Here is a 69,061-nt window from a genome sequence, read left to right as displayed (position 1 = left end):
GTAAATTCCAGGGTAGAGAAAGAAGGGAACATTCCAGGGACGAGAAAGAAGAGTAAATTCCAGGGTAGAGAAAGGAGAGAAAATTCCAGGGAAGAGAAAGAAGGGAACATTCCAATGTTGAGAAAGAAGAGAACATTCCAGGGTAGAGAAAGAAGAGAAAATTCCAGGGTAGAGAAAGAAGGGAACATTCCAGGGTAAAGAAAGAAAAGTAAATTCCCGGCTAGAGAAAGAAGGTAACATTCCATTGTAGAGAAAGAAGAGAACATTCCAGGGTCGAGAAAGAAGAGAAGATTCCAGGAAAGAGAAATAAGAGAACATTCCAGGGTAGAGAAGGAATTGAAAATTCCAGGGTAGAGAAAGAAGAGAAAATTCCAGGATAGAGAAAAAAGAGAAAGTTCCAGGGTAGAGAAAGAAGGGAACATTGCAGGGTAGAGAAAGAAGAGAAAATTCCAGGGTAGAGAAAGGAGAGAAAATTCCAGGGTAGAGAAAGAAAGGAACATTCCAGGGTAGAGAAAGAAGAGAACATTCCAGGGTAGAGAAAGAAGAGAATATTCCAGGGTAGAGAAAGAAGAGAACATACCAGGGTAGAGAAAGAAGAGAACATTCCAGGGTAGAGAAAGAAGAGAACATTCCAGGGTCGAGAAGGAAAAAAAAATTCCAGGGTAGAGAAAGAAGAGAACATTCCAGGATAGAGAAAGAAGAGAACATTCCAGGGTAGAGAAAGAAGAGAAAGTTCCAGGGTAGAGAAAGAAGAGAACATTCCAGCGTAGAGAAAGAAGAGTAAATTCCAGGGTAGAGAAGGAAGAGAAAATTCCAGGGTAGAGAAAGAAGAGAACATTCCAGGGTAGAGAAAGAAGAGAAAATTCCAGGATAGAGAAAGAAGAGAAAATTCCAGGTTAGAGAAAGAAGAGAAAATTCCAGGGTAGAGAAAGAAGAGAAAGTTCCAGGGTAGAGAAAGAAGGGAACATTACAGGGTAGAGAAAGAAGAGAAAATTCCAGGGTCGAGAAAGGAGAGAAAATTCCAGGGTAGAAAAAGAAGGGAACATTCCAGGGTAGAGAAAGAAGAGAACATTCCAGGGTAGAGAAAGAAGGGAACATTCCAGTGTAGAGAAAGAAGAGAAAGTTCCAGGGTAGAGAAAGAAGGGAACATTACAGGGTAGAGAAAGAAGAGAACATTTCAGGGTAGAGAAAGAAGAGAACATTCCAGGGAAGAGAAAGAAGAGAACATACCAGGGTAGAGAAAGAAGAGAACATTCCAGGATAGAGAAAGAAGAGAACATTCCAGGGTCGAGAAGGAAGAGAAAATTCCAGGGTAGAGAAAGAAGAGAACATTCCAGGATAGAGAAAGAAGAGAACATTCCAGGGTAGAGAAAGAAGAGAAAGTTCCAGGGTAGAGAAAGAAGAGAACATTCCAGCGTAGAGGAAGAAGAGTAAATTCCAGGGTAGAGAAGGAAGAGAACATTCCAGGGTAGAGAACGAAGAGAACATTCCAGGGTAGAGAAAGAAGAGAAAATTCCAGGATAGAGAAAGAAGAGAAAATTCCAGGTTAGAGAAAGAAGAGAAAATTCCAGGGTAGAGAAAGAAGGGAACATTCCAAGTTAAAGAAAGAAGAGAAAATTCTAGGGTAGAGAAAGAAGGGAACATTCCAGGGTCGAGAAAGAAGACTAAATTCCAGGGTACAGAAAGAAGAGAACTTTCCATGGTAGTGAAAGAAGAGAAAATTCCGGATAGAGAAAGAATAGAAAGTTCCAGGGTAGAGAAAGAAGAGAAAGTTCCAGGGTAGAGAAAGAAGGGAACATTACAGGGTAGAGAAATAAGAGAACATTCCAGGGAAGAGAAAGAAGAGAACATTCCAGGGTAGAGAAAGAAGAGAACATTCCAGCGTAGAGAAAGCAGAGAAAATTCCAGTATAGATAATTAAGAGAACATTCCAGGGTAGAGAAAGAAGAGAACATTCGAGGGTACAGAAAGAAGAGAAAATTCCAGGATAGAGAAAGGAGAGAAAATTCCTGGGTAGAGAAAGAAGGGAACTTTCCAGGGTAGAGAAAGAAGAGAACATTCCACGGTAGAGAAAGAAGAGAACATTCCAGGGTAGAGAAAGAAGAGAACATTCCAGCATAGAGAAAGAAGAGTAAATTCCAGGGTAGAGAAGGAAGAGAACATTCCAGGGTTGAGAAAGAAGAGAACATTCCAGCGCAGAGAAAGAAGAGTAAATTCCAGGGTAGAGAAGGAAGAGAACATTCCAGGGTAGAGAAAGAAGAGAACATTCCAGGATAGATAAAGAAGAGAAAATTCCAGGATAGAGAAAGAAGAGAAAATTCCAGGGTAGAGAAAGAAGAGAAAATTCCAGGGTAGAGAAAGAAGGGAACATTCCAGGGTAGAGAAAGAAGGGAACATTCCAGGGTCGAGAGAGAAGAGTAAATTCCAGGGTAGAGAAAGAAGAGAAAGTTCCAGGGTAGAGAAAGAAGAGAACATTCCAGCGTAGTGAAAGAAGAGAAAATTCCAGGGTAGAGAAAGGAGAGACAGTTCCAGGGTAGAGAAAGAAGAGAAAATTCAAGGTTAGAGAAAGTAGGGAATATTCCAGGGAAGAGAAAGAAGAGAAAATTCCAGGATAGAGCAAGAAGGGAATATTCTAGGGTAGAGAAAGAAGAGAAAATTCCAGGGTAGAGATAGAAGGGAACATTCCAGGGTAGAGAAAGAAGAGTAAATTCCCGGGTAGAGAAAGAAGGGAACATTCCAGGATAGAGAAAGAAGAGAAAATTCCAGGGTAGAGAAAGAAGGGAACATTCCAGGGTAGAGAAAGAAAAGTAAATTCCCGGGTAGAGAAAGAAGGGAACATTCCAGGGTAGAGAAAGAAGAGAACATTCCAGGGTAGAGAAAGAAGAGAACATTCCAGGGAAGAGAAAGAAGAGAAGATTCCAGGAAAGAGAAATAAGAGAACATTCCAGGGTAGAGAAAGAAGAGAACATTCCAGGGTAGAGAAGGAAGAGAACATTCCAGGGTAGAGAAGGAAGAGAACATTCCAGGGTAGAGAAAGAAGACAATTTGCAGGGTAGAGAAAGAAGGGAACATTCCAGGGTCGAGAAAGAAGAGTAAATTCCAGGGTAGAGAAAGAAGGGAACATTCCAGGGTCGAGAAAGAAGAGTAAATTCCAGGGTAGAGAAAGGAGAGAAAATTCCAGGGAAGAGAAAGAAGGGAACATTCCAATGTTGAGAAAGAAGAGAACATTCCAGGGTAGAGAAAGAAGAGAAAATTCCAGGGTAGAGAAAGAAGGGAACATTCCAGGGTAGAGAAAGAAAAGTAAATTCCCGGGTAGAGAAAGAAGGTAACATTCCATTGTAGAGAAAGAAGAGAACATTCCAGGGTCGAGAAAGAAGAGAAGATTCCAGGAAAGAGAAATAAGAGAACATTCCAGGGTAGAGAAGGAATTGAAAATTCCAGGGTAGAGAAAGAAGAGAAAATTCCAGGATAGAGAAAAAAGAGAAAGTTCCAGGGTAGAGAAAGAAGGGAACATTGCAGGGTAGAGAAAGAAGAGAAAATTCCAGGGTAGAGAAAGGAGAGAAAATTCCAGGGTAGAGAAAGAAAGGAACATTCCAGGGTAGAGAAAGAAGAGAACATTCCAGGGTAGAGAAAGAAGAGAACATTCCAGGGTAGAGAAAGAAGAGAACATACCAGGGTAGAGAAAGAAGAGAACATTCCAGGGTAGAGAAAGAAGAGAACATTCCAGGGTCGAGAAGGAAAAAAATATTCCAGGGTAGAGAAAGAAGAGAACATTCCAGGATAGAGAAAGAAGAGAACATTCCAGGGTAGAGAAAGAAGAGAAAGTTCCAGGGTAGAGAAAGAAGAGAACATTCCAGCGTAGAGAAAGAAGAGTAAATTCCAGGGTAGAGAAGGAAGAGAAAATTCCAGGGTAGAGAAAGAAGAGAACATTCCAGGGTAGAGAAAGAAGAGAAAATTCCAGGATAGAGAAAGAAGAGAAAATTCCAGGTTAGAGAAAGAAGAGAAAATTCCAGGGTAGAGAAAGAAGAGAAAGTTCCAGGGTAGAGAAAGAAGGGAACATTACAGGGTAGAGAAAGAAGAGAAAATTCCAGGTTCGAGAAAGGAGAGAAAATTCCAGGGTAGAAAAAGAAGGGAACATTCCAGGGTAGAGAAAGAAGAGAACATTCCAGGATAGAGAAAGAAGAGAACATTCCAGGGTAGAGAAAGAAGAGAAAGTTCCAGGGTAGAGAAAGAAGAGAACATTCCAGCGTAGAGGAAGAAGAGTAAATTCCAGGGTAGAGAAGGAAGAGAACATTCCAGGGTAGAGAACGAAGAGAACATTCCAGGGTAGAGAAAGAAGAGAAAATTCCAGGATAGAGAAAGAAGAGAAAATTCCAGGTTAGAGAAAGAAGAGAAAATTCCAGGGTAGAGAAAGAAGGGAACATTCCAAGTTAAAGAAAGAAGAGAAAATTCTAGGGTAGAGAAAGAAGGAAACATTCCAGGGTCGAGAAAGAAGACTAAATTCCAGGGTAGAGAAAGAAGAGAACTTTCCATGGTAGTGAAAGAAGAGAAAATTCCGGATAGAGAAAGAAGAGAAAGTTCCAGGGTAGAGAAAGAAGAGAAAGTTCCAGGGTAGAGAAAGAAGGGAACATTACAGGGTAGAGAAATAAGAGAACATTCCAGGGTTGAGAAAGAAGAGAACATTCCAGCGCAGAGAAAGAAGAGTAAATTCCAGGGTAGAGAAGGAAGAGAACATTCCAGGGTAGAGAAAGAAGAGAACATTCCAGGATAGAGAAAGAAGAGAAAATTCCAGGATAGAGAAAGAAGAGAAAATTCCAGGGTAGAGAAAGAAGAGAAAATTCCAGGGTAGAGAAAGAAGGGAACATTCCAGGGTAGAGAAAGAAGGGAACATTCCAGGGTCGAGAGAGAAGAGTAAATTCCAGGGTAGAGAAAGTGGAGAAAGTTCCAGGGTAGAGAAAGAAGAGAACATTCCAGCGTAGTGAAAGAAGAGAAAATTCCAGGGTAGAGAAAGGAGAGACAGTTCCAGGGTAGAGAAAGAAGAGAAAATTCAAGGTTAGAGAAAGTAGGGAATATTCCAGGGAAGAGAAAGAAGAGAAAATTCCAGGATAGAGCAAGAAGGGAATATTCTAGGGTAGAGAAAGAAGAGAAAACTCCAGGGTAGAGATAGAAGGGAACATTCCAGGGTAGAGAAAGAAGAGTAAATTCCCGGGTAGAGAAAGAAGGGAACATTCCAGGATAGAGAAAGAAGAGAAAATTCCAGGGTAGAGAAAGAAGGGAACATTCCAGGGTAGAGAAAGAAAAGTAAATTCCCGGGTAGAGAAAGAAGGGAACATTCCAGGGTAGAGAAAGAAGAGAACATTCCAGGGTAGAGAAAGAAGAGAACATTCCAGGGAAGAGAAAGAAGAGAAGATTCCAGGAAAGAGAAATAAGAGAAGATTCCAGGGTAGAGAAAGAAGAGAACATTCCAGGGTAGAGAAGGAAGAGAACATTCCAGGGTGAAGAAAGAAGACAATTTGCAGGGTAGAGAAAGAAGGGAACATTCCAGGGTCGAGAAAGAAGAGTAAATTCCAGGGTAGAGAAAGAAGGGAACATTCCAGGGTCGAGAAAGAAGAGTAAATTCCAGGGTAGAGAAAGGAGAGAAAATTCCAGGGAAGAGAAAGAAGGGAACATTCCAGGGTAGAGAAAGAAAAGTAAATTCCCGGGTAGAGAAAGAAGGTAACATTCCATTGTAGAGAAAGAAGAGAACATTCCAGGTTCGAGAAAGAAGAGAAGATTCCAGGAAAGAGAAATAAGAGAACATTCCAGGGTAGAGAAGGAATTGAAAATTCCAGGGTAGAGAAAGAAGAGAAAATTCCAGGATAGAGAAAAAAGAGAAAGTTCCAGGGTAGAGAAAGAAGGGAACATTGCAGGGTAGAGAAAGAAGAGAAAGTTCCAGGGTAGAGAAAGAAGGGAACATTACAGGTTAGAGAAAGAAGAGAAAATTCCAGGGTCGAGAAAGGAGAGAAAATCCCAGGGTAGAGAAAGAAGGGAACATTCCAGGGTAGAGAAAGAAGAGAACATTCCAGGGTAGAGAAAGAAGGGAACTTTCCAGGGTCGAGAAAGAAGAGTAAATTCCACGGTCGAGAAAGAAGAGACATTCCAGTGTAGAGAAAGAAGAGAACATTCCAGGGTAGAGAAAGAAGAGTAAATTCCAGGGTAGAGAAAGAAGAGAACATTCCCGGGTAGAGAAAGAAGAGAAAATTCCAGGGTAGAGAAAGAAGAGAAAATTCCAGGGTAGAGAAAGAAGGGAACATTCCAAGTTAAAGAAATAAGAGAAAATTCCAGGGTAGAGAAAGAAGAGAAAATTCCAGTATAGAGAATTAAGAGAACATTCCAGGGTAGAGAAAGAAGAGAACATTCGAGGGCACAGAAAGAAGAGAAAATTCCAGGATAGAGAAAGGAGAGAAAATTCCTGGGTAGAGAAAGAAGGGAACATTCCAGGGTATAGAAAGAAGAGAACATTCCACGGTAGAGAAAGAAGAGAACATTCCAGGGTAGAGAAAGAAGAGAACATTCCAGCGTAGAGAAAGAAGAGTAAATTCCAGGGTAGAGAAGGAAGAGAACATTCCAGGGTTGAGAAAGAAGAGAACATTCCAGCGTAGAGAAAGAAGAGTAAATTCCAGGGTAGAGAAGGAAGAGAACATTCCAGGGTAGAGAAAGAAGAGAACATTCCAGGATAGAGAAAGAAGAGAAAATTCCAGGATAGAGAAAGAAGAGAAAATTGCAGGGTAGAGAAAGAAGAGAAAATTCCAGGGTAGAGAAAGAAGGGAACATTCCAGGGTAGAGAAAGAAGAGAACATTCCAGGGTAGAGAAAGAAGAGAAAATTCCAGGGTAGAGAAAGAAGAGAAAATTCCAGTATAGAGAATTAAGAGAACATTCCAGGGTAGAGAAAGAAGGGAACATTCCAGGGTCGAGAGAGAAGAGTAAATTCCAGGGTAGAGAAAGAAGAGAACATTCCAGGGTAGAGAAAGAAGAGAATATTCCAGGGTAGAGAAAGAAGAGAAAATTCCAGGGTAGAGAATGAAGTGAATATTCCAGGGTCGAGAAAGAAGTGTAAATTTCAGGGTAGAGAAAGAAGAGAACATTCCAGGGTAGAGAAAGTAGAGAACATTCCAGGGTAGAGAAGGAAGAGAACATTCCAGGGTAGAGAAAGAAGAGAACATTCCAGGGTAGAGAAAGAAGGGAATATTCCAGGGTCGAGAAAGAAGTGTAAATTCCAGGGTAGAGAAAGAAGAGAACATTCCAGGGTAGAGAAAGAAGAGAAAATTCCAGGGTAGAGAAAGAAGAGAACATTCCAGTATAGAGAATTAAGAGAACATTCCAGGGTAGAGAAAGAAGGGAACATTCCAGGGTCGAGAGAGAAGAGTAAATTTCAGGGTAGAGAAAGAAGAGAACATTCCAGGGTAGAGAAAGAAGAGAACATTCCAGGGTAGAGAAAGAAGAGAACATTCCAGGGTAGAGAAAGAAGAGAACATTCCAGGGTAGAGAAAGAAGAGAAAATTCCAGGGTAGAGAAAGAAGCGAAGCTTCCAGGAAAGAGAAAGAAGAGAAAATTCCAGGGTAGAGAAAGAAGAGAAAATTCCAGCTTAGAGAAAGAAGGGAACATTCCAGTGTAGAGAAAGAAGAGAAAATTCCAGTATACAGAATTAAGAGATCATTCCAGGGTAGAGAAAGAAGAGAAAATTCAAGTATAGAGAATTAAGAGAACATTCCAGGGTAGAGAAAGAAGGGAACATTCCAGGGTAGAGAAAGAAGAGAAAATTCCAGTATACAGAATTAAGAGATCATTCCAGGGTAGAGAAAGAAGGGAACATTCCAGGGTCGAGAGAGAAGAGTAAATTCCAGGGTAGAGAAAGAAGAGAACATTCCAGGGTAGAGAAAGAAGAGAACATTCCAGGGTAGAGAAAGAAGGGAATATTCCAGGGTCGAGAAAGAAGAGTAAATTCCAGGGTAGTGAAAGAAGAGAACATTCCAGGGTAGAGAAAGAAGAGAACATTCCAGGGTAGAGAAAGAAGAGAACATTCCAGGGTAGAGAAAGAAGCGAAGATTCCAGGAAAGAGAAAGAAGAGAAGATTTCAGGAAAGAGAAAGAAGAGAACATTCCAGGATAGAGAAAGAAGAGAAAGTTCCAGGGTAGAGAAAGAAGAGAAAGTTCCAGGGTAGAGAAAGAAGGGAACATTCCAGGGTAGAGAAAGAAGAGAACATTCCAGGGTAGAGAAAGAAGAGAAAATTCCAGGGTAGAGAAAGAAGAGAAAATTCCAGTATAGAGAATTAAGAGAACATTCCAGGATAGAGAAAGAAGGGAACATTCCAGGGTCGAGAGAGAAGAGTAAATTCCAGGGTAGAGAAAGAAGAGAACATTCCAGGGTAGAGAAAGAAGAGAATATTCCAGGGTAGAGAAAGAAGAGAAAATTCCAGGGTAGAGAATGAAGTGAATATTCCAGGGTCGAGAAAGAAGTGTAAATTCCAGGGTAGAGAAAGAAGAGAACATTCCAGGGTAGAGAAAGTAGAGAACATTCCAGGGTAGAGAAGGAAGAGAACATTCCAGGGTAGAGAAAGAAGAGAACATTCCAGGGTAGAGAAAGAAGGGAATATTCCAGGGTCGAGAAAGAAGTGTAAATTCCAGGGTAGAGAAAGAAGAGAACATTCCAGGGTAGAGAAAGAAGAGAAAATTCCAGGGTAGAGAAAGAAGAGAAAATTCCAGTATAGAGAATTAAGAGAACATTCCAGGGTAGAGAAAGAAGGGAACATTCCAGGGTCGAGAGAGAAGAGTAAATTTCAGGGTAGAGAAAGAAGAGAACATTCCAGGGTAGAGAAAGAAGAGAACATTCCAGGGTAGAGAAAGAAGAGAACATTGCAGGGTAGAGAAAGAAGAGAACATTCCAGGGTAGAGAAAGAAGAGAAAATTCCAGGGTAGAGAAAGAAGCGAAGATTCCAGGAAAGAGAAAGAAGAGAAAATTCCAGGGTAGAGAAAGAATAGAAAATTCCAGGGTAGAGAAAGAAGGGAACATTCCAGTGTAGAGAAAGAAGAGAAAATTCCAGTATACAGAATTAAGAGATCATTCCAGGGTAGAGAAAGAAGAGAAAATTCAAGTATAGAGAATTAAGAGAACATTCCAGGGTAGAGAAAGAAGGGAACATTCCAGGGTAGAGAAAGAAGAGAAAATTCCAGTATACAGAATTAAGAGATCATTCCAGGGTAGAGAAAGAAGGGAACATTCCAGGGTCGAGAGAGAAGTGTAAATTCCAGGGTAGAGAAAGAAGAGAACATTCCAGGGTAGAGAAAGAAGATAACATTCCAGGGTAGAGAAAGAAGAGAACATTCCAGGGTAGAGAAAGAAGCGAAGATTCCAGGAAAGAGAAAGAAGAGAAGATTTCAGGAAAGAGAAAGAAGAGAACATTCCAGGATAGAGAAAGAAGAGAAAGTTCCAGGCTAGAGAAAGAAGAGAAAGTTCCAGGGTAGAAAAAGAAGGGAACATTACAGGTTAGAGAAAGAAGAGAAAATTCCAGGGTCGAGAAAGGAGAGAAAATCCCAGGGTAGAGAAAGAAGGGAACATTCCAGGGTAGAGAAAGAAGAGAACATTCCAGGGTAGAGAAAGAAGGGAACATTCCAGGGTCGAGAAAGAAGAGTAAATTCCACGGTCGAGAAAGAAGAGAACATTCCAGTGTAGAGAAAGAAGAGAACATTCCAGGGTAGAGAAAGAAGAGTAAATTCCAGGGTAGAGAAGGAAGAGAACATTCCCGGGTAGAGAAAGAAGAGAAAATTCCAGGGTAGAGAAAGAAGAGAAAATTCCAGGGTAGAGAAAGAAGGGAACATTCCAAGTTAAAGAAATAAGAGAAAATTCCAGGGTAGAGAAAGAAGAGAAAATTCCAGTATAGAGAATTAAGAGAACATTCCAGGGTAGAGAAAGAAGAGAACATTCGAGGGTACAGAAAGAAGAGAAAATTCCAGGATAGAGAAAGGAGAGAAAATTCCTGGGTAGAGAAAGAAGGGAACATTCCAGGGTATAGAAAGAAGAGAACATTCCACGGTAGAGAAAGAAGAGAACATTCCAGGGTAGAGAAAGAAGAGAACATTCCAGCGTAGAGAAAGAAGAGTAAATTCCAGGGTAGAGAAGGAAGAGAACATTCCAGGGTTGAGAAAGAAGAGAACATTCCAGTGTAGAGAAAGAAGAGTAAATTCCAGGGTAGAGAAGGAAGAGAACATTCCAGGGTAGAGAAAGAAGAGAACATTCCAGGATAGAGAAAGAAGAGAAAATTCCAGGATAGAGAAAGAAGAGAAAATTGCAGGGTAGAGAAAGAAGAGAAAATTCCAGGGTAGAGAAAGAAGGGAACATTCCAGGGTAGAGAAAGAAGAGAACATTCCAGGGTAGAGAAAGAAGACAAAATTCCAGGGTAGAGAAAGAAGAGAAAATTCCAGTATAGAGAATTAAGAGAACATTCCAGGGTAGAGAAAGAAGGGAACATTCCAGGGTCGAGAGAGAAGAGTAAATTCCAGGGTAGAGAAAGAAGAGAACATTCCAGGGTAGAGAAAGAAGAGAATATTCCAGGGTAGAGAAAGAAGAGAAAATTCCAGGGTAGAGAATGAAGTGAATATTCCAGGGTCGAGAAAGAAGTGTAAATTCCAGGGTAGAGAAAGAAGAGAACATTCCAGGGTAGAGAAAGAAGAGAACATTCCAGGGTAGAGAAGGAAGAGAACATTCCAGGGTAGAGAAAGAAGAGAACATTCCAGGGTAGAGAAAGAAGGGAATATTCCAGGGTCGAGAAAGAAGTGTAAATTCCAGGGTAGAGAAAGAAGAGAACATTCCAGGGTAGAGAAAGAAGAGAAAATTCCAGAGTAGAGAAAGAAGAGAAAATTCCAGTATAGAGAATTAAGAGAACATTCCAGGGTAGAGAAAGAAGGGAACATTCCAGGGTCGAGAGAGAAGAGTAAATTTCAGGGTAGAGAAAGAAGAGAACATTCCAGGGTAGAGAAAGAAGAGAACATTCCAGGGTAGAGAAAGAAGAGAACATTCCAGGGTAGAGAAAGAAGAGAACATTCCAGGGTAGAGAAAGAAGAGAAAATTCCAGGGTAGAGAAAGAAGCGAAGATTCCAGGAAAGAGAAAGAAGAGAAAATTCCAGGGTAGAGAAAGAAGAGAAAATTCCAGGGTAGAGAAAGAAGGGAACATTCCAGTGTAGAGAAAGAAGAGAAAATTCCAGTATACAGAATTAAGAGATCATTCCAGGGTACAGAAAGAAGAGAAAATTCAAGTATAGAGAATTAAGAGAACATTCCAGGGTAGAGAAAGAAGGGAACATTCCAGAGTAGAGAAAGAAGAGAAAATTCCAGTATACAGAATTAAGAGATCATTCCAGGGTAGAGAAAGAAGGGAACATTCCAGGGTCGAGAGAGAAGTGTAAATTCCAGGGTAGAGAAAGAAGAGAACATTCCAGGGTAGAGAAAGAAGAGAACATTCCAGGGTAGAGAAAGAAGGGAATATTCCAGGGTCGAGAAAGAAGAGTAAATTCCAGGGTAGAGAAAGAAGAGAACATTCCAGGGTAGAGAAAGAAGAGAACATTCCAGGGTAGAGAAAGTAGAGAACATTCCAGGGTAGAGAAAGAAGCGAAGATTCCAGGAAAGAGAAAGAAGAGAAGATTTCAGGAAAGAGAAAGAAGAGAACATTCCAGGATAGAGAAAGAAGAGAAAGTTCCAGGGTAGAGAAAGAAGAGAAAGTTCCAGGGTAGAGAAAGAAGGGAACATTACAGGTTAGAGAAAGAAGAGAAAATTCCAGGGTCGAGAAAGGAGAGAAAATCCCAGGGTAGAGAAAGAAGAGAACATTCCAGGGTAGAGAAAGAAGCGAAGATTCCAGGAAAGAGAAAGAAGAGAAAATTCCAGGGTAGAGAAAGAAGAGAAAATTCCAGGGTAGAGAAAGAAGGGAACATTCCAGTGTAGAGAAAGAAGAGAAAATTCCAGGGTAGAGAAAGAAGAGAAAATTCCAGGGTAGAGAAAGAAGAGAAAATTCCAGTATAGAGAATTAAGAGAACATTCCAGGGTAGAGAAAGAAGGGAACATTCCAGGGTCGAGAGAGAAGAGTAAATTCCGGGGTAGAGAAAGAAGAGAACATTCCAGGGTAGAGAAAGAAGAGAACATTCCAGGGTAGAGAAAGAAGAGAACATTCCAGAGTAGAGGAAGAAGAGAAAATTCCAGTATACAGAATTAAGAGATCATTCCAGGGTAGAGAAAGAAGGGAACATTCCAGGGTCGAGAGAGAAGTGTAAATTCCAGGGGAGACAAAGAAGAGAACATTCCAGGGTAGAGAAAGAAGACAACATTCCAGGGTAGAGAAAGAAGAGAACATTCCAGGGTAGAGAAAGAAGCGAAGATTCCAGGAAAGAGAAAGAAGAGAAGATTCCAGGAAAGAGAAAGAAGAGAACATTCCAGGATAGAGAAAGAAGAGAAAGTTCCAGGGTAGAGAAAATAGAGAAAGTTCCAGGGTAGAGAAAGAAGGGAACATTCCAGGGTAGAGAAAGAAGAGTAAATTCCAGGGTAGAGAAGGAAGAGAACATTCCCGGGTAGAGAAAGAAGAGAAAATTCCAGGGTAGAGAAAGAAGAAAAAATTCCAGGGTAGAGAAAGAAGGGAACATTCCAAGTTAAAGAAATAAGAGAAAATTCCAGGGTAGAGAAAGAAGAGAAAATTCCAGGGTAGAGAAAGAAGAGAATATTCCAGGGTAGAGAAAGAAGAGAACATTCCAGGGTAGAGAAAGAAGAGAACATTCCAGGGTAGAGAAAGAAGGGAACATTCCAGGGTAGAGAAAGAAGAGAACATTCCAGGGTAGAGAAAGAAGAGAACATTCCAGGGTAGAGAAAGAAGCGAAGATTCCAGGGTAGAGAAAGAAGAGAACATTCCAGGGTAGAGAACGAAGAGAACATTCCAGGGTAGAGAAGGAAGAGAACATTCCAGGGTAGAGAAAGAAGAGAACATTCCAGGGTAGAGAAAGAAGAGAAGATTCCAGGAAAGAGAAAGAATGAGAACATTCCAGGGTAGAGGAAGAAGAGAAAGTTCCAGGGTAGAGAAAGAAGAGAAAGTTCCAGGGTAGAGAAAGAAGGGAACAATACAGGGTAGAGAAAGAAGAGAAAATTCCAGGGTAGAGAAAGAAGGGAACATTCCAGGGTAGAGAAAGAAGACAACATTCCAGGGTAGAGAAAGAAGAGAACATTCCAGGGTAGAGAAAGAAGAGAACATTCCAGGGTAGAGAAGGAAGAGAAAATTCCAGGGTAGAGAAAGAAGAGAAAATTCCAGGATAGAGAAAGAAGAGAAAATTCCAGGGTTGAGAAAGAAGGGAACATTCCAGGGTCGAGAAAGAAGAGTAAATTCCAGGGTCGAGAAAGAAGAGAACATTCCAGTGTAGAGAAAGAAGAGAACATTCCAGGGTAGAGAAAGAAGTGTAAATTCCAGGGTAGAGAAAGAAGAGAACATTCCATGGTAGAGAAAGAAGAGAAAATTCCAGGGTAGAGAAAGAAGAGAAAGTTCCAGGGTAGAGAAAGAAGAGAAAATTCCAGTATAGAGAATTAAGAGAACATTCCAGGGTAGAGAAAGAAGAGAACATTCCAGTGTAGAGAAAGAAGAGAAAATTCCAGGGTAGAGGAAGAAGAGAAAATTCCAGTGAAGAGAAAGAAGAGAACATTCCAGGGTAGAGAAAGGTGAGAAAATTCCTGGGTAGAGAAAGAAGGGAACATTCCAGGGAAGAGAAAGAAGACAACATTCCAGGGTAGAGAAAGAAGAGAACATTCCAGGGGAGAGAAAGAAGAGTAAATTCCAGGGTGGAGAAAGAAGAGTAAATTCCAGGGTAGAGAAGGAAGAGAACATTCCAGGGTAGAGAAAGAAGAGAACATTCCAGGATAGAGAAAGAAGAGAAAATTCCAGGTTAGAGAAAGAAGAGAAAATTCCAGGGTAGAGAAAGAAGGGAACATTCCTGTGTAGAGAAAGAAGAGAAAATTCCAGGGTAGAGAAAGAAGAGAAAATTCCAGTATACAGAATTAAGAGAACATTCCAGGGTAGAGAAAGAAGGGAACATTCCAGGGTCGAGAGAGAAGAAAAAAATTCCAGAGTAGAGAAAGAAGAGAACATTCCAGGGTAGAGAAAGAAGAGAACATTCCACGGTAGAGAAAGAAGAGAACATTCCAGGGTAGAGAACGAAGGGAACATTCCAGGGTAGAGAAAGAAGAGTAAATTCCAGGGTAGAGAAAGAAGAGAACATTCCAGGGTAGAGAAAGAAGAGAACATTCCAGGGTAGAGAAAGAAGTGAAGATTCCAGGAAAGAGAAAGAAGAGAACATTCCAGGGTAGAGAAAGAAGAGTAAATTCCAGGGTAGAGAACGAAGGGAACATTCCAGGGTAGAGAAAGAAGAGTAAATTCCAGGGTAGAGAAAGAAGAGAACATTCCTGGGTAGAGAAAGAAGAGAACATTCCAGGGTAGAGAAAGAAGTGAAGGTTCCAGGAAAGAGAAAGAAGAGAACATTCCAGGGTAGAGAAAGAAGAGAACATTACAGGGTAGAGAAGGAAGAGAACATTCCAGGGTAGAGAAAGAACTTTCCAGGGTAGAGAAAGAAGAGAAGATTCCAGGAAAGAGAAAGAAGAGAACATTCCAGGGTAGAGAAAGAAGAGAACATTCCAGGGTAGAGAAGGAAGAGTAAATTCCAGGGTAGAGAAAGAAGAGAAAATTCCAGGATAGAGAATTAAGAGAACATTCCAGGGTAGAGAACGAAGGGAACATTCCAGGGTAGAGAAAGAAGAGTAAATTCCAGGGTAGAGAAAGAAGAGAAGATTCCAGGGTAGAGAAAGAAGAGAATATTCCAGGGTAGAGAAAGAAGAGAAAATTCCAGGGTAGAGAAAGAAGGGAACATTCCAGGGTCGAGAAAGAAGAGTAAATTCCAGGGTAGAGAAAGAAGAGAAAATTCCAGGGTAGAGAGAGAAGAGAAAGTTCCAGGGTAGAGAAAGAAGGGAACATTCCAGGGTAGAGAAAGAAGAGGACATTCCAGGGTAGAGAAAGAAGAGGACATTCCAGGGTAGAGAAGGAAGAGAACATTCCAGGGAAGAGAAAGGAGAGAAAATTCCAGGGTAGAGAAAGAAGAGAAAGTTCCAGGGTAGAGAAAGAAGAGAAAATTCCAGTATAGAGAATTAAGAGAACATTCCAGGGTAGAGAAAGAAGAGAAAATTCCAGGGTAGAGGAAGAAGAGAAAATTCCAGTGTAGAGAAAGAAGAGAACATTCCAGGGTAGAGAAAGGAGAGAAAATTCCTGGGTAGAGAAAGAAGGGAACATTCCAGGGTCGAGATAGAAGAGTAAATTCCAGGGTAGAGAAAGAAGAGAACATTCCAGGGTAGAGAAAGAAGAGAACATTCCAGGGTAGAGAAAGAAGAGAAAGTTCCAGGGTAGAGAAAGAAGGTAATATTCCAGGGTCGAGAAAGAAGTGTAAATTCCAGGGTGGAGAAAGAAGAGAACATTCCAGGGTAGAGAAAGAAGAGAACATTCCAGGGTAGAGAAGGAAGAGAACATTCCAGTATAGAGAATTAAGAGAACATTCCAGGGTAGAGAAAGAAGGGAACATTCCAGGGTCGAGAGAGAAGAGTAAATTTCAGGGTAGAGAAAGAAGAGAACATTCCAGGGTAGAGAAAGAAGAGGACATTCCAGGGTAGAGAAAGAAGAGAACATTCCAGGGTAGAAAAAGAAGAGAACATTCCAGGGTAGAGAAAGAAGAGAACATTCCAGGGTAGAGAAAGAAGCGAAGATTCCAGGAAAGAGAAAGAAGAGAAAATTCCAGGGTAGAGAAAGAAGAGAAAATTCCAGGGTAGAGAAAGAAGGGAACATTCCAGTGTAGAGAAAGAAGAGAAAATTCCAGGGTAGAGAAAGAAGAGAAAATTCCAGGGTAGAGAAAGAAGAGAAAATTCCAGTATAGAGAATTAAGAGAACATTCCAGGGTAGAGAAAGAAGGGAACATTCCAGGGTCGAGAGAGAAGAGTATATTCCAGGGTAGAGAAAGAAGAGACCATTCCAGGGTAGAGAAAGAAGAGAACATTCCAGGGTAGAGAAAGAAGAGAACATTCCAGAGTAGAGGAAGAAGAGAAAATTCCAGTATACAGAATTAAGAGATCATTCCAGGGTAGAGAAAGAAGGGAACATTCCAGGGTCGAGAGAGAAGTGTAAATTCCAGGGTAGAGAAAGATGAGAACATTCCAGGGTAGAGAAAGAAGAGAACATTCCAGGGTAGAGAAAGAAGGGAATATTCCAGGGTCGAGAAAGAAGAGTAAATTCCAGGGTAGAGAAAGAAGAGAACATTCCAGGGTAGAGAAAGAAGACAACATTCCAGGGTAGAGAAAGAAGAGAACATTCCAGGGTAGAGAAAGAAGCGAAGATTCCAGGAAAGAGAAAGAAGAGAAGATTCCAGGAAAGAGAAAGAAGAGAACATTCCAGGATAGAGAAAGAAGAGAAAGTTCCAGGGTAGAGAAAATAGAGAAAGTTCCAGGGTAGAGAAAGAAGGGAACATTACAGGTTAGAGAAAGGAGAGAAAATTCCAGGGTCGAGAAAGGAGAGAAAATTCCAGGGTAGAGAAAGAAGGAAAGATTCCAGGGTAGAGAAAGAAGAGAACATTCCAAGGTAGAGAAAGAAGGGAGCATTCCAGGGTCGAGAAAGAAGAGTAAATTCCACGGTCGAGAAAGAAGAGAACATTCCAGTGTAGAGAAAGAAGAGAACATTCCAGGGTAGAGAAAGAAGAGTAAATTCCAGGGTAGAGAAGGAAGAGAACATTCCCGGGTAGAGAAAGAAGAGAAAATTCCAGGGTAGAGAAAGAAGAAAAAATTCCAGGGTAGAGAAAGAAGGGAACATTCCAAGTTAAAGAAATAAGAGAAAATTCCAGGGTAGAGAAAGAAGAGAAAATTCCAGGGTAGAGAAAGAAGAGAACATTCCAGGGTAGAGAAAGAAGAGAACATTCCAGGGTAGAGAAAGAAGAGAACATTCCAGGGTAGAGAAAGAAGGGAACATTCCAGGGTAGAGAAAGAAGAGAACATTCCAGGGTAGAGAAAGAAGAGAACATTCCAGGGTAGAGAAAGAAGCGAAGATTCCAGGGTAGAGAAAGAAGAGAACATTCCAGGGTAGAGAACGAAGAGAACATTCCAGGGTAGAGAAGGAAGAGAACATTCCAGGGTAGAGAAAGAAGAGAACATTCCAGGGTAGAGAAAGAAGAGAAGATTCCAGGAAAGAGAAAGAATGAGAACATTCCAGGGTAGAGGAAGAAGAGAAAGTTCCAGGGTAGAGAAAGAAGAGAAAGTTCCAGGGTAGAGAAAGAAGGGAACATTACAGGGTAGAGAAAGAAGAGAAAATTCCAGGGTAGAGAAAGGAGAGAAAATTCCAGGGTAGAGAAAGAAGGGAACATTCCAGGGTAGAGAAAGAAGACAACATTCCAGGGTAGAGAAAGAAGAGAACATTCCAGGGTAGAGAAAAAAGAGAACATTCCAGGGTAGAGAAGGAAGAGAAAATTCCAGGGTAGAGAAAGAAGAGAAAATTCCAGGATAGAGAAAGAAGAGAAAATTCCAGGGTTGAGAAAGAAGGGAACATTCCAGGGTCGAGAAAGAAGAGTAAATTCCAGGGTCGAGAAAGAAGAGAACATTCCAGTGTAGAGAAAGAAGAGAACATTCCAGGGTAGAGAAAGAAGTGTAAATTCCAGGGTAGAGAAAGAAGAGAACATTCCATGGTAGAGAAAGAAGAGAAAATTCCAGGGTAGAGAAAGAAGAGAAAGTTCCAGGGTAGAGAAAGAAGAGAAAATTCCAGTATAGAGAATTAAGAGAACATTCCAGGGTAGAGAAAGAAGAGAACATTCCAGTTTAGAGAAAGAAGAGAAAATTCCAGGGTAGAGGAAGAAGAGAAAATTCCAGTGAAGAGAAAGAAGAGAACATTCCAGGGTAGAGAAAGGTGAGAAAATTCCTGAGTAGAGAAAGAAGGGAACATTCCAGGGTAGAGAAAGAAGACAACATTCCAGGGTAGAGAAAGAAGAGAACATTCCAGGGGAGAGAAAGAAGAGTAAATTCCAGGGTGGAGAAAGAAGAGTAAATTCCAGGGTAGAGAAGGAAGAGAACATTCCAGGGTAGAGAAAGAAGAGAACATTCCAGGATAGAGAAAGAAGAGAAAATTCCAGGTTAGAGAAAGAAGAGAAAATTCCAGGGTAGAGAAAGAAGGGAACATTCCTGTGTAGAGAAAGAAGAGAAAATTCCAGGGTAGAGAAAGAAGAGAAAATTCCAGTATACAGAATTAAGAGAACATTCCAGGGTAGAGAAAGAAGGGAACATTCCAGGGTCGAGAGAGAATAATAAATTCCAGAGTAGAGAAAGAAGAGAACATTCCAGGGTAGAGAAAGAAGAGAACATTCCACGGAAGAGAAAGAAGAGAACATTCCAGGGTAGAGAACGAAGGGAACATTCCAGGGTAGAGAAAGAAGAGTAAATTCCAGGGTAGAGAAAGAAGAGAACATTCCAGGGTAGAGAAAGAAGAGAACATTCCAGGGTAGAGAAAGAAGTGAAGATTCCAGGAAAGAGAAAGAAGAGAACATTCCAGGGTAGAGAAAGAAGAGTAAATTCCAGGGTAGAGAACGAAGGGAACATTCCAGGGTAGAGAAAGAAGAGTAAATTCCAGGGTAGAGAAAGAAGAGAACATTCCTGGGTAGAGAAAGAAGAGAACATTCCAGGGTAGAGAAAGGAGAGAAAATTCCTGGGTAGAGAAAGAAGGGAACATTCCAGGGTCGAGATAGAAGAGTAAATTCCAGGGTAGAGAAAGAAGAGAACATTCCAGGGTAGAGAAAGAAGAGAACATTCCAGGGTAGAGAAAGAAGAGAAAGTTCCAGGGTAGAGAAAGAAGGTAATATTCCAGGGTCGAGAAAGAAGTGTAAATTCCAGGGTAGAGAAAGAAGAGAACATTCCAGGGTAGAGAAAGAAGAGAACATTCCAGGGTAGAGAAGGAAGAGAACATTCCAGGGTAGAGAAAGAAGAGAACATTCCAGGGTAGAGAAAGAAGGGAATATTCCAGGGTCGAGAAAGAAGAGTAAATTCCAGGGTCGAGAAAGAAGAGAACATTCCAGTGTAGAGAAAGAAGAGAACATTCCAGGGTAGAGAAAGAAGTCTAAATTCCAGGGTAGAGAAAGAAGAGAACATTCCATGGTAGAGAAAGAAGAGAAAATTCCAGGGTAGAGAAAGAAGAGAAAGTTCCAGGGTAGAGAAAGAAGAGAAAATTCCAGTATAGAGAATTAAGAGAACATTCCAGGGTAGAGAAAGAAGAGAACATTCCAGTGTAGAGAAAGAAGAGAAAATTCCAGGGTAGAGGAAGAAGAGAAAATTCCAGTGAAGAGAAAGAAGAGAACATTCCAGGGTAGAGAAAGGTGAGAAAATTCCTGGGTAGAGAAAGAAGGGAACATTCCAGGGTAGAGAAAGAAGACAACATTCCAGGGTAGAGAAAGAAGAGAACATTCCAGGGGAGAGAAAGAAGAGTAAATTCCAGGGTGGAGAAAGAAGAGTAAATTCCAGGGTAGAGAAGGAAGAGAACATTCCAGGGTAGAGAAAGAAGAGAACATTCCAGGATAGAGAAAGAAGAGAAAATTCCAGGTTAGAGAAAGAAGAGAAAATTCCAGGGTAGAGAAAGAAGGGAACATTCCTGTGTAGAGAAAGAAGAGAAAATTCCAGGGTAGAGAAAGAAGAGAAAATTCCAGTATATAGAATTAAGAGAACATTCCAGGGTAGAGAAAGAAGGGAACATTCCAGGGTCGAGAGAGAAGAATAAATTCCAGAGTAGAGAAAGAAGAGAACATTCCAGGGTAGAGAAAGAAGAGAACATTCCACGGTAGAGAAAGAAGAGAACATTCCAGGGTAGAGAACGAAGGGAACATTCCAGGGTAGAGAAAGAAGAGTAAATTCCAGGGTAGAGAAAGAAGAGAACATTCCAGGTTAGAGAAAGAAGAGAACATTCCAGGGTAGAGAAAGAAGTGAAGATTCCAGGAAAGAGAAAGAAGAGAACATTCCAGGGTAGAGAAAGAAGAGTAAATTCCAGGGTAGAGAAAGAAGAGAACATTCCAGGGTAGAGAAAGAAGAGAACATTCCAGGGTAGAGAACGAAGGGAACATTCCAGGGTAGAGAAAGAAGAGTAAATTCCAGGGTAGAGAAAGAAGAGAACATTCCAGGGTAGAGAAAGAAGAGAACATTCCAGGGTAGAGAAAGAAGTGAAGATTCCAGGAAAGAGAAAGAAGAGAACATTCCAGGGTAGAGAAAGAAGAGTAAATTCCAGGGTAGAGAACGAAGGGAACATTCCAGGGTAGAGAAAGAAGAGTAAATTCCAGGGTAGAGAAAGAAGAGAACATTCCTGGGTAGAGAAAGAAGAGAACATTCCAGGGTAGAGAAAGGAGAGAAAATTCCTGGGTAGAGAAAGAAGGGAACATTCCAGGGTCGAGATAGAAGAGTAAATTCCAGGGTAGAGAAAGAAGAGAACATTCCAGGGTAGAGAAAGAAGAGAACATTCCAGGGTAGAGAAAGAAGAGAAAGTTCCAGGGTAGAGAAAGAAGGTAATATTCCAGGGTCGAGAAAGAAGTGTAAATTCCAGGGTAGAGAAAGAAGAGAACATTCCAGGGTAGAGAAAGAAGAGAACATTCCAGGGTAGAGAAGGAAGAGAACATTCCAGGGTAGAGAAAGAAGAGAACATTCCAGGGTAGAGAAAGAAGGGAATATTCCAGGGTCGAGAAAGAAGAGTAAATTCCAGGGTCGAGAAAGAAGAGAACATTCCAGTGTAGAGAAAGAAGAGAACATTCCAGGGTAGAGAAAGAAGTGTAAATTCCAGGGTAGAGAAAGAAGAGAACATTCCATGGTAGAGAAAGAAGAGAAAATTCCAGGGTAGAGAAAGAAGAGAAAGTTCCAGGGTAGAGAAAGAAGAGAAAATTCCAGTATAGAGAATTAAGAGAACATTCCAGGGTAGAGAAAGAAGAGAACATTCCAGTGTAGAGAAAGAAGAGAAAATTCCAGGGTAGAGGAAGAAGAGAAAATTCCAGTGAAGAGAAAGAAGAGAACATTCCAGGGTAGAGAAAGGTGAGAAAATTCCTGGGTAGAGAAAGAAGGGAACATTCCAGGGTAGAGAAAGAAGACAACATTCCAGGGTAGAGAAAGAAGATAACATTCCAGGGGAGAGAAAGAAGAGTAAATTCCAGGGTGGAGAAAGAAGAGTAAATTCCAGGGTAGAGAAGGAAGAGAACATTCCAGGGTAGAGAAAGAAGAGAACATTCCAGGATAGAGAAAGAAGAGAAAATTCCAGGTTAGAGAAAGAAGAGAAAATTCCAGGGTAGAGAAAGAAGGGAACATTCCTGTGTAGAGAAAGAAGAGAAAATTCCAGGGTAGAGAAAGAAGAGAAAATTCCAGTATATAGAATTAAGAGAACATTCCAGGGTAGAGAAAGAAGGGAACATTCCAGGGTCGAGAGAGAAGAATAAATTCCAGAGTAGAGAAAGAAGAGAACATTCCAGGGTAGAGAAAGAAGAGAACATTCCACGGTAGAGAAAGAAGAGAACATTCCAGGGTAGAGAACGAAGGGAACATTCCAGGGTAGAGAAAGAAGAGAACATTCCAGGGTAGAGAAAGAAGAGAACATTCCAGGGTAGAGAAAGAAGTGAAGATTCCAGGAAAGAGAAAGAAGAGAACATTCCAGGGTAGAGAAAGAAGAGTAAATTCCAGGGTAGAGAACGAAGGGAACATTCCAGGGTAGAGAAAGAAGAGTAAATTCCAGGGTAGAGAAAGAAGAGAACATTCCTGGGTAGAGAAAGAAGAGAACATTCCAGGGTAGAGAAAGGAGAGAAAATTCCTGGGTAGAGAAAGAAGGGAACATTCCAGGGTCGAGATAGAAGAGTAAATTCCAGGGTAGAGAAAGAAGAGAACATTCCAGGGTAGAGAAAGAAGAGAACATTCCAGGGTAGAGAAAGAAGAGAAAGTTCCAGGGTAGAGAAAGAAGGTAATATTCCAGGGTCGAGAAAGAAGTGTAAATTCCAGGGTAGAGAAAGAAGAGAACATTCCAGGGTAGAGAAAGAAGAGAACATTCCAGGGTAGAGAAGGAAGAGAACATTCCAGGGTAGAGAAAGAAGAGAACATTCCAGGGTAGAGAAAGAAGGGAATATTCCAGGGTCGAGAAAGAAGTGTAAATTCCAGGGTAGAGAAAGAAGAGAACATTCCAGGGTAGAGAAAGAAGAGAAAATTCCAGGGTAGAGAAAGAAGAGAAAATTCCAGTATAGAGAATTAAGAGAACATTCCAGGGTAGAGAAAGAAGGGAACATTCCAGGGTCGAGAGAGAAGAGTAAATTTCAGGGTAGAGAAAGAAGAGAACATTCCAGGGTAGAGAAAGAAGAGGACATTCCAGGGTAGAGAAAGAAGAGAACATTCCAGGGTAGAAAAAGAAGAGAACATTCCAGGGTAGAGAAAGAAGAGAACATTCCAGGGTAGAGAAAGAAGCGAAGATTCCAGGAAAGAGAAAGAAGAGAAAATTCCAGGGTAGAGAAAGAAGAGAAAATTCCAGGGTAGAGAAAGAAGGGAACATTCCAGTGTAGAGAAAGAAGAGAAAATTCCAGGGTAGAGAAAGAAGAGAAAATTCCAGGGTAGAGAAAGAAGAGAAAATTCCAGTATAGAGAATTAAGAGAACATTCCAGGGTAGAGAAAGAAGGGAACATTCCAGGGTCGAGAGAGAAGAGTAAATTCCAGGGGAGAGAAAGAAGAGACCATTCCAGGGTAGAGAAAGAAGAGAACATTCCAGGGTAGAGAAAGAAGAGAACATTCCAGAGTAGAGGAAGAAGAGAAAATTCCAGTATACAGAATTAAGAGATCATTCCAGGATAGAGAAAGAAGGGAACATTCCAGGGTCGAGAGAGAAGTGTAAATTCCAGGGTAGAGAAAGAAGAGAACATTCCAGGGTAGAGAAAGAAGAGGACATTCCAGGGTAGAGAAAGAAGGGAATATTCCAGGGTCGAGAAAGAAGAGTAAATTCCAGGGTAGAGAAAGAAGAGAACATTCCAGGGTAGAGAAAGAAGACAACATTCCAGGGTAGAGAAAGAAGAGAACATTCCAGGGTAGAGAAAGAAGCGAAGATTCCAGGAAAGAGAAAGAAGAGAAGATTCCAGGAAAGAGAAAGAAGAGAACATTCCAGGATAGAGAAAGAAGAGAAAGTTCCAGGGTAGAGAAAATAGAGAAAGTTCCAGGGTAGAGAAAGAAGGGAACATTACAGGTTAGAGAAAGAAGAGAAAATTCCAGGGTCGAGAAAGGAGAGAAAATTCCAGGGTAGAGAAAGAAGGAAAGATTCCAGGGTAGAGAAAGAAGAGAACATTCCAAGGTAGAGAAAGAAGGGAGCATTCCAGGGTCGAGAAAGAAGAGTAAATTCCACGGTCGAGAAAGAAGAGAACATTCCAGTGTAGAGAAAGAAGAGAACATTCCAGGGTAGAGAAAGAAGAGTAAATTCCAGGGTAGAGAAGGAAGAGAACATTCCCGGGTAGAGAAAGAAGAGACAATTCCAGGGTAGAGAAAGAAGAAAAAATTCCAGGGTAGAGAAAGAAGGGAACATTCCAAGTTAAAGAAATAAGAGAAAATTCCAGGGTAGAGAAAGAAGAGAAAATTCCAGGGTAGAGAAAGAAGAGAACATTCCAGGGTAGAGAAAGAAGAGAACATTCCAGGGTAGAGAAAGAAGAGAACATTCCAGGGTAGAGAAAGAAGGGAACATTCCAGGGTAGAGAAAGAAGAGAACATTCCAGGGTAGAGAAAGAAGAGAACATTCCAGGGTAGAGAAAGAAGCGAAGATTCCAGGGTAGAGAAAGAAGAGAACATTCCAGGGTAGAGAACGAAGAGAACATTCCAGGGTAGAGAAGGAAGAGAACATTCCAGGGTAGAGAAAGAAGAGAACATTCCAGGGTAGAGAAAGAAGAGAAGATTCCAGGAAAGAGAAAGAATGAGAACATTCCAGGGTAGAGGAAGAAGAGAAAGTTCCAGGGTAGAGAAAGAAGAGAAAGTTCCAGGGTAGAGAAAGAAGGGAACATTACAGGGTAGAGAAAGAAGAGAAAATTCCAGGGTAGAGAAAGGAGAGAAAACTCCAGGGTAGAGAAAGAAGGGAACATTCCAGGGTAGAGAAAGAAGACAACATTCCAGGGTAGAGAAAGAAGAGAACATTCCAGGGTAGAGAAAGAAGAGAACATTCCAGGGTAGAGAAGGAAGAGAAAATTCCAGGGTAGAGAAAGAAGAGAAAATTCCAGGATAGAGAAAGAAGAGAAAATTCCAGGGTTGAGAAAGAAGGGAACATTCCAGGGTCGAGAAAGAAGAGTAAATTCCAGGGTCGAGAAAGAAGAGAACATTCCAGTGTAGAGAAAGAAGAGAACATTCCAGGGTAGAGAAAGAAGTGTAAATTCCAGGGTAGAGAAAGAAGAGAACATTCCATGGTAGAGAAAGAAGAGAAAATTCGAGGGTAGAGAAAGAAGAGAAAGTTCCAGGGTAGAGAAAGAAGAGAAAATTCCAGGGTAGAGAAAGAAGACAACATTCCAGGGTAGAGAAAGAAGAGAACATTCCAGTGTAGAGAAAGAAGAGAAAATTCCAGGGTAGAGGAAGAAGAGAAAATTCCAGTGAAGAGAAAGAAGAGAACATTCCAGGGTAGAGAAAGGTGAGAAAATTCCTGGGTAGAGAAAGAAGGGAACATTCCAGGGTAGAGAAAGAAGACAACATTCCAGGGTAGAGAAAGAAGAGAACATTCCAGGGTAGAGAAAGAAGTGTAAATTCCAGGGTAGAGAAAGAAGAGAACATTCCATGGTAGAGAAAGAAGAGAAAATTCCAGGGTAGAGAAAGAAGAGAAAGTTCCAGGGTAGAGAAAGAAGAGAAAATTCCAGTATAGAGAATTAAGAGAACATTCCAGGGTAGAGAAAGAAGGGAACATTCCTGTGTAGAGAAAGAAGAGAAAATTCCAGGGTAGAGAAAGAAGAGAAAATTCCAGTATACAGAATTAAGAGAACATTCCAGGGTAGAGAAAGAAGGGAACATTCCAGGGTCGAGAGAGAAGAATAAATTCCAGAGTAGAGAAAGAAGAGAACATTCCAGGGTAGAGAAAGAAGAGAACATTCCACGGTAGAGAAAGAAGAGAACATTCCAGGGTAGAGAACGAAGGGAACATTCCTGGGTAGAGAAAGAAGAGTAAATTCCAGGGTAGAGAAAGAAGAGAACATTCCAGGGTAGAGAAAGAAGAGAACATTCCAGGGTAGAGAAAGAAGTGAAGATTCCAGGAAAGAGAAAGAAGAGAACATTCCAGGGTAGAGAAAGAAGAGTAAATTCCAGGGTAGAGAACGAAGGGAACATTCCAGGGTAGAGAAAGAAGAGTAAATTCCAGGGTAGAGAAGGAAGAGAACATTCCTGGGTAGAGAAAGAAGAGAACATTCCAGGGTAGAGAAAGAAGGGAAGGTTCCAGGAAAGAGAAAGAAGAGAACATTCCAGGGTAGAGAAAGAAGAGAACATTACAGGGTAGAGAAGGAAGAGAACATTCCAGGGTCGAGAAAGAACTTTCCAGGGTAGAGAAAGAAGAGAAGATTCCAGGAAAGAGAAAGAAGAGAACATTCCAGGGTAGAGAAAGAAGAGAACATTCCAGGGTAGAGAAGGAAGAGTAAATTCCAGGGTAGAGAAAGAAGAGAAAATTCCAGGATAGAGAATTAAGAGAACATTCCAGGGTAGAGAACGAAGGGAACATTCCAGGGTAGAGAAAGAAGAGTAAATTCCAGGGTAGAGAAAGAAGAGAAGATTCCAGGGTCGAGAAAGAAGAGTAAATTCCAGGGTAGAGAAAGAAGAGAAAATTCCAGGGTAGAGAAAGAAGAGAAAGTTCCAGGGTAGAGAAAGAAGGGAACATTCCAGGGTAGAGAAAGAAGAGGACATTCCAGGGTAGAGAAAGAAGAGGACATTCCAGGGTAGAGAAGGAAGAGAACATTCCAGGGTAGAGAAAGGAGAGAAAATTCCAGGGTAGAGAAAGAAGAGAAAGTTCCAGGGTAGAGAAAGAAGAGAAAATTCCAGTATAGAGAATTAAGAGAACATTCCAGGGTAGAGAAAGAAGAGAACATTCCAGTGTAGAGAAAGAAGAGAAAATTCCAGGGTAGAGGAAGAAGAGAAAATTCCAGTGTAGAGAAAGAAGAGAACATTCCAGGGTAGAGAAAGGAGAGAAAATTCCTGGGTAGAGAAAGAAGGGAACATTCCAGGGTAGAGAAAGGAGACAACATTCCAGGGTAGAGAAAGAAGAGAACATTCCAGGGGAGAGAAAGAAGAGTAAATTCCAGGGTAGAGAAAGAAGAGTAAATTCCAGGGAAGAGAAGGAAGAGAACATTCCAGGGTAGAGAAAGAAGAGAACATTCCAGGGTAGAGAAAGAAGAGAAAATTCCAGGTTAGAGAAAGAAGGGAACATTCCTGTGTAGAGAAAGAAGAGAAAATTCCAGGGTAGAGAAAGAAGAGAAAATTCCAGTATACAGAATTAAGAGAACATTCCAGGGTAGAGAAAGAAGGGAACATTCCAGGGTCGAGAGAGAAGAATAAATTCCAGAGTAGAGAAAGAAGAGAACATTCCAGGGTAGAGAAAGAAGAGAACATTCCACGGTAGAGAAAGAAGAGAACATTCCAGGGTAGAGAACGAAGGGAACATTCCAGGGTAGAGAAAGAAGAGAACATTCCAGGGTAGAGAAAGAAGAGAACATTCCAGGGTAGAGAAAGAAGAGAACATTCCAGGGTAGAGAAAGAAGTGAAGATTCCAGGAAAGAGAAAGAAGAGAACATTCCAGGGTAGAGAAAGAAGAGTAAATTCCAGGGTAGAGAACGAAGGGAACATTCTAGGGTAGAGAAGGAAGAGTAAATTCCAGGGTAGAGAAAGAAGAGAACATTCCAGGGTAGAGAAAGAAGAGAATATTCCAGGGTAGAGAAAGAAGAGAAAATTCCAGGGTAGAGAAAGAAGGGAACATTCCAGGGTCGAGAAAGAAGAGTAAATTCCAGGGTAGAGAAAGAAGAGAAAATTCCAGGGTAGAGAAAGAAGAGAAAGTTCCAGGGTAGAGAAAGAAGGGAACATTCCAGGGTAGAGAAAGAAGAGGACATTCCAGGGTAGAGAAAGAAGAGGACATTCCAGGGTAGAGAAGGAAGAGAACATTCCAGGGTAGAGAAAGGAGAGAAAATTCCAGGGTAGAGAAAGAAGAGAAAGTTCCAGGGTAGAGAAAGAAGAGAAAATTCCAGTATAGAGAATTAAGAGAACATTCCAGGGTAGAGAAAGAAGAGAACATTCCAGTGTAGAGAAAGAAGAGAAAATTCCAGGGTAGAGGAAGAAGAGAAAATTCCAGTGTAGAGAAAGAAGAGAACATTCCAGGGTAGAGAAAGGAGAGAAAATTCCTGGGTAGAGAAAGAAGGGAACATTCCAGGGTAGAGAAAGGAGACAACATTCCAGGGTAGAGAAAGAAGAGAACATTCCAGGGGAGAGAAAGAAGAGTAAATTCCAGGGTAGAGAAAGAAGAGTAAATTCCAGGGAAGAGAAGGAAGAGAACATTCCAGGGTAGAGAAAGAAGAGAACATTCCAGGGTAGAGAAAGAAGAGAAAATTCCAGGTTAGAGAAAGAAGGGAACATTCCTGTGTAGAGAAAGAAGAGAAAATTCCAGGGTAGAGAAAGAAGAGAAAATTCCAGTATAGAGAATTAAGAGAACATTCCAGGGTAGAGAAAGAAGGGAACATTCCAGGGTCGAGAGAGAAGAATAAATTCCAGAGTAGAGAAAGAAGAGAACATTCCAGGGTAGAGAAAGAAGAGAACATTCCACGGTAGAGAAAGAAGAGAACATTCCAGGGTAGAGAACGAAGGGAACATTCCAGGGTAGAGAAAGAAGAGAACATTCCAGGGTAGAGAAAGAAGAGAACATTCCAGGGTAGAGAAAGAAGAGAACATTCCAGGGTAGAGAAAGAAGTGAAGATTCCAGGAAAGAGAAAGAAGAGAACATTCCAGGGTAGAGAAAGAAGAGTAAATTCCAGGGTAGAGAACGAAGGGAACATTCCAGGGTAGAGAAAGAAGAGTAAATTCCAGGGTAGAGAAAGAAGAGAACATTCCTGGGTAGAGAAAGAAGAGAACATTCCAGGGTAGAGAAAGAAGTGAAGGTTCCAGGAAAGAGAAAGAAGAGAACATTCCAGGGTAGAGAAAGAAGAGAACATTACAGGGTAGAGAAGGAAGAGAACATTCCAGGGTAGAGAAAGAACTTTCCAGGGTAGAGAAAGAAGAGAAGATTCCAGGAAAGAGAAAGAAGAGAACATTCCAGAGTAGAGAAAGAAGAGAACATTCCAGGATATAGAAGGAAGAGTAAATTCCAGGGTAGAGAAAGAAGAGAAAATTCCAGGATAGAGAATTAAGAGAACATTCCAGGGTAGAGAACGAAGGGAACATTCCAGGGTAGAGAAAGAAGAGTAAATTCCAGGGTAGAGAAAGAAGAGAACATTCCAGGGTAGAGAAAGAAGAGAATACTCCAGGGTAGAGAAAGAAGAGAAAATTCCAGGGTAGAGAAAGAAGGGAACATTCCAGGGTCGAGAAAGAAGAGTAAATTCCAGGGTAGAGAAAGAAGAGAAAATTCCAGGGTAGAGAAAGAAGAGAAAGTTCCAGGGTAGAGAAAGCAGGGAACATTCCAGGGTAGAGAAAGAAGAGGACATTCCAGGGTAGAGAAAGAAGAGGACATTCCAGGGTAGAGAAGGAAGAGAACATTCCAGGGTAGAGAAAGGAGAGAAAATTCCAGGGTAGAGAAAGAAGAGAAAATTCCAGGGTAGAGAAAGAAGAGAAAGTTCCAGGGTAGAGAAAGAAGAGAACATTCCGGGGTCGAGAAAGAAGAGAAAATTCCAGGGTAGAGAAAGAAGGGAACATTCCAGGGTCGAGAAAGAAGAGTAAATTCCAGGGTAGAGAAAGAAGAGAAAATTCCAGGGTAGAGAAAGAAGAGAAAGTTCCAGGGTAGAGAAAGAAGGGAACATTCCAGGGTAGAGAAAGAAGAGGACATTCCAGGGTAGAGAAAGAAGAGGACATTCCAGGGTAGAGAAGGAAGAGAACGTTCCAGGGTAGAGAAAGAAGAGAACATTCCAGTGTAGAAAATGAAGAGAAAATTCCAGGGTTGAGAAAGAAGAGAAAGTTCCAGGGTAGAGAAAGAAGAGAACATTCCTGGGTCGAGAAAGAAGAGAAAATTCCAGGGTAGAGAAAGAAGGGAACATTCCAGGGTCGAGAAAGAAGAGAACATTCCAGGGTAGAGAAAGAAGAGAACATTCCAGGGTAGAGAAAGAAGAGAAAATTCCACGATAGAGAAAGAAGAGAAAGTTCCAGGGTAGAGATAGAAGAGAAAGTTCCAGGGTAGAGAAAGAAGGGAACATTCCAGGGTAGAGAAAGAAGAGAACATTCCAGTGTAGAGAAAGAAGAGAATATTCCAGGGTAGAGAAAGAAGAGAAAATTCCAGGTTAGAGAAAGAAGAGAAAATTCCAGGGTAGAGAAAGAAGGGAACATTCCAAGTTAAAGAAAGAAGACATAATTCTAGGGTAGAGAAAGAAGGGAACATTCCAGGGTCGAGAAAGAAGACTAAATTTCAGGGTAGAGAAAGAAGAGAACTTTCCAGGGTAGAGAAAGAAGAGAAAATTCCAGATAGAGAAAGAAGAGAAAGTTCCAGGGTAGAGAAAGAAGAGAAAGTTCCAGGGTAGAGAAAGAAGGGAACATTACAGGGTAGAGAAAGAAGAGAACATTCCAGCGTAGAGAAAGAAGAGAAAATTCCAGTATAGAGAATTAAGAGAACATTCCAGGGTAGAGAAAGAAGAGAACATTCGAGGGTACAGAAAGAAGAGAACATTCCACGGTAGAGAAAGAAGAGAACATTCCAGGGTAGAGAAAGAAGAGAACATTCCAGCGTAGAGAAAGAAGAGTAAATTCCAGGGTAGAGAAGGAAGAGAACATTCCAGGGTTGAGAAAGAAGAGAACATTCCAGCGTAGAGAAAGAAGAGTAAATTCCAGGGTAGAGAAGGAAGAGAACATTCCAGGGTAGAGAAAGAAGAGAACATTCCAGGATAGAGAAAGAAGAGAAAATTCCAGGATAGAGAAAGAAGAGAAAATTCCTGGGTAGAGAAAGAAGAGAACATTCCAGGGTAGAGAAAGAAGAGAACATTCCACGGTAGAGAAAGAAGAGAACATTCCAGGGTAGAGAAAGAAGAGAACATTCCAGCGTAGAGAAAGAAGAGTAAATTCCAGGGTAGAGAAGGAAGAGAACATTCCAGGGTTGAGAAAGAAGAGAACATTCCAGCGTAGAGAAAGAAGAGTAAATTCCAGGGTAGAGAAGGAAGAGAACATTCCAGGGTAGAGAAAGAAGAGAACATTCCAGGATAGAGAAAGAAGAGAAAATTCCAGGATAGAGAAAGAAGAGAAAATTGCAGGGTAGAGAAAGAAGAGAAAATTCCAGGGTAGAGAAAGAAGGGAACATTCCAGTGTAGAGAAAGAAGAGAACATTCCAGGGTAGAGAAAGAAGGGAACATTCCAGGGTCGAGAGAGAAGAGTAAATTTCAGGGTAGAGAAAGAAGAGAACATTCCAGGGTAGAGAAATAAGAGAACATTCCAGGGTAGAGAAAGAAGAGAACATTCCAGGGTAGAGAAAGAAGGGAATATTCCAGGGTCGAGAAAGAAGTGTAAATTCCAGGGTAGAGAAAGAAGAGAACATTCCAGGGTAGAGAAAGAAGAGAACATTCCAGGGTAGCGAAGGAAGAGAACATTCCAGGGTAGAGAAAGAAGAGAACATTCCAGGGTAGAGAAAGAAGGGAACATTCCAGTGTAGAAAATGAAGAGAACATTCCAGGGTAGAGAAAGAAGGGAACATTCCAGGGTCGAGAGAGAAGAGTAAATTTCAGGGTAGAGAAAGAAGAGAACATTCCAGGGTAGAGAAAGAAGAGAACATTCCAGGGTAGAGAAAGAAGAGAACATTCCAGGGTAGAGAAAGAAGGGAATATTCCAGGGTCGAGAAAGAAGAGTAAATTCCAGGGTAGAGAAAGAAGAGAACATTCCAGGGTAGAGAAAAAAGAGAACATTCCAGGGTAGAGAAAGAAGAGAACATTCCAGGGTAGAGAAAGAAGAGAACATTCCAGGGTAGAGAAAGAAGCGAAGATTCCAGGAAAGAGAAAGAAGAGAAAATTCCAGGGTAGAGAAAGAAGAGAAAATTCCAGGGTAGAGAAAGAAGGGAACATTCCAGTGAAGAGAAAGAAGAGAAAATTCCAGGGTAGAGAAAGAAGAGAAAATTCCAGGGTAGAGAAAGAAGAGAAAATTCCAGTATAGAGAATTAAGAGGACATTCCAGGGTAGAGAAAGAAGGGAACATTCCAAGTCGAGAGAGAAGAGTAAATTCCAGGGTAGAGAAAGAAGAGAACATTCCAGGGTAGAGAAAGAAGAGAACATTCCAGGGTAGAGAAAGAAGAGAACATTCCAGGGTAGAGAAAGTAGAGAAAATTCCAGTATACAGAATTAAGTGATCATTCCAGGGTAGAGAAAGAAGGGAACATTCCAGGGTCGAGAGAGAAGTGTAAATTCCAGGGTAGAGAAAGAAGAGAACATTCCAGGGTAGAGAAAGAAGGGAACATTCCAGGGTAGAGAAAGAAGGGAATATTCCAGGGTCGAGAAAGAAGAGTAAATTCCAGGGTAGAGAAAGAAGAGAACATTCCAGGGTAGAGAAAGAAGAGAACATTTTAGGGTAGAGAAAGAAGAGAACATTCCAGGGTAGAGAAAGAAGCGAAGATTCCAGGAAAGAGAAAGAAGAGAAGATTCCAGGGTAGAGAAAGAAGAGAACATTCCAGGGTAGAGAAAGAAGAGAAAGTTCCAGGGTAGAGAAAGAAGAGAAAGTTCCAGGGTAGAGAAAGAAGGGAACATTACAGGGTAGAGAAAGAAGAGAAAATTCCAGGGTCGAGAAAGGAGAGAAAATTCCAGGGTAGAAAAAGAAGGGAACATTCCAGGGTAGAGAAAGAAGAGAACATTCCAGGGTAGAGAAAGAAGGGAACATTCCAGTGTAGAGAAAGAAGAGAAAGTTCCAGGGTAGAGAAAGAAGAGAAAATTCCAGGGTAGAGAAAGAAGAGAACATTCCAGGGTAGAGAAAGAAGGGAACATTCGAAGTTAAAGAAAGATGAGAAAATTCTAGGGTAGAGAAAGAAGGGAACATTCCAGGGTCGAGAAAGAAGACTAAATTCCAGGGTAGAGAAAGAAGAGAACTTTCCAGGGTAGAGAAAGAAGAGAAAATTCCGGATAGAGAAAGAAGAGAAAGTTCCAGTGTAGAGAAAGAAGAGAAAATTCCAGGGTAGAGAAGGAAGGGAACATTACAGGGTAGAGAAAGAAGAGAAAGTTCCAGGGTAGAGAAAGAAGGGAACACTGCAGGGTAGAGAAAGAAGAGAAAATTCCAGGGTAGAGAAAGGAGAGAAAATTCCAGGGTAGAGAAAGAAAGGAACATTCCAGGGTAGAGAAAGAAGAGAACATTCCAGGGTAGAGAAAGAAGAGAACATACCAGGGTAGAGAAAGAAGAGAACATTCCAGGGTAGAGAAAGAAGAGAACATTCCAGGATAGAGAAAGAAGAGAAAGTTCCAGGGTAGAGAAAGAAGGGAACATTGCAGGGTAGAGAAAGAAGAGAAAATTCCAGGGTAGAGAAAGGAGAGAAAATTCCAGGGTAGAGAAAGAAAGGAACATTCCAGGGTAGAGAAAGAAGAGAACATTTCAGGGTAGAGAAAGAAGAGAACATACCAGGGTAGAGAAAGAAGAGAACATTCCAGGGTAGAGAAAGAAGAGAACATTCCAGGGTCGAGAAGGAAGAGAAAATTCCAGGGTAGAGAAAGAAGAGAACATACCAGGGTAGAGAAAGAAGAGAACATTCCAGGGTAGAGAAAGAACAGAACATTCCAGGATAGAGAAAGAAGAGAAAGTTCCAGGGTAGAGAAAGAAGGGAACATTCCAGGGTAGAGAAAGAAGAGAAAATTCCAGGGTAGAGAAAAAAGAGTAAATTCCAGGGTAGAGAAGGAAGAGAACATTCCAGGGTAGAGAAAGAAGAGAACATTCCAGGGTAGAGAAAGAAGAGAACATTCCAGCGTAGAGAAAGAAGAGAAACTTCCAGTATAGAGAATTAAGAGAACATTCCAGGGTAGAGAAAGAAGAGAACATTCGAGGGTACAGAAAGAAGAGAAAATTCCAGGATAGAGAAAGGAGAGAAAATTCCTGGGTAGAGAAAGAAGAGAACATTCCAGGGTAGAGAAAGAAGAGAACATTCCAGGGTAGAGAAAGAAGAGAACATTCCAGGGTAGAGAAAGAAGAGAACATTCCAGGGTAGAGAAAGAAGCGAAGATTCCAGGAAAGAGAAAGAAGAGAAAATTCCAGGGTAGAGAAAGAAGAGAAAATTCCAGGGTAGAGAAAGAAGGGAACATTCCAGTGTAGAGAAAGAAGAGAAAATTCCAGTACACAGAATTAAGAGATCATTCCAGGGTAGAGAAAGAAGAGAAAATTCCAGTATAGAGAATTAAGAGAACATTCCAGGGTAGAGAAAGAAGGGAACATTCCAGGGTAGAGAAAGAAGAGAAAATTCCAGTATACACAATTAAGAGATCATTCCAGGGTAGAGAAAGAAGGGAACATTCCACGGTCGAGAGAGAAGTGTAAATTCCAGGGTAGAGAAAGAAGAGAACATTCCAGGGTAGAGAAAGAAGAGAACATTCCAGGGTAGAGAAAGAAGGGAATATTCCAGGGTCGAGAAAGAAGAGAACATTCCAGGGTAGAGAAAGAAGAGAACATTCCAGGGTAGAGAAAGAAGAGAACATTCCAGGGTAGAGAAAGAAGAGAACATTCCAGGGTAGAGAAAGAAGCGAAGATTCCAGGAAAGAGAAAGAAGAGAAGATTCCAGGAAAGAGAAAGAAGAGAACATTCCAGGATAGAGAAAGAAGAGAAAGTTCCAGGGTAGAGAAAGAAGAGAAAGTTCCAGGGTAGAGAAAGAAGGGAACATTACAGGTTAGAGAAAGAAGAGAAAATTCCAGGGTCGAGAAAGGAGAGAAAATTCCAGGGTAGAGAAAGAAGGGAACATTCCAGGGTAGAGAAAGAAGAGAACATTCCAGGGTAGAGAAAGAAGGGAACATTCCAGGGTCGAGAAAGAAGAGTAAATTCCACGGTCGAGAAAGAAGAGAACATTCCAGTGTAGAGAAAGAAGAGAACATTCCAGGGTAGAGAAAGAAGAGTAAATTCCAGGGTAGAGAAGGAAGAGAACATTCCCGGGTAGAGAAAGAAGAGAAAATTCCAGGGTAGAGAAAGAAGAGAAAATTCCAGGGTAGAGAATGAAGGGAACATTCCAAGTTAAAGAAATAAGAGAAAATTCCAGGGTAGAGAAAGAAGAGAAAATTCCAGGGTAGAGAAAGAAGAGAACATTCCAGGGTAGAGAAAGAAGAGAACATTCCAGGGTAGCGAAGGAAGAGAACATTCCAGGGTAGAGAAAGAAGAGAACATTCCAGGGTAGAGAAAGAAGGGAACATTCCAGTGTAGAAAATGAAGAGAACATTCCAGGGTAGAGAAAGAAGAGAAAATTCCAGGGTAGAGAAAGAAGAGAAAATTCCAGTATAGAGAATTAAGAGAACATTCCAGGGTAGAGAAAGAAGGGAACATTCCAGGGTCGAGAGAGAGGAGTAAATTTCAGGGTAGAGAAAGAAGAGAACATTCCAGGGTAGAGAAAGAAGAGAACATTCCAGGGTAGAGAAAGAAGAGAACATTCCAGGGTAGAGAAAGAAGGGAATATTCCAGGGTCGAGAAAGAAGAGTAAATTCCAGGGTAGAGAAAGAAGAGAACATTCCAGGGTAGAGAAAGAAGAGAACATTCCAGGGTAGAGAAAGAAGAGAACATTCCAGGGTAGAGAAAGAAGAGAACATTCCAGGGTAGAGAAAGAAGCGAAGATTCCAGGAAAGAGAAAGAAGAGAAAATTCCAGGGTAGAGAAAGAAGAGAAAATTCCAGGGTAGAGAAAGAAGGGAACATTCCAGTGAAGAGAAAGAAGAGAAAATTCCAGGGTAGAGAAAGAAGAGAAAATTCCAGGGTAGAGAAAGAAGAGAAAATTCCAGTATAGAGAATTAAGAGGACATTCCAGGGTAGAGAAAGAAGGGAACATTCCAAGTCGAGAGAGAAGAGTAAATTCCAGGGTAGAGAAAGAAGAGAACATTCCAGGGTAGAGAAAGAAGAGAACATTCCAGGGTAGAGAAAGAAGAGAACATTCCAGGGTAGAGAAAGTAGAGAAAATTCCAGTATACAGAATCAAGTGATCATTCCAGGGTAGAGAAAGAAGGGAACATTCCAGGGTCGAGAGAGAAGTGTAAATTCCAGGGTAGAGAAAGAAGAGAACATTCCAGGGTAGAGAAAGAAGGGAACATTCCAGGGTAGAGAAAGAAGGGAATATTCCAGGGTCGAGAAAGAAGAGTAAATTCCAGGGTAGAGAAAGAAGAGAACATTCCAGGGTAGAGAAAGAAGAGAACATTCCAGGGTAGAGAAAGAAGAGAACATTCCAGGGTAGAGAAAGAAGCGAAGATTCCAGGAAAGAGAAAGAAGAGAAGATTCCAGGGTAGAGAAAGAAGAGAACATTCCAGGGTAGAGAAAGAAGAGAAAGTTCCAGGGTAGAGAAAGAAGAGAAAGTTCCAGGGTAGAGAAAGAAGGGAACATTACAGGGTAGAGAAAGAAGAGAAAATTCCAGGGTCGAGAAAGGAGAGAAAATTCCAGGGTAGAAAAAGAAGGGAACATTCCAGGGTAGAGAAAGAAGAGAACATTCCAGGGTAGAGAAAGAAGGGAACATTCCAGTATAGAGAAAGAAGAGAAAGTTCCAGGGTAGAGAAAGAAGAGAAAATTCCAGGGTAGAGAAAGAAGAGAACATTCCAGGGTAGAGAAAGAAGGGAACATTCGAAGTTAAAGAAAGATGAGAAAATTCTAGGGTAGAGAAAGAAGGGAACATTCCAGGTTCGAGAAAGAAGACTAAATTCCAGGGTAGAGAAAGAAGAGAACTTTCCAGGGTAGAGAAAGAAGAGAAAATTCCGGATAGAGAAAGAAGAGAAAGTTCCAGTGTAGAGAAAGAAGAGAAAATTCCAGGGTAGAGAAGGAAGGGAACATTACAGGGTAGAGAAAGAAGAGAAAGTTCCAGGGTAGAGAAAGAAGGGAACATTGCAGGGTAGAGAAAGAAGAGAAAATTCCAGGGTAGAGAAAGGAGAGAAAATTCCAGGGTAGAGAAAGAAAGGAACATTCCAGGGTAGAGAAAGAAGAGAACATTCCAGGGTAGAGAAAGAAGAGAACATACCAGGGTAGAGAAAGAAGAGAACATTCCAGGGTAGAGAAAGAAGAGAACATTCCAGGATAGAGAAAGAAGAGAAAGTTCCAGGGTAGAGAAAGAAGAGAAAATTCCAGGGTAGAGAAAGAAGAGAAAATTCCAGTATAGAGAATTAAGAGAACATTCCAGGGTAGAGAAAGAAGGGAACATTCCAGGGTCGAGAGAGAAGAGTAAATTCCAGGGTAGAGAAAGAAGAGACCATTCCAGGGTAGAGAAAGAAGAGAACATTCCAGGGTAGAGAAAGAAGAGAACATTCCAGAGTAGAGGAAGAAGAGAAAATTCCAGTATACAGAATTAAGAGATCATTCCAGGGTAGAGAAAGAAGGGAACATTCCAGGGTCGAGAGAGAAGTGTAAATTCCAGGGTAGAGAAAGAAGAGAACATTCCAGGGTAGAGAAAGAAGAGAACATTCCAGGGTAGAGAAAGAAGGGAATATTCCAGGGTCGAGAAAGAAGAGTAAATTCCAGGGTAGAGAAAGAAGAGAACATGCCAGGGTAGAGAAAGAAGACAACATTCCAGGGTAGAGAAAGAAGAGAACATTCCAGGGTAGAGAAAGAAGCGAAGATTCCAGGAAAGAGAAAGAAGAGAAGATTCCAGGAAAGAGAAAGAAGAGAACATTCCAGGATAGAGAAAGAAGAGAAAGTTCCAGGGTAGAGAAAATAGAGAAAGTTCCAGGGTAGAGAAAGAAGGGAACATTACAGGTTAGAGAAAGAAGAGAAAATTCCAGGGTCGAGAAAGGAGAGAAAATTCCAGGGTAGAGAAAGAAGGAAAGATTCCAGGGTAGAGAAAGAAGAGAACATTCCAAGGTAGAGAAAGAAGGGAGCATTCCAGGGTCGAGAAAGAAGAGTAAATTCCACGGTCGAGAAAGAAGAGAACATTCCAGTGTAGAGAAAGAAGAGAACATTCCAGGGTAGAGAAAGAAGAGTAAATTCCAGGGTAGAGAAGGAAGAGAACATTCCCGGGTAGAGAAAGAAGAGAAAATTCCAGGGTAGAGAAAGAAGAAAAAATTCCAGGGTAGAGAAAGAAGGGAACATTCCAAGTTAAAGAAATAAGAGAAAATTCCAGGGTAGAGAAAGAGGAGAAAATTCCAGGGTAGAGAAAGAAGAGAACATTCCAGGGTAGAGAAAGAAGAGAACATTCCAGGGTAGAGAAAGAAGAGAACATTCCAGGGTAGAGAAAGAAGGGAACATTCCAGGGTAGAGAAAGAAGAGAACATTCCAGGGTAGAGAAAGAAGAGAACATTCCAGGGTAGAGAAAGAAGCGAAGATTCCAGGGTAGAGAAAGAAGAGAACATTCCAGGGTAGAGAACGAAGAGAACATTCCAGGGTAGAGAAGGAAGAGAACATTCCAGGGTAGAGAAAGAAGAGAACATTCCAGGGTAGAGAAAGAAGAGAAGATTCCAGGAAAGAGAAAGAATGAGAACATTCCAGGGTAGAGGAAGAAGAGAAAGCTCCAGGGTAGAGAAAGAAGAGAAAGTTCCAGGGTAGAGAAAGAAGGGAACATTACAGGGTAGAGAAAGAAGAGAAAATTCCAGGGTAGAGAAAGGAGAGAAAATTCCAGGGTAGAGAAAGAAGGGAACATTCCAGGGTAGAGAAAGAAGACAACATTCCAGGGTAGAGAAAGAAGAGAACATTCCAGGGTAGAGAAAAAAGAGAACATTCCAGGGTAGAGAAGGAAGAGAAAATTCCAGGGTAGAGAAAGAAGAGAAAATTCCAGGATAGAGAAAGAAGAGAAAATTCCAGGGTTGAGAAAGAAGGGAACATTCCAGGGTCGAGAAAGAAGAGTAAATTCCAGGGTCGAGAAAGAAGAGAACATTCCAGTGTAGAGAAAGAAGAGAACATTCCAGGGTAGAGAAAGAAGTGTAAATTCCAGGGTAGAGAAAGAAGAGAACATTCCATGGTAGAGAAAGAAGAGAAAATTCCAGGGTAGAGAAAGAAGAGAAAGTTCCAGGGTAGAGAAAGAAGAGAAAATTCCAGTATAGAGAATTAAGAGAACATTCCAGGGTAGAGAAAGAAGAGAACATTCCAGTGTAGAGAAAGAAGAGAAAATTCCAGGGTAGAGGAAGAAGAGAAAATTCCAGTGAAGAGAAAGAAGAGAACATTCCAGGGTAGAGAAAGGTGAGAAAATTCCTGGGTAGAGAAAGAAGGGAACATTCCAGGGTAGAGAAAGAAGACAACATTCCAGGGTAGAGAAAGAAGAGAACATTCCAGGGGAGAGAAAGAAGAGTAAATTCCAGGGTGGAGAAAGAAGAGTAAATTCCAGGGTAGAGAAGGAAGAGAACATTCCAGGGTAGAGAAAGAAGAGAACATTCCAGGATAGAGAAAGAAGAGAAAATTCCAGGTTAGAGAAAGAAGAGAAAATTCCAGGGTAGAGAAAGAAGGGAACATTCCTGTGTAGAGAAAGAAGAGAAAATTCCAGGGTAGAGAAAGAAGAGAAAATTCCAGTATACAGAATTAAGAGAACATTCCAGGGTAGAGAAAGAAGGGAACATTCCAGGGTCGAGAGAGAAGAATAAATTCCAGAGTAGAGAAAGAAGAGAACATTCCAGGGTAGAGAAAGAAGAGAACATTCCACGGTAGAGAAAGAAGAGAACATTCCAGGGTAGAGAACGAAGGGAACATTCCAGGGTAGAGAAAGAAGAGTAAATTCCAGGGTAGAGAAAGAAGAGAACATTCCAGGGTAGAGAAAGAAGAGAACATTCCAGGGTAGAGAAAGAAGTGAAGATTCCAGGAAAGAGAAAGAAGAGAACATTCCAGGGTAGAGAAAGGAGAGTAAATTCCAGGGTAGAGAACGAAGGGAACATTCCAGGGTAGAGAAAGAAGAGTAAATTCCAGGGTAGAGAAAGAAGAGAACATTCCTGGGTAGAGGAAGAAGAGAACATTCCAGGGTAGAGAAAGGAGAGAAAATTCCTGGGTAGAGAAAGAAGGGAACATTCCAGGGTCGAGATAGAAGAGTAAATTCCAGGGTAGAGAAAGAAGAGAACATTCCAGGGTAGAGAAAGAAGAGAACATTCCAGGGTAGAGAAAGAAGAGAAAGTTCCAGGGTAGAGAAAGAAGGTAATATTCCTGGGTCGAGAAAGAAGTGTAAATTCCAGGGTAGAGAAAGAAGAGAACATTCCAGGGTAGAGAAAGAAGAGAACATTCCTGGGTAGAGAAAGAAGGGAACATTCCAGGGTAGAGAAAGAAGACAACATTCCAGGGTAGAGAAAGAAGAGAACATTCCAGGGGAGAGAAAGAAGAGTAAATTCCAGGGTGGAGAAAGAAGAGTAAATTCCAGGGTAGAGAAGGAAGAGAACATTCCAGGGTAGAGAAAGAAGAGAACATTCCAGGATAGAGAAAGAAGAGAAAATTCCAGGTTAGAGAAAGAAGAGAAAATTCCAGGGTCGAGATAGAAGAGTAAATTCCAGGGTAGAGAAAGAAGAGAACATTCCAGGGTAGAGAAAGAAGAGAACATTCCAGGGTAGAGAAAGAAGAGAAAGTTCCAGGGTAGAGAAAGAAGGTAATATTCCAGGGTCGAGAAAGAAGTGTAAATTCCAGGGTAGAGAAAGAAGAGAACATTCCAGGGTAGAGAAAGAAGAGAACATTCCAGGGTAGAGAAAGAAGAGAACATTCCAGGGTAGAGAAAGAAGGGAATATTCCAGGGTCGAGAAAGAAGAGTAAATTCCAGGGTAGAGAAAGAAGAGAACATTCCAGGGTAGAGAAGGAAGAGAACATTCCAGGGTAGAGAAAGAAGAGAACATTCCAGGGTAGAGAAAGAAGGGAATATTCCAGGGTCGAGAAAGAAGAGTAAATTCCAGGGTCGAGAAAGAAGAGAACATTCCAGTGTAGAGAAAGAAGAGAACATTCCAGGGTAGAGAAAGAAGTGTAAATTCCAGGGTAGAGAAAGAAGAGAACATTCCATGGTAGAGAAAGAAGAGAAAATTCCAGGGTAGAGAAAGAAGAGAAAGTTCCAGGGTAGAGAAAGAAGAGAAAATTCCAGTATAGAGAATTAAGAGAACATTCCAGGGTAGAGAAAGAAGAGAACATTCCAGTGTAGAGAAAGAAGAGAAAATTCCAGGGTAGAGGAAGAAGAGAAAATTCCAGTGAAGAGAAAGAAGAGAACATTCCAGGGTAGAGAAAGGTGAGAAAATTCCTGGGTAGAGAAAGAAGGGAACATTCCAGGGTAGAGAAAGAAGACAACATTCCAGGGTAGAGAAAGAAGAGAACATTCCAGGGGAGAGAAAGAAGAGTAAATTCCAGGGTGGAGAAAGAAGAGTAAATTCCAGGGTAGAGAAGGAAGAGAACATTCCAGGGTAGAGAAAGAAGAGAACATTCCAGGATAGAGAAAGAAGAGAAAATTCCAGGTTAGAGAAAGAAGAGAAAATTCCAGGGTAGAGAAAGAAGGGAACATTCCTGTGTAGAGAAAGAAGAGAAAATTCCAGGGTAGAGAAAGAAGAGAAAATTCCAGTATACAGAATTAAGAGAACATTCCAGGGTAGAGAAAGAAGGGAACATTCCGGGTCGAGAGAGAAGAATAAATTCCAGAGTAGAGAAAGAAGAGAACATTCCAGGGTAGAGAAAGAAGAGAACATTCCACGGTAGAGAAAGAAGAGAACATTCCAGGGTAGAGAACGAAGGGAACATTCCAGGGTAGAGAAAGAAGAGTAAATTCCAGGGTAGAGAAAGAAGAGAACATTCCAGGGTAGAGAAAGAAGAGAACATTCCAGGGTAGAGAAAGAAGTGAAGATTCCAGGAAAGAGAAAGAAGAGAACATTCCAGGGTAGAGAAAGAAGAGTAAATTCCAGGGTAGAGAACGAAGGGAACATTCCAGGGTAGAGAAAGAAGAGTAAATTCCAGGGTAGAGAAAGAAGAGAACATTCCTGGGTAGAGAAAGAAGAGAACATTCCAGGGTAGAGAAAGGAGAGAAAATTCCTGGGTAGAGAAAGAAGGGAACATTCCAGGGTCGAGATAGAAGAGTAAATTCCAGGGTAGAGAAAGAAGAGAACATTCCAGGGTAGAGAAAGAAGAGAACATTCCAGGGTAGAGAAAGAAGAGAAAGTTCCAGGGTAGAGAAAGAAGGTAATATTCCAGGGTCGAGAAAGAAGTGTAAATTCCAGGGTAGAGAAAGAAGAGAACATTCCAGGGTAGAGAAAGAAGAGAACATTCCAGGGTAGAGAAGGAAGAGAACATTCCAGGGTAGAGAAAGAAGAGAACATTCCAGGGTAGAGAAAGAAGGGAATATTCCAGGGTCGAGAAAGAAGTGTAAATTCCAGGGTAGAGAAAGAAGAGAACATTCCAGGGTAGAGAAAGAAGAGAAAATTCCAGGGTAGAGAAAGAAGAGAAAATTCCAGTATAGAGAATTAAGAGAACATTCCAGGGTAGAGAAAGAAGGGAACATTCCAGGGTCGAGAGAGAAGAGTAAATTTCAGGGTAGAGAAAGAAGAGAACATTCCAGGGTAGAGAAAGAAGAGGACATTCCAGGGTAGAGAAAGAAGAGAACATTCCAGGGTAGAAAAAGAAGAGAACATTCCAGGGTAGAGAAAGAAGAGAACATTCCAGGGTAGAGAAAGAAGCGAAGATTCCAGGAAAGAGAAAGAAGAGAAAATTCCAGGGTAGAGAAAGAAGAGAAAATTCCAGGGTAGAGAAAGAAGGGAACATTCCAGTGTAGAGAAAGAAGAGAAAATTCCAGGGTAGAGAAAGAAGAGAAAATTCCAGGGTAGAGAAAGAAGAGAAAATTCCAGTATAGAGAATTAAGAGAACATTCCAGGGTAGAGAAAGAAGGGAACATTCCAGGGTCGAGAGAGAAGAGTAAATTCCAGGGGAGAGAAAGAAGAGACCATTCCAGGGTAGAGAAAGAAGAGAACATTCCAGGGTAGAGAAAGAAGAGAACATTCCAGAGTAGAGGAAGAAGAGAAAATTCCAGTATACAGAATTAAGAGATCATTCCAGGATAGAGAAAGAAGGGAACATTCCAGGGTCGAGAGAGAAGTGTAAATTCCAGGGTAGAGAAAGAAGAGAACATTCCAGGGTAGAGAAAGAAGAGAACATTCCAGGGTAGAGAAAGAAGGGAATATTCCAGGGTCGAGAAAGAAGAGTAAATTCCAGGGTAGAGAAAGAAGAGAACATTCCAGGGTAGAGAAAGAAGACAACATTCCAGGGTAGAGAAAGAAGAGAACATTCCAGGGTAGAGAAAGAAGCGAAGATTCCAGGAAAGAGAAAGAAGAGAAGATTCCAGGAAAGAGAAAGAAGAGAACATTCCAGGATAGAGAAAGAAGAGAAAGTTCCAGGGTAGAGAAAATAGAGAAAGTTCCAGGGTAGAGAAAGAAGGGAACATTACAGGTTAGAGAAAGAAGAGAAAATTCCAGGGTCGAGAAAGGAGAGAAAATTCCAGGGTAGAGAAAGAAGGAAAGATTCCAGGGTAGAGAAAGAAGAGAACATTCCAAGGTAGAGAAAGAAGGGAGCATTCCAGGGTCGAGAAAGAAGAGTAAATTCCACGGTCGAGAAAGAAGAGAACATTCCAGTGTAGAGAAAGAAGAGAACATTCCAGGGTAGAGAAAGAAGAGTAAATTCCAGGGTAGAGAAGGAAGAGAACATTCCCGGGTAGAGAAAGAAGAGACAATTCCAGGGTAGAGAAAGAAGAAAAAATTCCAGGGTAGAGAAAGAAGAGAACATTCCAGGGTAGAGAAAGAAGAGAACATTCCAGGGTAGAGAAAGAAGGGAACATTCCAGGGTAGAGAAAGAAGAGAACATTCCAGGGTAGAGAAAGAAGAGAACATTCCAGGGTAGAGAAAGAAGCGAAGATTCCAGGGTAGAGAAAGAAGAGAACATTCCAGGGTAGAGAACGAAGAGAACATTCCAGGGTAGAGAAGGAAGAGAACATTCCAGGGTAGAGAAAGAAGAGAACATTCCAGGGTAGAGAAAGAAGAGAAGATTCCAGGAAAGAGAAAGAATGAGAACATTCCAGGGTAGAGGAAGAAGAGAAAGTTCCAGGGTAGAGAAAGAAGAGAAAGTTCCAGGGTAGAGAAAGAAGGGAACATTACAGGGTAGAGAAAGAAGAGAAAATTCCAGGGTAGAGAAAGGAGAGAAAATTCCAGGGTAGAGAAAGAAGGGAACATTCCAGGGTAGAGAAAGAAGACAACATTCCAGGGTAGAGAAAGAAGAGAACATTCCAGGGTAGAGAAAGAAGAGAACATTCCAGGGTAGAGAAGGAAGAGAAAATTCCAGGGTAGAGAAAGAAGAGAAAATTCCAGGATAGAGAAAGAAGAGAAAATTCCAGGGTTGAGAAAGAAGGGAACATTCCAGGGTCGAGAAAGAAGAGTAAATTCCAGGGTCGAGAAAGAAGAGAACATTCCAGTGTAGAGAAAGAAGAGAATATTCCAGGGTAGAGAAAGAAGTGTAAATTCCAGGGTAGAGAAAGAAGAGAACATTCCATGGTAGAGAAAGAAGAGAAAATTCCAGGGTAGAGAAAGAAGAGAAAGTTCCAGGGTAGAGAAAGAAGAGAAAATTCCAGTATAGAGAATTAAGAGAACATTCCAGAGTAGAGAAAGAAGAGAACATTCCAGTGTAGAGAAAGAAGAGAAAATTCCAGGGTAGAGGAAGAAGAGAAAATTCCAGTGAAGAGAAAGAAGAGAACATTCCAGGGTAGAGAAAGGTGAGAAAATTCCTGGGTAGAGAAAGAAGGGAACATTCCAAGTTAAAGAAAGAAGAGAAAATTCTAGGGTAGAGAAAGAAGGGAACATTCCAGGGTCGAGAAAGAAGACTAAATTCCAGGGTAGAGAAAGAAGAGAACTTTCCATGGTAGTGAAAGAAGAGAAAATTCCGGATAGAGAAAGAAGAGAAAGTTCCAGGGTAGAGAAAGAAGAGAAAGTTCCAGGGTAGAGAAAGAAGGGAACATTACAGGGTAGAGAAATAAGAGAACATTCCAGGGAAGAGAAAGAAGAGAACATTCCAGGGTAGAGAAAGAAGAGAACATTCCAGCGTAGAGAAAGCAGAGAAAATTCCAGTATAGATAATTAAGAGAACATTCCAGGGTAGAGAAAGAAGAGAACATTCGAGGGTACAGAAAGAAGAGAAAATTCCAGGATAGAGAAAGGAGAGAAAATTCCTGGGTAGAGAAAGAAGGGAACTTTCCAGGGTAGAGAAAGAAGAGAACATTCCACGGTAGAGAAAGAAGAGAACATTCCAGGGTAGAGAAAGAAGAGAACATTCCAGCATAGAGAAAGAAGAGTAAATTCCAGGGTAGAGAAGGAAGAGAACATTCCAGGGTTGAGAAAGAAGAGAACATTCCAGCGCAGAGAAAGAAGAGTAAATTCCAGGGTAGAGAAGGAAGAGAACATTCCAGGGTAGAGAAAGAAGAGAACATTCCAGGATAGATAAAGAAGGGAACATTCCAGGATAGAGAAAGAAGAGAAAATTCCAGGGTAGAGAAAGAAGGGAACATTCCAGGGTAGAGAAAGAAAAGTAAATTCCCGGGTAGAGAAAGAAGGGAACATTCCAGGGTAGAGAAAGAAGAGAACATTCCAGGGTAGAGAAAGAAGAGAACATTCCAGGGAAGAGAAAGAAGAGAAGATTCCAGGAAAGAGAAATAAGAGAACATTCCAGGGTAGAGAAGGAATTGAAAATTCCAGGGTAGAGAAAGAAGAGAAAATTCCAGGATAGAGAAAAAAGAGAAAGTTCCAGGGTAGAGAAAGAAGGGAACATTGCAGGGTAGAGAAAGAAGAGAAAATTCCAGGGTAGAGAAAGGAGAGAAAATTCCAGGGTAGAGAAAGAAAGGAACATTCCAGGGTAGAGAAAGAAGAGAACATTCCAGGGTAGAGAAAGAAGAGAACATTCCAGGGTAGAGAAAGAAGAGAACATACCAGGGTAGAGAAAGAAGAGAACATTCCAGGGTAGAGAAAGAAGAGAACATTCCAGGGTCGAGAAGGAAAAAAAAATTCCAGGGTAGAGAAAGAAGAGAACATTCCAGGATAGAGAAAGAAGAGAACATTCCAGGGTAGAGAAAGAAGAGAAAGTTCCAGGGTAGAGAAAGAAGAGAACATTCCAGCGTAGAGAAAGAAGAGTAAATTCCAGGGTAGAGAAGGAAGAGAAAATTCCAGGGTAGAGAAAGAAGAGAACATTCCAGGGTAGAAAAAGAAGAGAAAATTCCAGGATAGAGAAAGAAGAGAAAATTCCAGGTTAGAGAAAGAAGAGAAAATTCCAGGGTAGAGAAAGAAGAGAAAGTTCCAGGGTAGAGAAAGAAGGGAACATTACAGGGTAGAGAAAGAAGAGAAAATTCCAGGGTCGAGAAAGGAGAGAAAATTCCAGGGTAGAAAAAGAAGGGAACATTCCAGGGTAGAGAAAGAAGAGAACATTCCAGGATAGAGAAAGAAGAGAACATTCCAGGTTAGAGAAAGAAGAGAAAGTTCCAGGGTAGAGAAAGAAGAGAACATTCCAGCGTAGAGGAAGAAGAGTAAATTCCAGGGTAGAGAAGGAAGAGAACATTCCAGGGTAGAGAACGAAGAGAACATTCCAGGGTAGAGAAAGAAGAGAAAATTCCAGGATAGAGAAAGAAGAGAAAATTCCAGGTTAGAGAAAGAAGAGAAAATTCCAGGGTAGAGAAAGAAGGGAACATTCCAAGTTAAAGAAAGAAGAGAAAATTCTAGGGTAGAGAAAGAAGGAAACATTCCAGGGTCGAGAAAGAAGACTAAATTCCAGGGTAGAGAAAGAAGAGAACTTTCCATGGTAGTGAAAGAAGAGAAAATTCCGGATAGAGAAAGAAGAGAAAGTTCCAGGGTAGAGAAAGAAGAGAAAGTTCCAGGGTAGAGAAAGAAGGGAACACTACAGGGTAGAGAAATAAGAGAACATTCCAGGGTTGAGAAAGAAGAGAACATTCCAGCGCAGAGAAAGAAGAGTAAATTCCAGGGTAGAGAAAGAAGGGAACATTCCAGGGTAGAGAAAGAAGAGAACATTCCAGGGTAGAGAAAGAAGAGAACATTCCAGGGAAGAGAAAGAAGAGAAGATTCCAGGAAAGAGAAATAAGAGAACATTCCAGGGTAGAGAAAGAAGAGAACATTCCAGGGTAGAGAAGGAAGAGAACATTCCAGGGTAGAGAAGGAAGAGAACATTCCAGGGTAGAGAAAGAAGACAATTTGCAGGGTAGAGAAAGAAGGGAACATTCCAGGGTCGAGAAAGAAGAGTAAATTCCAGGGTAGAGAAAGAAGGGAACATTCCAGGGTCGAGAAAGAAGAGTAAATTCCAGGGTAGAGAAAGGAGAGAAAATTCCAGGGAAGAGAAAGAAGGGAACATTCCAGGGTTGAGAAAGAAGAGAACATTCCAGCGCAGAGAAAGAAGAGTAAATTCCAGGGTAGAGAAGGAAGAGAACATTCCAGGGTAGAGAAAGAAGAGAACATTCCAGGATAGAGAAAGAAGAGATAATTCCAGGATAGAGAAAGAAGAGAAAATTCCAGGGTAGAGAAAGAAGAGAAAATTCCAGGGTAGAGAAAGAAGGGAACATTCCAGGGTAGAGAAAGAAGGGAACATTCCAGGGTCGAGAGAGAAGAGTAAATTCCAGGGTAGAGAAAGAAGAGAAAGTTCCAGGGTAGAGAAAGAAGAGAACATTCCAGCGTAGTGAAAGAAGAGAAAATTCCAGGGTAGAGAAAGGAGAGACAGTTCCAGGGTAGAGAAAGAAGAGAAAATTCAAGGTTAGAGAAAGTAGGGAATATTCCAGGGAAGAGAAAGAAGAGAAAATTCCAGGATAGAGCAAGAAGGGAATATTCTAGGGTAGAGAAAGAAGAGAAAATTCCAGGGTAGAGATAGAAGGGAACATTCCAGGGTAGAGAAAGAAGAGTAAATTCCCGGGTAGAGAAAGAAGGGAACATTCCAGGATAGAGAAAGAAGAGAAAATTCCAGGGTAGAGAAAGAAAAGTAAATTCCCGGGTAGAGAAAGAAGGGAACATTCCAGGGTAGAGAAAGAAGAGAACATTCCAGGGTAGAGAAAGAAGAGAACATTCCAGGGAAGAGAAAGAAGAGAAGATTCCAGGAAAGAGAAATAAGAGAACATTCCAGGGTAGAGAAAGAAGAGAACATTCCAGGGTAGAGAAGGAAGAGAACATTCCAGGGTAGAGAAAGAAGACAATTTGCAGGGTAGAGAAAGAAGGGAACATTCCAGGGTCGAGAAAGAAGAGTAAATTCCAGGGTAGAGAAAGAAGGGAACATACCAGGGACGAGAAAGAAGAGTAAATTCCAGGGTAGAGAAAGGAGAGAAAATTCCAGGGAAGAGAAAGAAGGGAACATTCCAATGTTGAGAAAGAAGAGAACATTCCAGGGTAGAGAAAGAAGAGAAAATTCCAGGGTAGAGAAAGAAGGGAACATTCCAGGGTAAAGAAAGAAAAGTAAATTCCCGGCTAGAGAAAGAAGGTAACATTCCATTGTAGAGAAAGAAGAGAACATTCCAGGGTCGAGAAAGAAGAGAAGATTCCAGGAAAGAGAAATAAGAGAACATTCCAGGGTAGAGAAGGAATTGAAAATTCCAGGGTAGAGAAAGAAGAGAAAATTCCAGGATAGAGAAAAAAGAGAAAGTTCCAGGGTAGAGAAAGAAGGGAACATTGCAGGGTAGAGAAAGAAGAGAAAATTCCAGGGTAGAGACAGGAGAGAAAATTCCAGGGTAGAGAAAGAAAGGAACATTCCAGGGTAGAGAAAGAAGAGAACATTCCAGGGTAGAGAAAGAAGAGAATATTCCAGGGTAGAGAAAGAAGAGAACATACCAGGGTAGAGAAAGAAGAGAACATTCCAGGGTAGAGAAAGAAGAGAACATTCCAGGGTCGAGAAGGAAAAAAAAATTCCAGGGTAGAGAAAGAAGAGAACATTCCAGGATAGAGAAAGAAGAGAACATTCCAGGGTAGAGAAAGAAGAGAAAGTTCCAGGGTAGAGAAAGAAGAGAACATTCCAGCGTAGAGAAAGAAGAGTAAATTCCAGGGTAGAGAAGGAAGAGAAAATTCCAGGGTAGAGAAAGAAGAGAACATTCCAGGGTAGAGAAAGAAGAGAAAATTCCAGGATAGAGAAAGAAGAGAAAATTCCAGGTTAGAGAAAGAAGAGAAAATTCCAGGGTAGAGAAAGAAGAGAAAGTTCCAGGGTAGAGAAAGAAGGGAACATTACAGGGTAGAGAAAGAAGAGAAAATTCCAGGGTCGAGAAAGGAGAGAAAATTCCAGGGTAGAAAAAGAAGGGAACATTCCAGGGTAGAGAAAGAAGAGAACATTCCAGGGTAGAGAAAGAAGGGAACATTCCAGTGTAGAGAAAGAAGAGAAAGTTCCAGGGTAGAGAAAGAAGGGAACATTACAGGGTAGAGAAAGAAGAGAACATTTCAGGGTAGAGAAAGAAGAGAACATTCCAGGGAAGAGAAAGAAGAGAACATACCAGGGTAGAGAAAGAAGAGAACATTCCAGGATAGAGAAAGAAGAGAACATTCCAGGGTCGAGAAGGAAGAGAAAATTCCAGGGTAGAGAAAGAAGAGAACATTCCAGGATAGAGAAAGAAGAGAACATTCCAGGGTAGAGAAAGAAGAGAAAGTTCCAGGGTAGAGAAAGAAGAGAACATTCCAGCATAGAGGAAGAAGAGTAAATTCCAGGGTAGAGAAGGAAGAGAACATTCCAGGGTAGAGAACGAAGAGAACATTCCAGGGTAGAGAAAGAAGAGAAAATTCCAGGATAGAGAAAGAAGAGAAAATTCCAGGTTAGAGAAAGAAGAGAAAATTCCAGGGTAGAGAAAGAAGGGAACATTCCAAGTTAAAGAAAGAAGAGAAAATTCTAGGGTAGAGAAAGAAGGGAACATTCCAGGGTCGAGAAAGAAGACTAAATTCCAGGGTACAGAAAGAAGAGAACTTTCCATGGTAGTGAAAGAAGAGAAAATTCCGGATAGAGAAAGAATAGAAAGTTCCAGGGTAGAGAAAGAAGAGAAAGTTCCAGGGTAGAGAAAGAAGGGAACATTACAGGGTAGAGAAATAAGAGAACATTCCAGGGAAGAGAAAGAAGAGAACATTCCAGGGTAGAGAAAGAAGAGAACATTCCAGCGTAGAGAAAGCAGAGAAAATTCCAGTATAGATAATTAAGAGAACATTCCAGGGTAGAGAAAGAAGAGAACATTCGAGGGTACAGAAAGAAGAGAAAATTCCAGGATAGAGAAAGGAGAGAAAATTCCTGGGTAGAGAAAGAAGGGAACTTTCCAGGGTAGAGAAAGAAGAGAACATTCCACGGTAGAGAAAGAAGAGAACATTCCAGGGTAGAGAAAGAAGAGAACATTCCAGCATAGAGAAAGAAGAGTAAATTCCAGGGTAGAGAAGGAAGAGAACATTCCAGGGTTGAGAAAGAAGAGAACATTCCAGCGCAGAGAAAGAAGAGTAAATTCCAGGGTAGAGAAGGAAGAGAACATTCCAGGGTAGAGAAAGAAGAGAACATTCCAGGATAGATAAAGAAGAGAAAATTCCAGGATAGAGAAAGAAGAGAAAATTCCAGGGTAGAGAAAGAAGAGAAAATTCCAGGGTAGAGAAAGAAGGGAACATTCCAGGGTAGAGAAAGAAGGGAACATTCCAGGGTCGAGAGAGAAGAGTAAATTCCAGGGTAGAGAAAGAAGAGAAAGTTCCAGGGTAGAGAAAGAAGAGAACATTCCAGCGTAGTGAAAGAAGAGAAAATTCCAGGGTAGAGAAAGGAGAGACAGTTCCAGGGTAGAGAAAGAAGAGAAAATTCAAGGTTAGAGAAAGTAGGGAATATTCCAGGGAAGAGAAAGAAGAGAAAATTCCAGGATAGAGCAAGAAGGGAATATTCTAGGGTAGAGAAAGAAGAGAAAATTCCAGGGTAGAGATAGAAGGGAACATTCCAGGGTAGAGAAAGAAGAGTAAATTCCCGGGTAGAGAAAGAAGGGAACATTCCAGGATAGAGAAAGAAGAGAAAATTCCAGGGTAGAGAAAGAAGGGAACATTCCAGGGTAGAGAAAGAAAAGTAAATTCCCGGGTAGAGAAAGAAGGGAACATTCCAGGGTAGAGAAAGAAGAGAACATTCCAGGGTAGAGAAAGAAGAGAACATTCCAGGGAAGAGAAAGAAGAGAAGATTCCAGGAAAGAGAAATAAGAGAACATTCCAGGGTAGAGAAAGAAGAGAACATTCCAGGGTAGAGAAGGAAGAGAACATTCCAGGGTAGAGAAGGAAGAGAACATTCCAGGGTAGAGAAAGAAGACAATTTGCAGGGTAGAGAAAGAAGGGAACATTCCAGGGTCGAGAAAGAAGAGTAAATTCCAGGGTAGAGAAAGAAGGGAACATTCCAGGGTCGAGAAAGAAGAGTAAATTCCAGGGTAGAGAAAGGAGAGAAAATTCCAGGGAAGAGAAAGAAGGGAACATTCCAATGTTGAGAAAGAAGAGAACATTCCAGGGTAGAGAAAGAAGAGAAAATTCCAGGGTAGAGAAAGAAGGGAACATTCCAGGGTAGAGAAAGAAAAGTAAATTCCCGGGTAGAGAAAGAAGGTAACATTCCATTGTAGAGAAAGAAGAGAACATTCCAGGGTCGAGAAAGAAGAGAAGATTCCAGGAAAGAGAAATAAGAGAACATTCCAGGGTAGAGAAGGAATTGAAAATTCCAGGGTAGAGAAAGAAGAGAAAATTCCAGGATAGAGAAAAAAGAGAAAGTTCCAGGGTAGAGAAAGAAGGGAACATTGCAGGGTAGAGAAAGAAGAGAAAATTCCAGGGTAGAGAAAGGAGAGAAAATTCCAGGGTAGAGAAAGAAAGGAACATTCCAGGGTAGAGAAAGAAGAGAACATTCCAGGGTAGAGAAAGAAGAGAACATTCCAGGGTAGAGAAAGAAGAGAACATACCAGGGTAGAGAAAGAAGAGAACATTCCAGGGTAGAGAAAGAAGAGAACATTCCAGGGTCGAGAAGGAAAAAAATATTCCAGGGTAGAGAAAGAAGAGAACATTCCAGGATAGAGAAAGAAGAGAACATTCCAGGGTAGAGAAAGAAGAGAAAGTTCCAGGGTAGAGAAAGAAGAGAACATTCCAGCGTAGAGAAAGAAGAGTAAATTCCAGGGTAGAGAAGGAAGAGAAAATTCCAGGGTAGAGAAAGAAGAGAACATTCCAGGGTAGAGAAAGAAGAGAAAATTCCAGGATAGAGAAAGAAGAGAAAATTCCAGGTTAGAGAAAGAAGAGAAAATTCCAGGGTAGAGAAAGAAGAGAAAGTTCCAGGGTAGAGAAAGAAGGGAACATTACAGGGTAGAGAAAGAAGAGAAAATTCCAGGTTCGAGAAAGGAGAGAAAATTCCAGGGTAGAAAAAGAAGGGAACATTCCAGGGTAGAGAAAGAAGAGAACATTCCAGGATAGAGAAAGAAGAGAACATTCCAGGGTAGAGAAAGAAGAGAAAGTTCCAGGGTAGAGAAAGAAGAGAACATTCCAGCGTAGAGGAAGAAGAGTAAATTCCAGGGTAGAGAAGGAAGAGAACATTCCAGGGTAGAGAACGAAGAGAACATTCCAGGGTAGAGAAAGAAGAGAAAATTCCAGGATAGAGAAAGAAGAGAAAATTCCAGGTTAGAGAAAGAAGAGAAAATTCCAGGGTAGAGAAAGAAGGGAACATTCCAAGTTAAAGAAAGAAGAGAAAATTCTAGGGTAGAGAAAGAAGGAAACATTCCAGGGTCGAGAAAGAAGACTAAATTCCAGGGTAGAGAAAGAAGAGAACTTTCCATGGTAGTGAAAGAAGAGAAAATTCCGGATAGAGAAAGAAGAGAAAGTTCCAGGGTAGAGAAAGAAGAGAAAGTTCCAGGGTAGAGAAAGAAGGGAACATTACAGGGTAGAGAAATAAGAGAACATTCCAGGGTTGAGAAAGAAGAGAACATTCCAGCGCAGAGAAAGAAGAGTAAATTCCAGGGTAGAGAAGGAAGAGAACATTCCAGGGTAGAGAAAGAAGAGAACATTCCAGGATAGAGAAAGAAGAGAAAATTCCAGGATAGAGAAAGAAGAGAAAATTCCAGGGTAGAGAAAGAAGAGAAAATTCCAGGGTAGAGAAAGAAGGGAACATTCCAGGGTAGAGAAAGAAGGGAACATTCCAGGGTCGAGAGAGAAGAGTAAATTCCAGGGTAGAGAAAGTAGAGAAAGTTCCAGGGTAGAGAAAGAAGAGAACATTCCAGCGTAGTGAAAGAAGAGAAAATTCCAGGGTAGAGAAAGGAGAGACAGTTCCAGGGTAGAGAAAGAAGAGAAAATTCAAGGTTAGAGAAAGTAGGGAATATTCCAGGGAAGAGAAAGAAGAGAAAATTCCAGGATAGAGCAAGAAGGGAATATTCTAGGGTAGAGAAAGAAGAGAAAACTCCAGGGTAGAGATAGAAGGGAACATTCCAGGGTAGAGAAAGAAGAGTAAATTCCCGGGTAGAGAAAGAAGGGAACATTCCAGGATAGAGAAAGAAGAGAAAATTCCAGGGTAGAGAAAGAAGGGAACATTCCAGGGTAGAGAAAGAAAAGTAAATTCCCGGGTAGAGAAAGAAGGGAACATTCCAGGGTAGAGAAAGAAGAGAACATTCCAGGGTAGAGAAAGAAGAGAACATTCCAGGGAAGAGAAAGAAGAGAAGATTCCAGGAAAGAGAAATAAGAGAAGATTCCAGGGTAGAGAAAGAAGAGAACATTCCAGGGTAGAGAAGGAAGAGAACATTCCAGGGTGAAGAAAGAAGACAATTTGCAGGGTAGAGAAAGAAGGGAACATTCCAGGGTCGAGAAAGAAGAGTAAATTCCAGGGTAGAGAAAGAAGGGAACATTCCAGGGTCGAGAAAGAAGAGTAAATTCCAGGGTAGAGAAAGGAGAGAAAATTCCAGGGAAGAGAAAGAAGGGAACATTCCAGGGTAGAGAAAGAAAAGTAAATTCCCGGGTAGAGAAAGAAGGTAACATTCCATTGTAGAGAAAGAAGAGAACATTCCAGGTTCGAGAAAGAAGAGAAGATTCCAGGAAAGAGAAATAAGAGAACATTCCAGGGTAGAGAAGGAATTGAAAATTCCAGGGTAGAGAAAGAAGAGAAAATTCCAGGATAGAGAAAAAAGAGAAAGTTCCAGGGTAGAGAAAGAAGGGAACATTGCAGGGTAGAGAAAGAAGAGAAAGTTCCAGGGTAGAGAAAGAAGGGAACATTACAGGTTAGAGAAAGAAGAGAAAATTCCAGGGTCGAGAAAGGAGAGAAAATCCCAGGGTAGAGAAAGAAGGGAACATTCCAGGGTAGAGAAAGAAGAGAACATTCCAGGGTAGAGAAAGAAGGGAACTTTCCAGGGTCGAGAAAGAAGAGTAAATTCCACGGTCGAGAAAGAAGAGACATTCCAGTGTAGAGAAAGAAGAGAACATTCCAGGGTAGAGAAAGAAGAGTAAATTCCAGGGTAGAGAAAGAAGAGAACATTCCCGGGTAGAGAAAGAAGAGAAAATTCCAGGGTAGAGAAAGAAGAGAAAATTCCAGGGTAGAGAAAGAAGGGAACATTCCAAGTTAAAGAAATAAGAGAAAATTCCAGGGTAGAGAAAGAAGAGAAAATTCCAGTATAGAGAATTAAGAGAACATTCCAGGGTAGAGAAAGAAGAGAACATTCGAGGGCACAGAAAGAAGAGAAAATTCCAGGATAGAGAAAGGAGAGAAAATTCCTGGGTAGAGAAAGAAGGGAACATTCCAGGGTATAGAAAGAAGAGAACATTCCACGGTAGAGAAAGAAGAGAACATTCCAGGGTAGAGAAAGAAGAGAACATTCCAGCGTAGAGAAAGAAGAGTAAATTCCAGGGTAGAGAAGGAAGAGAACATTCCAGGGTTGAGAAAGAAGAGAACATTCCAGCGTAGAGAAAGAAGAGTAAATTCCAGGGTAGAGAAGGAAGAGAACATTCCAGGGTAGAGAAAGAAGAGAACATTCCAGGATAGAGAAAGAAGAGAAAATTCCAGGATAGAGAAAGAAGAGAAAATTGCAGGGTAGAGAAAGAAGAGAAAATTCCAGGGTAGAGAAAGAAGGGAACATTCCAGGGTAGAGAAAGAAGAGAACATTCCAGGGTAGAGAAAGAAGAGAAAATTCCAGGGTAGAGAAAGAAGAGAAAATTCCAGTATAGAGAATTAAGAGAACATTCCAGGGTAGAGAAAGAAGGGAACATTCCAGGGTCGAGAGAGAAGAGTAAATTCCAGGGTAGAGAAAGAAGAGAACATTCCAGGGTAGAGAAAGAAGAGAATATTCCAGGGTAGAGAAAGAAGAGAAAATTCCAGGGTAGAGAATGAAGTGAATATTCCAGGGTCGAGAAAGAAGTGAAAATTTCAGGGTAGAGAAAGAAGAGAACATTCCAGGGTAGAGAAAGTAGAGAACATTCCAGGGTAGAGAAGGAAGAGAACATTCCAGGGTAGAGAAAGAAGAGAACATTCCAGGGTAGAGAAAGAAGGGAATATTCCAGGGTCGAGAAAGAAGTGTAAATTCCAGGGTAGAGAAAGAAGAGAACATTCCAGGGTAGAGAAAGAAGAGAAAATTCCAGGGTAGAGAAAGAAGAGAACATTCCAGTATAGAGAATTAAGAGAACATTCCAGGGTAGAGAAAGAAGGGAACATTCCAGGGTCGAGAGAGAAGAGTAAATTTCAGGGTAGAGAAAGAAGAGAACATTCCAGGGTAGAGAAAGAAGAGAACATTCCAGGGTAGAGAAAGAAGAGAACATTCCAGGGTAGAGAAAGAAGAGAACATTCCAGGGTAGAGAAAGAAGAGAAAATTCCAGGGTAGAGAAAGAAGCGAAGCTTCCAGGAAAGAGAAAGAAGAGAAAATTCCAGGGTAGAGAAAGAAGAGAAAATTCCAGCTTAGAGAAAGAAGGGAACATTCCAGTGTAGAGAAAGAAGAGAAAATTCCAGTATACAGAATTAAGAGATCATTCCAGGGTAGAGAAAGAAGAGAAAATTCAAGTATAGAGAATTAAGAGAACATTCCAGGGTAGAGAAAGAAGGGAACATTCCAGGGTAGAGAAAGAAGAGAAAATTCCAGTATACAGAATTAAGAGATCATTCCAGGGTAGAGAAAGAAGGGAACATTCCAGGGTCGAGAGAGAAGTGTAAATTCCAGGGTAGAGAAAGAAGAGAACATTCCAGGGTAGAGAAAGAAGAGAACATTCCAGGGTAGAGAAAGAAGGGAATATTCCAGGGTCGAGAAAGAAGAGTAAATTCCAGGGTAGTGAAAGAAGAGAACATTCCAGGGTAGAGAAAGAAGAGAACATTCCAGGGTAGAGAAAGAAGAGAACATTCCAGGGTAGAGAAAGAAGCGAAGATTCCAGGAAAGAGAAAGAAGAGAAGATTTCAGGAAAGAGAAAGAAGAGAACATTCCAGGATAGAGAAAGAAGAGAAAGTTCCAGGGTAGAGAAAGAAGAGAAAGTTCCAGGGTAGAGAAAGAAGGGAACATTCCAGGGTAGAGAAAGAAGAGAACATTCCAGGGTAGAGAAAGAAGAGAAAATTCCAGGGTAGAGAAAGAAGAGAAAATTCCAGTATAGAGAATTAAGAGAACATTCCAGGATAGAGAAAGAAGGGAACATTCCAGGGTCGAGAGAGAAGAGTAAATTCCAGGGTAGAGAAAGAAGAGAACATTCCAGGGTAGAGAAAGAAGAGAATATTCCAGGGTAGAGAAAGAAGAGAAAATTCCAGGGTAGAGAATGAAGTGAATATTCCAGGGTCGAGAAAGAAGTGTAAATTCCAGGGTAGAGAAAGAAGAGAACATTCCAGGGTAGAGAAAGTAGAGAACATTCCAGGGTAGAGAAGGAAGAGAACATTCCAGGGTAGAGAAAGAAGAGAACATTCCAGGGTAGAGAAAGAAGGGAATATTCCAGGGTCGAGAAAGAAGTGTAAATTCCAGGGTAGAGAAAGAAGAGAACATTCCAGGGTAGAGAAAGAAGAGAAAATTCCAGGGTAGAGAAAGAAGAGAAAATTCCAGTATAGAGAATTAAGAGAACATTCCAGGGTAGAGAAAGAAGGGAACATTCCAGGGTCGAGAGAGAAGAGTAAATTTCAGGGTAGAGAAAGAAGAGAACATTCCAGGGTAGAGAAAGAAGAGAACATTCCAGGGTAGAGAAAGAAGAGAACATTCCAGGGTAGAGAAAGAAGAGAACATTCCAGGGTAGAGAAAGAAGAGAAAATTCCAGGGTAGAGAAAGAAGCGAAGATTCCAGGAAAGAGAAAGAAGAGAAAATTCCAGGGTAGAGAAAGAATAGAAAATTCCAGGGTAGAGAAAGAAGGGAACATTCCAGTGTAGAGAAAGAAGAGAAAATTCCAGTATACAGAATTAAGAGATCATTCCAGGGTAGAGAAAGAAGAGAAAATTCAAGTATAGAGAATTAAGAGAACATTCCAGGGTAGAGAAAGAAGGGAACATTCCAGGGTAGAGAAAGAAGAGAAAATTCCAGTATACAGAATTAAGAGATCATTCCAGGGTAGAGAAAGAAGGGAACATTCCAGGGTCGAGAGAGAAGTGTAAATTCCAGGGTAGAGAAAGAAGAGAACATTCCAGGGTAGAGAAAGAAGATAACATTCCAGGGTAGAGAAAGAAGAGAACATTCCAGGGTAGAGAAAGAAGCGAAGATTCCAGGAAAGAGAAAGAAGAGAAGATTTCAGGAAAGAGAAAGAAGAGAACATTCCAGGATAGAGAAAGAAGAGAAAGTTCCAGGCTAGAGAAAGAAGAGAAAGTTCCAGGGTAGAGAAAGAAGGGAACATTACAGGTTAGAGAAAGAAGAGAAAATTCCAGGGTCGAGAAAGGAGAGAAAATCCCAGGGTAGAGAAAGAAGGGAACATTCCAGGGTAGAGAAAGAAGAGAACATTCCAGGGTAGAGAAAGAAGGGAACATTCCAGGGTCGAGAAAGAAGAGTAAATTCCACGGTCGAGAAAGAAGAGAACATTCCAGTGTAGAGAAAGAAGAGAACATTCCAGGGTAGAGAAAGAAGAGTAAATTCCAGGGTAGAGAAGGAAGAGAACATTCCCGGGTAGAGAAAGAAGAGAAAATTCCAGGGTAGAGAAAGAAGAGAAAATTCCAGGGTAGAGAAAGAAGGGAACATTCCAAGTTAAAGAAATAAGAGAAAATTCCAGGGTAGAGAAAGAAGAGAAAATTCCAGTATAGAGAATTAAGAGAACATTCCAGGGTAGAGAAAGAAGAGAACATTCGAGGGTACAGAAAGAAGAGAAAATTCCAGGATAGAGAAAGGAGAGAAAATTCCTGGGTAGAGAAAGAAGGGAACATTCCAGGGTATAGAAAGAAGAGAACATTCCACGGTAGAGAAAGAAGAGAACATTCCAGGGTAGAGAAAGAAGAGAACATTCCAGCGTAGAGAAAGAAGAGTAAATTCCAGGGCAGAGAAGGAAGAGAACATTCCAGGGTTGAGAAAGAAGAGAACATTCCAGTGTAGAGAAAGAAGAGTAAATTCCAGGGTAGAGAAGGAAGAGAACATTCCAGGGTAGAGAAAGAAGAGAACATTCCAGGATAGAGAAAGAAGAGAAAATTCCAGGAGAGAGAAAGAAGAGAAAATTGCAGGGTAGAGAAAGAAGAGAAAATTCCAGGGTAGAGAAAGAAGGGAACATTCCAGGGTAGAGAAAGAAGAGAACATTCCAGGGTAGAGAAAGAAGACAAAATTCCAGGGTAGAGAAAGAAGAGAAAATTCCAGTATAGAGAATTAAGAGAACATTCCAGGGTAGAGAAAGAAGGGAACATTCCAGGGTCGAGAGAGAAGAGTAAATTCTAGGGTAGAGAAAGAAGAGAACATTCCAGGGTAGAGAAAGAAGAGAATATTCCAGGGTAGAGAAAGAAGAGAAAATTCCAGGGTAGAGAATGAAGTGAATATTCCAGGGTCGAGAAAGAAGTGTAAATTCCAGGGTAGAGAAAGAAGAGAACATTCCAGGGTAGAGAAAGAAGAGAACATTCCAGGGTAGAGAAGGAAGAGAACATTCCAGGGTAGAGAAAGAAGAGAACATTCCAGGGTAGAGAAAGAAGGGAATATTCCAGGGTCGAGAAAGAAGTGTAAATTCCAGGGTAGAGAAAGAAGAGAACATTCCAGGGTAGAGAAAGAAGAGAAAATTCCAGAGTAGAGAAAGAAGAGAAAATTCCAGTATAGAGAATTAAGAGAACATTCCAGGGTAGAGAAAGAAGGGAACATTCCAGGGTCGAGAGAGAAGAGTAAATTTCAGGGTAGAGAAAGAAGAGAACATTCCAGGGTAGAGAAAGAAGAGAACATTCCAGGGTAGAGAAAGAAGAGAACATTCCAGGGTAGAGAAAGAAGAGAACATTCCAGGGTAGAGAAAGAAGAGAAAATTCCAGGGTAGAGAAAGAAGCGAAGATTCCAGGAAAGAGAAAGAAGAGAAAATTCCAGGGTAGAGAAAGAAGAGAAAATTCCAGGGTAGAGAAAGAAGGGAACATTCCAGTGTAGAGAAAGAAGAGAAAATTCCAGTATACAGAATTAAGAGATCATTCCAGGGTACAGAAAGAAGAGAAAATTCAAGTATAGAGAATTAAGAGAACATTCCAGGGTAGAGAAAGAAGGGAACATTCCAGAGTAGAGAAAGAAGAGAAAATTCCAGTATACAGAATTAAGAGATCATTCCAGGGTAGAGAAAGAAGGGAACATTCCAGGGTCGAGAGAGAAGTGTAAATTCCAGGGTAGAGAAAGAAGAGAACATTCCAGGGTAGAGAAAGAAGAGAACATTCCAGGGTAGAGAAAGAAGGGAATATTCCAGGGTCGAGAAAGAAGAGTAAATTCCAGGGTAGAGAAAGAAGAGAACATTCCAGGGTAGAGAAAGAAGAGAACATTCCAGGGTAGAGAAAGTAGAGAACATTCCAGGGTAGAGAAAGAAGCGAAGATTCCAGGAAAGAGAAAGAAGAGAAGATTTCAGGAAAGAGAAAGAAGAGAACATTCCAGGATAGAGAAAGAAGAGAAAGTTCCAGGGTAGAGAAAGAAGAGAAAGTTCCAGGGTAGAGAAAGAAGGGAACATTACAGGTTAGAGAAAGAAGAGAAAATTCCAGGGTCGAGAAAGGAGAGAAAATCCCAGGGTAGAGAAAGAAGAGAACATTCCAGGGTAGAGAAAGAAGCGAAGATTCCAGGAAAGAGAAAGAAGAGAAAATTCCAGGGTAGAGAAAGCAGAGAAAATTCCAGGGTAGAGAAAGAAGGGAACATTCCAGTGTAGAGAAAGAAGAGAAAATTCCAGGGTAGAGAAAGAAGAGAAAATTCCAGGGTAGAGAAAGAAGAGAAAATTCCAGTATAGAGAATTAAGAGAACATTCCAGGGTAGAGAAAGAAGGGAACATTCCAGGGTCGAGAGAGAAGAGTAAATTCCGGGGTAGAGAAAGAAGAGAACATTCCAGGGTAGAGAAAGAAGAGAACATTCCAGGGTAGAGAAAGAAGAGAACATTCCAGAGTAGAGGAAGAAGAGAAAATTCCAGTATACAGAATTAAGAGATCATTCCAGGGTAGAGAAAGAAGGGAACATTCCAGGGTCGAGAGAGAAGTGTAAATTCCAGGGGAGACAAAGAAGAGAACATTCCAGGGTAGAGAAAGAAGAGAACATTCCAGGGTAGAGAAAGAAGAGAAGATTCCAGGGTAGAGAAAGAAGAGTAAATTCCAGGGTAGAGAAAGAAGAGAACATTCCAGGGTAGAGAAAGAAGACAACATTCCAGGGTAGAGAAAGAAGAGAACATTCCAGGGTAGAGAAAGAAGCGAAGATTCCAGGAAAGAGAAAGAAGAGAAGATTCCAGGAAAGAGAAAGAAGAGAACATTCCAGGATAGAGAAAGAAGAGAAAGTTCCAGGGTAGAGAAAATAGAGAAAGTTCCAGGGTAGAGAAAGAAGGGAACATTCCAGGGTAGAGAAGGAAGAGAACATTCCCGGGTAGAGAAAGAAGAGAAAATTCCAGGGTAGAGAAAGAAGAAAAAATTCCAGGGTAGAGAAAGAAGGGAACATTCCAAGTTAAAGAAATAAGAGAAAATTCCAGGGTAGAGAAAGAAGAGAAAATTCCAGGGTAGAGAAAGAAGAGAATATTCCAGGGTAGAGAAAGAAGAGAACATTCCAGGGTAGAGAAAGAAGAGAACATTCCAGGGTAGAGAAAGAAGGGAACATTCCAGGGTAGAGAAAGAAGAGAACATTCCAGGGTAGAGAAAGAAGAGAACATTCCAGGGTAGAGAAAGAAGCGAAGATTCCAGGGTAGAGAAAGAAGAGAACATTCCAGGGTAGAGAACGAAGAGAACATTCCAGGGTAGAGAAGGAAGAGAACATTCCAGGGTAGAGAAAGAAGAGAACATTCCAGGGTAGAGAAAGAAGAGAAGATTCCAGGAAAGAGAAAGAATGAGAACATTCCAGGGTAGAGGAAGAAGAGAAAGTTCCAGGGTAGAGAAAGAAGAGAAAGTTCCAGGGTAGAGAAAGAAGGGAACAATACAGGGTAGAGAAAGAAGAGAAAATTCCAGGGTAGAGAAAGGAGAGAAAATTCCAGGGTAGAGAAAGAAGGGAACATTCCAGGGTAGAGAAAGAAGACAACATTCCAGGGTAGAGAAAGAAGAGAACATTCCAGGGTAGAGAAAGAAGAGAACATTCCAGGGTAGAGAAGGAAGAGAAAATTCCAGGGTAGAGAAAGAAGAGAAAATTCCAGGATAGAGAAAGAAGAGAAAATTCCAGGGTTGAGAAAGAAGGGAACATTCCAGGGTCGAGAAAGAAGAGTAAATTCCAGGGTCGAGAAAGAAGAGAACATTCCAGTGTAGAGAAAGAAGAGAACATTCCAGGGTAGAGAAAGAAGTGTAAATTCCAGGGTAGAGAAAGAAGGGAACATTCCAGGGAAGAGAAAGAAGACAACATTCCAGGGTAGAGAAAGAAGAGAACATTCCAGGGGAGAGAAAGAAGAGTAAATTCCAGGGTGGAGAAAGAAGAGTAAATTCCAGGGTAGAGAAGGAAGAGAACATTCCAGGGTAGAGAAAGAAGAGAACATTCCAGGATAGAGAAAGAAGAGAAAATTCCAGGTTAGAGAAAGAAGAGAAAATTCCAGGGTAGAGAAAGAAGGGAACATTCCTGTGTAGAGAAAGAAGAGAAAATTCCAGGGTAGAGAAAGAAGAGAAAATTCCAGTATACAGAATTAAGAGAACATTCCAGGGTAGAGAAAGAAGGGAACATTCCAGGGTCGAGAGAGAAGAAAAAAATTCCAGAGTAGAGAAAGAAGAGAACATTCCAGGGTAGAGAAAGAAGAGAACATTCCACGGTAGAGAAAGAAGAGAACATTCCAGGGTAGAGAACGAAGGGAACATTCCAGGGTAGAGAAAGAAGAGTAAATTCCAGGGTAGAGAAAGAAGAGAACATTCCAGGGTAGAGAAAGAAGAGAACATTCCAGGGTAGAGAAAGAAGTGAAGATTCCAGGAAAGAGAAAGAAGAGAACATTCCAGGGTAGAGAAAGAAGAGTAAATTCCAGGGTAGAGAACGAAGGGAACATTCCAGGGTAGAGAAAGAAGAGTAAATTCCAGGGTAGAGAAAGAAGAGAACATTCCTGGGTAGAGAAAGAAGAGAACATTCCAGGGTAGAGAAAGAAGTGAAGGTTCCAGGAAAGAGAAAGAAGAGAACATTCCAGGGTAGAGAAAGAAGAGAACATTACAGGGTAGAGAAGGAAGAGAACATTCCAGGGTAGAGAAAGAACTTTCCAGGGTAGAGAAAGAAGAGAAGATTCCAGGAAAGAGAAAGAAGAGAACATTCCAGGGTAGAGAAAGAAGAGAACATTCCAGGGTAGAGAAGGAAGAGTAAATTCCAGGGTAGAGAAAGAAGAGAAAATTCCAGGATAGAGAATTAAGAGAACATTCCAGGGTAGAGAACGAAGGGAACATTCCAGGGTAGAGAAAGAAGAGTAAATTCCAGGGTAGAGAAAGAAGAGAAGATTCCAGGGTAGAGAAAGAAGAGAATATTCCAGGGTAGAGAAAGAAGAGAAAATTCCAGGGTAGAGAAAGAAGGGAACATTCCAGGGTCGAGAAAGAAGAGTAAATTCCAGGGTAGAGAAAGAAGAGAAAATTCCAGGGTAGAGAAAGAAGAGAAAGTTCCAGGGTAGAGAAAGAAGGGAACATTCCAGTGTAGAGAAAGAAGAGGACATTCCAGGGTAGAGAAAGAAGAGGACATTCCAGGGTAGAGAAGGAAGAGAACATTCCAGGGAAGAGAAAGGAGAGAAAATTCCAGGGTAGAGAAAGAAGAGAAAGTTCCAGGGTAGAGAAAGAAGAGAAAATTCCAGTATAGAGAATTAAGAGAACATTCCAGGGTAGAGAAAGAAGAGAAAATTCCAGGGTAGAGGAAGAAGAGAAAATTCCAGTGTAGAGAAAGAAGAGAACATTCCAGGGTAGAGAAAGGAGAGAAAATTCCTGGGTAGAGAAAGAAGGGAACATTCCAGGGTCGAGATAGAAGAGTAAATTCCAGGGTAGAGAAAGAAGAGAACATTCCAGGGTAGAGAAAGAAGAGAACATTCCAGGGTAGAGAAAGAAGAGAAAGTTCCAGGGTAGAGAAAGAAGGTAATATTCCAGGGTCGAGAAAGAAGTGTAAATTCCAGGGTAGAGAAAGAAGAGAACATTCCAGGGTAGAGAAAGAAGAGAACATTCCAGGGTAGAGAAGGAAGAGAACATTCCAGTATAGAGAATTAAGAGAACATTCCAGGGTAGAGAAAGAAGGGAACATTCCAGGGTCGAGAGAGAAGAGTAAATTTCAGGGTAGAGAAAGAAGAGAACATTCCAGGGTAGAGAAAGAAGAGGACATTCCAGGGTAGAGAAAGAAGAGAACATTCCAGGGTAGAAAAAGAAGAGAACATTCCAGGGTAGAGAAAGAAGAGAACATTCCAGGGTAGAGAAAGAAGCGAAGATTCCAGGAAAGAGAAAGAAGAGAAAATTCCAGGGTAGAGAAAGAAGAGAAAATTCCAGGGTAGAGAAAGAAGGGAACATTCCAGTGTAGAGAAAGAAGAGAAAATTCCAGGGTAGAGAAAGAAGAGAAAATTCCAGGGTAGAGAAAGAAGAGAAAATTCCAGTATAGAGAATTAAGAGAACATTCCAGGGTAGAGAAAGAAGGGAACATTCCAGGGTCGAGAGAGAAGAGTATATTCCAGGGTAGAGAAAGAAGAGACCATTCCAGGGTAGAGAAAGAAGAGAACATTCCAGGGTAGAGAAAGAAGAGAACATTCCAGAGTAGAGGAAGAAGAGAAAATTCCAGTATACAGAATTAAGAGATCATTCCAGGGTAGAGAAAGAAGGGAACATTCCAGGGTCGAGAGAGAAGTGTAAATTCCAGGGTAGAGAAAGATGAGAACATTCCAGGGTAGAGAAAGAAGAGAACATTCCAGGGTAGAGAAAGAAGGGAATATTCCAGGGTCGAGAAAGAAGAGTAAATTCCAGGGTAGAGAAAGAAGAGAACATTCCAGGGTAGAGAAAGAAGACAACATTCCAGGGTAGAGAAAGAAGAGAACATTCCAGGGTAGAGAAAGAAGCGAAGATTCCAGGAAAGAGAAAGAAGAGAAGATTCCAGGAAAGAGAAAGAAGAGAACATTCCAGGATAGAGAAAGAAGAGAAAGTTCCAGGGTAGAGAAAATAGAGAAAGTTCCAGGGTAGAGAAAGAAGGGAACATTACAGGTTAGAGAAAGGAGAGAAAATTCCAGGGTCGAGAAAGGAGAGAAAATTCCAGGGTAGAGAAAGAAGGAAAGATTCCAGGGTAGAGAAAGAAGAGAACATTCCAAGGTAGAGAAAGAAGGGAGCATTCCAGGGTCGAGAAAGAAGAGTAAATTCCACGGTCGAGAAAGAAGAGAACATTCCAGTGTAGAGAAAGAAGAGAACATTCCAGGGTAGAGAAAGAAGAGTAAATTCCAGGGTAGAGAAGGAAGAGAACATTCCCGGGTAGAGAAAGAAGAGAAAATTCCAGGGTAGAGAAAGAAGAAAAAATTCCAGGGTAGAGAAAGAAGGGAACATTCCAAGTTAAAGAAATAAGAGAAAATTCCAGGGTAGAGAAAGAAGAGAAAATTCCAGGGTAGAGAAAGAAGAGAACATTCCAGGGTAGAGAAAGAAGAGAACATTCCAGGGTAGAGAAAGAAGAGAACATTCCAGGGTAGAGAAAGAAGGGAACATTCCAGGGTAGAGAAAGAAGAGAACATTCCAGGGTAGAGAAAGAAGAGAACATTCCAGGGTAGAGAAAGAAGCGAAGATTCCAGGGTAGAGAAAGAAGAGAACATTCCAGGGTAGAGAACGAAGAGAACATTCCAGGGTAGAGAAGGAAGAGAACATTCCAGGGTAGAGAAAGAAGAGAACATTCCAGGGTAGAGAAAGAAGAGAAGATTCCAGGAAAGAGAAAGAATGAGAACATTCCAGGGTAGAGGAAGAAGAGAAAGTTCCAGGGTAGAGAAAGAAGAGAAAGTTCCAGGGTAGAGAAAGAAGGGAACATTACAGGGTAGAGAAAGAAGAGAAAATTCCAGGGTAGAGAAAGGAGAGAAAATTCCAGGGTAGAGAAAGAAGGGAACATTCCAGGGTAGAGAAAGAAGACAACATTCCAGGGTAGAGAAAGAAGAGAACATTCCAGGGTAGAGAAAAAAGAGAACATTCCAGGGTAGAGAAGGAAGAGAAAATTCCAGGGTAGAGAAAGAAGAGAAAATTCCAGGATAGAGAAAGAAGAGAAAATTCCAGGGTTGAGAAAGAAGGGAACATTCCAGGGTCGAGAAAGAAGAGTAAATTCCAGGGTCGAGAAAGAAGAGAACATTCCAGTGTAGAGAAAGAAGAGAACATTCCAGGGTAGAGAAAGAAGTGTAAATTCCAGGGTAGAGAAAGAAGAGAACATTCCATGGTAGAGAAAGAAGAGAAAATTCCAGGGTAGAGAAAGAAGAGAAAGTTCCAGGGTAGAGAAAGAAGAGAAAATTCCAGTATAGAGAATTAAGAGAACATTCCAGGGTAGAGAAAGAAGAGAACATTCCAGTTTAGAGAAAGAAGAGAAAATTCCAGGGTAGAGGAAGAAGAGAAAATTCCAGTGAAGAGAAAGAAGAGAACATTCCAGGGTAGAGAAAGGTGAGAAAATTCCTGAGTAGAGAAAGAAGGGAACATTCCAGGGTAGAGAAAGAAGACAACATTCCAGGGTAGAGAAAGAAGAGAACATTCCAGGGGAGAGAAAGAAGAGTAAATTCCAGGGTGGAGAAAGAAGAGTAAATTCCAGGGTAGAGAAGGAAGAGAACATTCCAGGGTAGAGAAAGAAGAGAACATTCCAGGATAGAGAAAGAAGAGAAAATTCCAGGTTAGAGAAAGAAGAGAAAATTCCAGGGTAGAGAAAGAAGGGAACATTCCTGTGTAGAGAAAGAAGAGAAAATTCCAGGGTAGAGAAAGAAGAGAAAATTCCAGTATACAGAATTAAGAGAACATTCCAGGGTAGAGAAAGAAGGGAACATTCCAGGGTCGAGAGAGAATAATAAATTCCAGAGTAGAGAAAGAAGAGAACATTCCAGGGTAGAGAAAGAAGAGAACATTCCACGGAAGAGAAAGAAGAGAACATTCCAGGGTAGAGAACGAAGGGAACATTCCAGGGTAGAGAAAGAAGAGTAAATTCCAGGGTAGAGAAAGAAGAGAACATTCCAGGGTAGAGAAAGAAGAGAACATTCCAGGGTAGAGAAAGAAGTGAAGATTCCAGGAAAGAGAAAGAAGAGAACATTCCAGGGTAGAGAAAGAAGAGTAAATTCCAGGGTAGAGAACGAAGGGAACATTCCAGGGTAGAGAAAGAAGAGTAAATTCCAGGGTAGAGAAAGAAGAGAACATTCCTGGGTAGAGAAAGAAGAGAACATTCCAGGGTAGAGAAAGGAGAGAAAATTCCTGGGTAGAGAAAGAAGGGAACATTCCAGGGTCGAGATAGAAGAGTAAATTCCAGGGTAGAGAAAGAAGAGAACATTCCAGGGTAGAGAAAGAAGAGAACATTCCAGGGTAGAGAAAGAAGAGAAAGTTCCAGGGTAGAGAAAGAAGGTAATATTCCAGGGTCGAGAAAGAAGTGTAAATTCCAGGGTAGAGAAAGAAGAGAACATTCCAGGGTAGAGAAAGAAGAGAACATTCCAGGGTAGAGAAGGAAGAGAACATTCCAGGGTAGAGAAAGAAGAGAACATTCCAGGGTAGAGAAAGAAGGGAATATTCCAGGGTCGAGAAAGAAGAGTAAATTCCAGGGTCGAGAAAGAAGAGAACATTCCAGTGTAGAGAAAGAAGAGAACATTCCAGGGTAGAGAAAGAAGTCTAAATTCCAGGGTAGAGAAAGAAGAGAACATTCCATGGTAGAGAAAGAAGAGAAAATTCCAGGGTAGAGAAAGAAGAGAAAGTTCCAGGGTAGAGAAAGAAGAGAAAATTCCAGTATAGAGAATTAAGAGAACATTCCAGGGTAGAGAAAGAAGAGAACATTCCAGTGTAGAGAAAGAAGAGAAAATTCCAGGGTAGAGGAAGAAGAGAAAATTCCAGTGAAGAGAAAGAAGAGAACATTCCAGGGTAGAGAAAGGTGAGAAAATTCCTGGGTAGAGAAAGAAGGGAACATTCCAGGGTAGAGAAAGAAGACAACATTCCAGGGTAGAGAAAGAAGAGAACATTCCAGGGGAGAGAAAGAAGAGTAAATTCCAGGGTGGAGAAAGAAGAGTAAATTCCAGGGTAGAGAAGGAAGAGAACATTCCAGGGTAGAGAAAGAAGAGAACATTCCAGGATAGAGAAAGAAGAGAAAATTCCAGGTTAGAGAAAGAAGAGAAAATTCCAGGGTAGAGAAAGAAGGGAACATTCCTGTGTAGAGAAAGAAGAGAAAATTCCAGGGTAGAGAAAGAAGAGAAAATTCCAGTATATAGAATTAAGAGAACATTCCAGGGTAGAGAAAGAAGGGAACATTCCAGGGTCGAGAGAGAAGAATAAATTCCAGAGTAGAGAAAGAAGAGAACATTCCAGGGTAGAGAAAGAAGAGAACATTCCACGGTAGAGAAAGAAGAGAACATTCCAGGGTAGAGAACGAAGGGAACATTCCAGGGTAGAGAAAGAAGAGTAAATTCCAGGGTAGAGAAAGAAGAGAACATTCCAGGTTAGAGAAAGAAGAGAACATTCCAGGGTAGAGAAAGAAGTGAAGATTCCAGGAAAGAGAAAGAAGAGAACATTCCAGGGTAGAGAAAGAAGAGTAAATTCCAGGGTAGAGAAAGAAGAGAACATTCCAGGGTAGAGAAAGAAGAGAACATTCCAGGGTAGAGAACGAAGGGAACATTCCAGGGTAGAGAAAGAAGAGTAAATTCCAGGGTAGAGAAAGAAGAGAACATTCCAGGGTAGAGAAAGAAGAGAACATTCCAGGGTAGAGAAAGAAGTGAAGATTCCAGGAAAGAGAAAGAAGAGAACATTCCAGGGTAGAGAAAGAAGAGTAAATTCCAGGGTAGAGAACGAAGGGAACATTCCAGGGTAGAGAAAGAAGAGTAAATTCCAGGGTAGAGAAAGAAGAGAACATTCCTGGGTAGAGAAAGAAGAGAACATTCCAGGGTAGAGAAAGGAGAGAAAATTCCTGGGTAGAGAAAGAAGGGAACATTCCAGGGTCGAGATAGAAGAGTAAATTCCAGGGTAGAGAAAGAAGAGAACATTCCAGGGTAGAGAAAGAAGAGAACATTCCAGGGTAGAGAAAGAAGAGAAAGTTCCAGGGTAGAGAAAGAAGGTAATATTCCAGGGTCGAGAAAGAAGTGTAAATTCCAGGGTAGAGAAAGAAGAGAACATTCCAGGGTAGAGAAAGAAGAGAACATTCCAGGGTAGAGAAGGAAGAGAACATTCCAGGGTAGAGAAAGAAGAGAACATTCCAGGGTAGAGAAAGAAGGGAATATTCCAGGGTCGAGAAAGAAGAGTAAATTCCAGGGTCGAGAAAGAAGAGAACATTCCAGTGTAGAGAAAGAAGAGAACATTCCAGGGTAGAGAAAGAAGTGTAAATTCCAGGGTAGAGAAAGAAGAGAACATTCCATGGTAGAGAAAGAAGAGAAAATTCCAGGGTAGAGAAAGAAGAGAAAGTTCCAGGGTAGAGAAAGAAGAGAAAATTCCAGTATAGAGAATTAAGAGAACATTCCAGGGTAGAGAAAGAAGAGAACATTCCAGTGTAGAGAAAGAAGAGAAAATTCCAGGGTAGAGGAAGAAGAGAAAATTCCAGTGAAGAGAAAGAAGAGAACATTCCAGGGTAGAGAAAGGTGAGAAAATTCCTGGGTAGAGAAAGAAGGGAACATTCCAGGGTAGAGAAAGAAGACAACATTCCAGGGTAGAGAAAGAAGATAACATTCCAGGGGAGAGAAAGAAGAGTAAATTCCAGGGTGGAGAAAGAAGAGTAAATTCCAGGGTAGAGAAGGAAGAGAACATTCCAGGGTAGAGAAAGAAGAGAACATTCCAGGATAGAGAAAGAAGAGAAAATTCCAGGTTAGAGAAAGAAGAGAAAATTCCAGGGTAGAGAAAGAAGGGAACATTCCTGTGTAGAGAAAGAAGAGAAAATTCCAGGGTAGAGAAAGAAGAGAAAATTCCAGTATATAGAATTAAGAGAACATTCCAGGGTAGAGAAAGAAGGGAACATTCCAGGGTCGAGAGAGAAGAATAAATTCCAGAGTAGAGAAAGAAGAGAACATTCCAGGGTAGAGAAAGAAGAGAACATTCCACGGTAGAGAAAGAAGAGAACATTCCAGGGTAGAGAACGAAGGGAACATTCCAGGGTAGAGAAAGAAGAGAACATTCCA

The sequence above is a fragment of the Heloderma suspectum genome, chromosome Z (genome assembly GCF_057233095.1).
Source record: "Heloderma suspectum isolate Gila_16-S chromosome Z, 16-S_ref, whole genome shotgun sequence".
NCBI lineage: Eukaryota > Metazoa > Chordata > Lepidosauria > Squamata > Helodermatidae > Heloderma > Heloderma suspectum.
The sequence above is the reverse complement of the archived record's forward strand: the minus strand, read 5'-3'. Positions refer to the sequence as shown.